The sequence below is a fragment of the Triticum urartu genome, chromosome 4 (genome assembly GCF_003073215.2).
Source record: "Triticum urartu cultivar G1812 chromosome 4, Tu2.1, whole genome shotgun sequence".
Lineage (NCBI taxonomy): Eukaryota > Viridiplantae > Streptophyta > Magnoliopsida > Poales > Poaceae > Triticum > Triticum urartu.
Genome location: NC_053025.1, coordinates 95,036,828 through 95,108,916, shown reverse-complemented (window position 1 = coordinate 95,108,916; position 72,089 = coordinate 95,036,828).

The window sequence follows — 72,089 nt, the reverse complement described above, 5'->3', positions numbered from 1 at the left end:
CACCGTTGACCAGTATGTGGATGACTTTAGCAAGCTAGCACGTTATGCCCCAGATGACGTTGCCACGGATGCAGCTAAACAGTAGAAGTTTCTGGAAGGATTGAATGATGAGCTGAGCATGCAGTTGATGGTAGCGACCTTTAATAACTACCAAGAGTTGGTAGATAGAGCTCTCATGCTTGAAGGGAAGCAACAACAGATTGACAACCGCAAGAGGAAGTATGGACAAGGGAATTATAATTCTGGAGCTCAGCAGAGACCCTGTTTCACCCCGAACTTGGGAGCACCCCTACAACATAACCATGGAGGTCACAATCACACTTGAGGAAGTTTGCACAACCATAGTGGCTCCAAGAGCGGAAATGGTAATGGAGGAAGCCACGGACATAACTGTTCCAACCCAGCAACCCCCGCCAAGAAAGATCTAAGCCACGTTACTTGCTACAAGTGCCAGAAGACCGGACATTACGCTAATGAATGTCCTGAAGCTAAGAATGGAAACGGCAATGGAAGTTCTGGGAAGAAGCCCAACCCTTTCAACAGGAGACAAGTGAACCACATTAACGTGGAGGAGATTGAAGCCCAGCCAGATGTAGTAATAGGTAAGTTTTTGGTTAAGTCATTTACTGCAGTCGTTCTTTTTGATACTGGTGCATCGCATTCATACATATCAAGGGGATTTGTGTATAAGTATAAGCTGTCCACCAAAGTTCTTAGTACACCTATGTTAGTGAGATCGCCAGGAGCAGAGTATATGGCAAGCCAAGGATGTTTTCAGATGCCATTGACCATAGGTAGGCATGTTTTTCCCTCAGATCTGATAATTTTGGAGTCGCAAGGTTTGGATGTGATTCTGGGTATGGATTGGCTATCGATGTATGGAAGAAACATCGATTGCGCCAGTAAGTCGATTTTGCTCACCACCCTAGAAGGAAGAAGGATCAAGTATGTATCCCGGCATGTGCCGATTAGGACTCAAGTAAATTCCTTATCAGGAGTTGTACAGGAGGAAGTACCAGTGGTGAGTGATTTCCCGAATGTATTTCCAAAAGAGTTGCCAGGCACGCCACCGGATAGAGACATCGAGTTTTTGAATGAGCTTTTGCCAGGCACAGGGCCAATATCTAGGAGACCGTACATGATGCTCGCACATGATTTAGAGGAAATTAAGAAGCAGATTAAGGAGTTACTGGATAAAGGATATATTCGCCCAAGCTCGTCACCTTGGGGATCACCAGTACTTCTAGTGGAGAAGAAGGATGGATCGTTGAGGATGGTTTTGGATTATCGAGGATTGTATGAGGTGACGATCAAGAACAAATACCCACTGCCAATGATCAATGATTTGTTTGATCAGCTGCAAGGAGCTAAATTGTTTTCCAAGATCGATCTGCGATCAGGGTACCACCAGCTAAAGATTCGAGAGCAGGATATACCTAAGACATCATTTACCACGAGGTACGGGCTATATGAGTATACCGTTATGTCATTTGGCCTAACTAACACACCTGCCCATTTTATGAACATGATGAACAAGGTGTTTATGGAGTTTTTGGATAAGTTCGTTGTGGTGTTCATTGATGATATTCTGGTCTACTCGTAGAATGAAGAGGAGCATAAAGAGCATTTGCGTTTGGTACTTGGGAAGCTCAGAGAACATAAACTATATGCCAAGTTCAGCAAGTGCGAGTTTTGGTTGAAGGAAGTTGGATTCCTTGGACATGTTATATCCAGGGAAGGAATAGCGGTAGACCCCACCAAAGTTGTCACTGTGACAAATTGGGAGGCACCTACGTCAGTTGGAGAGATCCGGAGTTTTCTTGGACTCGCAGGATACTACCGGAGGTTCATTGAGAATTTCTCGAAGATTGCAAACCTATGACGGAGTTGTTGAAGAAGGACACCAAGTTCAAATGGACTGAGGAATGTGAGGCCAGTTTTCAAGAGTTGAAGAAACGCTTGGTTACATCACCAGTGTTGATCCTGCCAGATCAACACAAGGATTATGAAGTGTATTGTGACGCTTCTCGTCGAGGACTTGGCGCAGTGCTTATGCAGGAAGGAAGAGTTGTTTCATATGCTTCACAACAGCTTAAACCCCATGAGTTAAATTATGCTACGCATGATTTGGAGTTAGCATCCATAGTTCATGCGTTGAAGACTTGGAGACATTTTCTCATCGGAAACCATTGTGAGGTATACACGGATCACAAGACTTTGAAGTATATCTTCACGCAGGAGGAGTTGAATCTTAGGCAGAGGAGATGGTTGGAACTCATTAAAGATTATGACATGAAGTTGCACTATCATTCTGCCGGGGTACTGATCCACGGGCACCTATGGGACCGGCGGACCGGGTCCCTTTCGGTTCGGCGGGGGCGGAGATCGTGCAAAGAGCGGATCGAGGCGATGCACGCGAGCGATTTACCCAGGTTCGGGCCGCACGGATGCATAAAACCCTACTCCTGCTTTGTGGTTTGTATTGATTTCTTGCTCGGGAGCGCGGAGTGCTACAGTACACTTTGGCAGCTAGCAAGACCGAGCGTGAGTGTTCGAACCAGCTAATCCCCCCTCTATGTTGCACACGGGCCTCCTTTTATATGCTCAAGGGGTTACCGATAGGTGGCAATGGAGGTAAAGGGCAAAAATGGAAAGGTGCTGTGGTAGGCACAACTACCTGCTACAGTGTATCATACCTAACCCTGACGGCAGGGGACAAGGGCCTTAAATGCCCGTCTGTGTCGCCTAAACAGTGCGAAAAGGGACCGCCAAGGACGCCACCGTTCGCCACGATGGTGATCTTGTCAGCGCCGCTTGCCACCGCACGCCGCTGGCTGCACAGCCTCCCGCCACGTACGCCTGGAAGGGCCCCAGAGCGACACGTTGGTGGATGTGCTGGAGCGCGGGCCCAGGGAGGTGGCTTGCCGCGGCAAGCGCCTTGCCGCTGTCGTTGTCTTGTCGCATCCGGGAGCTTGTCGCTCACCGGGCCTTGCCGGGGCGCGTGGTGCGCCGCGGCAAGTTCTTTGCAATGCCTTGGGTGGCCTTCCCGGCAAGCTCCTCTTGCCGGGGTCTTGGGATGCTTTTGTTAGCCTTCCCGGCAAGCTCCTCTTGCCGGGGTCTTGTCTTCTTGGCTTGGACACTTTGTTCTTGAATGGCTCCAAAGGAACCACGGAGGACCTTGGCGGTCACCCAGCAAGCCTTGCCGTGGGATGCTGCGACTGCCCGTGCACAAGTTCGGGATACTAGGGTACCCCTACTCTAGTACACCGACAGGAGCCCCCGGGTCTGGGCCATACACGGTGCCGAGCGCTGTTGGGCCAGGCCCAAAACAGGGCACGGGCACGCGCGGCCTAGGTTTTCGCCGTATCTTACTCCGTATCCACCGCGCCCTCCCCGAACGTCACGCATTGAATGCGGCGTCGTGGGCGAGATCGTGGGTGGTTATTTTATTCGGAAATGCGGAACGTCCGCCCCCTCCCTATTTATAAGCAGGGGAAACGGGGGCAGTTCGCACATTCGCCCGTTGCTGCTTCCAATCTCAGAAATCTCCGCCGCTCCCTCGCCTTCCCAGAGCAGAGAGAGAGAGAGAGCAGCGCCCCGCCCCCCATCGCCGCCAGCATCACCAACGACGTCGACCTCCTCCACTGCTTCCGCCATGGCTCCAAAAGCCGACAAGGGGAAGGCCGTGAAGTCGATCGAGGCGCAGCGGCTCGCGGCGCTGCGGAAGGAGCGGGCAGTTTTCCCCCCAAAGCTTGCCGCGAAGGAGCTGAGGGAGAACTACTACCTCTTCTGATCGGCGGAGACGCGAGCACATCCGCGCACAAAGGTACTCCCTGCCGTTGCTTAGAAGAAGGCTCCGAACGGATACCCCTTTTTCGCTCTGTTCTTCTACTGCGGGCTCTGCCCGCCTTTCTCTGATTTCTTCTGCGACATTATGAATACCTATGGATTCCACCTCCTTGACATCACCCCCAATGCCGTCCTGACCATGGCAGTTTTCGCACACCTCTGCGAAAACTTTGTTGGAGTCCTTCCCAACGTAGCCCTCTTCCGCCACTTCTTCATACCCCGAGTAGAGAGAGGAGAGCCTCTATCCGGCGGAATTGCCTGGATCTCAAGGGCCGGCAAGAAGGAAACCTATCTGGAGGGAGAGTTCCGCAGCAAGTAGGAGGAGTGGAGAGTAGATTGGTGCTAGATTGACGAGGAGAATCCGCAGCCATTCACCACCCAGCGCAAAACCCCAGTAGCACGCGGCAGCGATTGGAGCGACGTGGCCCCGGAAGACGACAGGCTGAGAATTGCCGTCACCAGGAACCTGCGCCTCAGGCTTGCCGGGCTTACTGTTGGAGCTGTTGGCGCAGACTTCCTTCGCCGCCGCATCGCCCCCTTGCAGGAATGGGGGAGGCCCACTTGGGAGTTCAAGAACGCGGCAGACATTATGAGGTTGCGGCCGGGCCTCAACTACAACTTCACAGTCCTGGAGCTCAACGCAATGCTGCAGGAGCTATTCAAATATGACCCCCAACATCCCGAGGTGTTCAGGTTGCCGGGGGGCGTCGTCCCGTTGTGCAACAATTCCGTGCTCGACCGCATCCGTGCAATGATGCCGGAGTGCGACTCGCACGGGATTGTGCCAACTTGGCAGGAGCCTGCCGACGAGGTCGTGCAGCAGTTCTTCGACGACTTGGTGGAAGTGCCAGTCCACCCCGACGAGAAGGACGGCCTCACCCGCGACACCACGGATGCGGAGTTGGCGCTCATCGCCACCAGGATGGAGGAGGCAGCGGCAGCCGCAGCCGCGGGCAAGTTGGGATTTACTGTGGAGGAGGCTGATGCAGCGGAAGCGGAAAGCCGTGCCGAGCGAGGGGAGGCCGCCGGCAGGAAGGAGCATGGCGGGCGTGACGCCAAGCCGAGCGAGCCCGTCAAGGACACGAGCGGCTCGTTGGAAATCAACTCCTCTTCCTCCTCGTCTTCAGGCAGCTCGCCGCAAGCAGATCCTCCATCCCCGCCAAGAAGGCGTCTCCGCAAGGCCGGTGACGTGGCGGAGCGGCAAGCGGGTCAACAGTCGCCGCGCCGCGTGACACGCTCTACCGCGGCAAACACCGTTGCCGCGGGAGCGCCTCATGCTGCGACGGCAACTGGAGAGGAGTCTAGCCGGACCACCGCTTCAGTCCCTGCCGCTACTCACGCCGCGCCGACAGCCGGAGCGGGGTCGTCTCAGCCCACTGCCACCGCTCCCGCCAAGCGGCCAAGGGAAGCTACTCCTCCGCCTCCTCACGCCGGGCGCACGCCGGACTTCGACTTCTTAGCGTTCAGCTCCGACGACGAAGAAGAAGAAGAGTAAGCTTCTCTTGCTGTACTTATAGCTCTTCAATTCTTTCTGTTTTGTCTTGTTTCTCACTTGCTTTTCCCTGAACCTGTTCCTCTCCAGGACTCTGGCCCAGAGAGCGGCGAAGAGAGCTAAGGCCCCGGTGATCGTCATCGAGGACGAGCCCACTGCGACAGCAGGTGGCGCGCCCGAGACAACCTTGCCGGACCCGGCGACTTTTCTCCAGGGCAGCCCCCAGCGTAAGTGTATGATTTACTTTCTGCTGCGAGGCGCGCTTGGGTACTTGTCTTTGCTGATATCTGCTTGTTGACTTGTGTAGGAGCCGAGCAGCCCCACCAGGAGCCAAGGGAGAATCCCCCGACAAGGGAGAATTCTCCGGCAAGGGAGGGCTTCCCGGTAAGGGAGAAGTCTCTGGAAAGGGAGGATTCTCCGGCAAGGGAGAAGTCTCCGGCAAGGGAGGAGTCTCTGGCAAGGGAGGATTCTCCGGCAAGGGACAACACCAGCGGCCCCCCGACAGCGGAGAACACAACTGCAGAACCAGGTGCAGGTACTCCTCTTGCTTCAAAACTTCCCTTGGGTTCTACCTCTCCTGATCTTCTTTTTGTTTTTGCTGGATTTTGCTTGACTCTTCCCCTTTTTCCGGCCGTCAGATCCATCCGTTGCGGAGCAGATGGACACCGAGGTCGCCGCCGACGAGGCAACCGGTGCTGGCGATGCCGCCAGCGCAGAGGCTGCCAAGGCTGACGCCACGGCAACTGGCGAGGGGTCCGGCGATCGCGCTGACGGCCCTGAGGCCGCAGGAGCGCCAGGCGCTACACCGACCGCCGACCCGTCCGCCGCTGCCGCAGTGCCAGGCTCCGGAGAGCCCCAGCCAGGCGTCTACCTGAAGGCCGACGACGATGTCTTCATCAATCTTCCCTGGGCATCAGGCTCCAGATCGCCGGTCGAGGGGGAGATCTTCAACGGAGAAGTGCTTGCCTCTGCGGGGTTGACGCTGGTCGACGCGCCAAGCAGCAGCAGCAACGAGCCCGAAGAAGAGCGGCTGCTGCGGAGGTTGATGTCGCTCTACCGTGCGTGACAAGCCAAGCTGGAGTCCCGCGAGGCGCTTGTCGCGAAGGCGGGAGCAGACATTGAAAAGCGCGCTGAAGAGCTCGGGGGTTTCCACCGGGAAGCCCTCCGATCCCTGGCGGAGGAGCGGGAGCAGCTCGCTGAAGTGCGGAAGGCCTTTCTCCTCGAGAAGGCTGAAGCCGAACAGCGCCAGCGACTTGCCGCTGTGAAGCTAGCCGCGGAGGAGGGCGAGCTGGCGCAGCGGAAGGTCAATCTCGACGCCCACGAGGAGGAGCTTGCCTCGCGCGAGGAGAAGCTTGGCGGAGCCCTCAAGCAAGCGGAGGACGCTGCCGCCGCCGCCGAGGCCGCCAAGGAGGAGTTGAAGATGAAGGTGGCGCGGCTGCAGGCCGATCTCTCCGAGAAGGGCAAGGAGCTCAGCGCCGCCAAGGTCTCCAACGTGGATCTTGAGTTGAAGCTAACCACTTTGACCAAGACTCTGGACAGCGCCAAGAAGTGGGAGGCGGCCTTGAAGGAGGAAATCAAGGCCGACAAGGCGCTGCTGGAGAGTGCCGCCACCGCCTAGAACGCCTTCAGGGAGACCGTGACGCACTGGACGGAGAGCATTGTGAACGCCGCCACGGACATCGACAAGGAGCTGGCGCAACTGGGGATGGAGGATCTCGGGTATCCCACCGACGAGAACCTCCAACCCAGCGCCAAGCTCGTTCTGTTCTTCAAGGGCGTGGCGACGGCCCTTTAGCGACTCCGAGAGAGGATCCCCAAGCAACTAGCTGATGAGTCGCGCAGGGTCTGCGCAGGGGCCCTCGAGAAAGTGTTGATGAAGGTGGCCTTCCGCAATCCTGGCCTCCGCCTCACCAACATCCTCAGGACCTTGCCGCCAGAAGCTGATCTGGAGGAGCTCAAAGCCCTTGTCGCACCTATTGTGGACAAGGTGAGCGGGATCAAGAGGGTTGAAGGCGATCGCATAGATTAGGCCGCCCATTTCTTCTTCCCTTGCCGCTGTTTATCTTGTCATGAAAACAATCTATTAGAGCTGCGACAAGCTATCTTTGTAATATAACTTTATTCTGGGTATTATTTGCAATTTTATTCCCTTTACTTGACTCTTTGCTTTTCATGCTTTTACCCTACGCTTTTACGGAACTTGCCGGTGCAAGCACCTTGGCCGTGAGCGCTGAGCGCGAAACGTCAGTAGCCTGCTGGCGGTGCCGCTACCGGAAAGAAAACTTGTCGCGACTAGTTGCAGCTCACTTAAGTTGTCGAATGGACTCGAAACAAAGTAAGGGCGCTAGCAGCTCACTTAATTTGTTGAGCGGACTCGAAACAAAGTAAGGGCGCTAGCAGCTCACTTAGTTTGTTGAGCGGACTCGAAACAAAGTAAGGGCGCAACTAGCTACGAGTAGGTTCCTCCGCGCACAGGTTTTCCATACAAAGTCCGGTCGTTCAAGGGAGATAACTCAAAAATTAAAAAATTTGATTGCTCAAACTTTGGCAACTTAGCTTTTCTGTTGTTTGCTTCCCGACAAGGCGAAACTTTCTTGAACGGCGCCTGGTCCATACCATCATCTTCTCCTCTCCTCTCCCCCCCGGCAAACTTGTGGGCGAGGGGAACCTTCCTTTCAAAAGAAAGAAGATATAATACCAATATGGAGCTTTACGGCTCGTTAGTGCTTACCGTGGAGTAGGTGCTGCACAAATTGTCACATCATATATGCCAGAAAATAGAAAGCATAAAACCGACAAAATGCGCGGGGCACGTGAGCTTTATTTATGCACGGGTTCTGCGCCCGGCTTCGTACAAAGGATTACATGCAACAGCGGCAAGACTTGTACAAAAGGTGGTTGCCGGAACAGGTTCCGGCAACCGCGCCTTACGGGTAAAACTTACGAAGATGCTCAATGTTCCAGGAGTTGCTCACCGGAATTCCATCTTCGGTCTCAAGGCGGACAGCGCCAGGCCTTGTGACTCGTTTCACCCGGTAAGGGTCTTCCCACTTCGGCGTCAACTTGTTGGAATTCTTGGCGGACTGAACGCGCCGAAGAACAAGGTCGCCTTCCTCGAGACTTCTGGCATTAACTTTGCGGCTATGGTAGCGGCGCAAAGCTTGCTGGTAGCAAGCGGCTTGCACAGCAGCCTGAAGATGGTCTTCCTCAAGGAGCAGCGTGTCATCTTGTCGCAGCTGCTCTTGCTCAAGCTCATCATAAGCGAGCACTCGAGGTGACCCGTATAGGAGTTCCGTGGGGATAACTGCCTCTGCTCCATAGACTAGAGCGAAAGGTGTCTGGCCAGTGGCTCGATTTGGTGTCGTCCTAATCGACCAAAGAACCACCGGCAGCTCCTCGATCCAGTTTCTCCTGCACTTGCGCAGCCTGTCGAAAGTTCTGGTCTTGAGCCCGCGCAGCACTTCAGCATTTGCCCTCTCCGCTTGACCGTTGCTTCTCGGGTGAGCAACAGAAGCGAAGCAGACCTTGGCGCCAAGATCTTGGACGTACTGCATGAAGGTGCAGCTCATGAATTGTGTACCGTTGTCGGTGATTATCCTGTTAGGGATCCCGAAGCGGCAAACAATCGACCTGAAGAACTTGACGGCTGACTGTGCGGTCACCTTCCTCACTGGTTCCACTTCCGGCCACTTTGTGAACTTGTCGATTGCAACGTACAAGTACTCAAAGCCCCCGACAGCTCGGGGAAAGGGGCCGAGGATGTCGAGCCCCCAGACCGAAAAAGGCCAGGATAAAGGGATCGTCTGGAGAGCTTGAGCTGGTTGGTGTATCTGCTTGGATTGGAACTGGCACGCTTCACACTTGGTTACTTGTGTAGTTGCATCCTGGAGGGTTGTTGGCCAGAAGAAACCTTGCCGGAATGCTTTGCCGACAAGTGCTCTTGCGCCAATGTGGTGACCACATATGCCTCCATGTATCTCTGCCAACAACTTTTGTCCATCTTCCCGGTGAATACACTTCAATTTCACACCGTTCAGTCTTCTTCTATACAGTGTCTTGTCGACAAACTGGTACATACTTGACTGCCGGGCTACTCTCTCCGCTTCTTCTTGTTCTTCGGGAAGTTCTCCTGTCTGAAGGAGACGGACAATCTGCTGCGCCCATGTTGGAGCTTGTGGCTCGACAACAAGGACTAAAGGCAAATCTGCTGCTGCGGGAACATCCGCTTCTACGGCGAGAACCTGCGGCTCTGCCGGAGCTTGACGTTCCCCGACAAGCTTTCCGGAGCAAAACTTGTCGGGAGCTTCTGCTTCAACGGAACAAACCCTAGGGCTTGCCGGAGCATCTTGCTCCTCAGCGCTCTTGGTGTTGGTCTCAGCTGCTGCGGGAACATCCGCTTCTACGGCGAGAAGCTGCTTCTCTGCCGGAGCTTGACGTTCCCCGACAAGCTTGCCGGAGCAAAACTTATCGGGGGTGTCTGCTTCAACGGAACAAACCCTAGGGCTTGTCGGAGCAGACTGCTCCTCAGCGCCTTCGGCGTTGATCTTAGGGACCTTCTTGGCGGCGGCTTCGGGAAGCTCTGCCGGCAAATAGTCACCAGAAATCAACTTCCTCTTCTTGCTCTGTCCAGTTGATGGTGTTACAGACGGTTGAGTCAGCTTGAGCACAATGATCCCTGGTTCCACAGGTAGCTTAAGTGCGGCGCACTTTGACAGGCCATCAGCAATGGCGTTCTGAGCTCTTGGAACATGTTCCATATGTAGGCCGTCAAAGCGCTCTTCTAGCTTTCTCACTTCGTCAATGTAAGCTTCCATCAACGGACTCTGATAATTCTTGTTTACTTGGCGGATGACAAGTTGTGAGTCACCCCTGACAATGAGCTTCTTGATCCCAAGGTCTGCCGCGATCCTGAGACCGGCAAGCAATCCTTCATACTCTGCAGTATTGTTTGTTGCTTGCTCCTTGGGAAAGTGCATCTGGACTACGTACTTGAGGTGCTCTCCGGTGGGTGTGACAAGCAGCACACCAGAGCCGGCGCCTTGCAGCGAAAAGGCACCATCAAAGTACATCAGCCACTCTTTGCTTGCTTCCTTGACGGGGATGCTTGTTTCTGGAATTTCCTCATCTGGTGTTGGCGTCCATTCTGCTATAAATTCTCCCAATGCTCTGCTTTGGATAGTTGAAGTACTTTCAAACTTGAGGCCAAAGCTTGACAGTTCCAGTGCCCACTCAACAATCCTGCCTGTCGCTTCCGGATTCTGTAATATCCTCTTCAGCGGAAAGCGAGTGACAACTGTGATCTCATGTGCTTGGAAGTAATGGCGCAGCTTTCTCGAGGCCATGAGGAGGCCGAAAAGCAATTTCTGCACACCAGAATACCTTGACCTAGCCCCCTGCAGAAGGGAACTGACAAAGTAAACTGGGCGCTGCACCATTTTCTTCTGTGTCTCCTCATGCATCTGCGCCGATCCATCTTTGTCGAGACCAGAGCTTGCCGGGGAAGCCCCCTGCTTGTCGCTGGATGTGCTTGCCGTGGTTGCGGGCTCGTCATCTGCCTCCCTCTTCGCTACTAACGCAGCACTAACCACTTGATTGGTTGCCTCTATGTACAGCAGCAACTTCTCTTGCGGCTTAGGTGCGACAAGTATTGGAGGAGAGGACAGGTATCTCTTCAAGTCTTGTAGCGCAGCCTCCGCTTCCGGAGTCCATCTCATTAGTCCTGCCTTTTTCAATAATTTGAAAAATGGCAGGGCGCGCTCAGCAGACCAAGAGATAAACCTGCTGAGAGCAGCCACACAGCCGGCAAGTCTTTGTACATCTTTGACGCGCTTGGGTGCTTCAATCTGCTCAATGGCCTTGATCTTGTCGGGATTGGCTTCAATTCCCCGCTGAGACACGAAGAACCCGAGAAGCTTGCCGGAAGGAACTCCAAATACACACTTCTCTGGGTTGAGCTTGAGGCTGATCTTGCGCAGATTTGCAAAGGTTTCGTCCAAATCTTGAATCAGAGTTGCCCTGTCCTTGCTCTTGACCACTATATCATCCATGTAGGCTTCCACATTTCTGTGTATTTGCGGCTCAAGGGCGACATGGACTACTCTTGCAAATGTTGAACCAGCATTTTTTAATCTGAAAGGCATACGTACGAAACAGTACGTGCCACATGGAGTAATAAATGCGGTCTTCTCCTCATCCTCTTCTGCCATGAAGATCTGATGATATCCTGAATATGCGTCAAGAAATGAAAGCAAATCACATCCGGCTGTGGAGTCAACAATCTGGTCAATGCGCGGCAAAGGAAATGGGTCTTTGGGACAAGCTTTGTTAACATCGGTAAAATCGATACAAAGTCTCCATTTCCCATTTGCCTTGCGCACGACTACAGGATTGGCCAACCACGTGGGATGGAGCACTCCTCTGACAAGGCCTGCTGCTTCCAATTTCTTGATCTCTTCTGCTATGAACTCTTGGCGCTCCACTGCTTGTTTCCTGACCTTCTGCTTGACGGGCCGCGCATGAGGACAAACGGCAAGGTGGTGCTCAATCACTTTCCTGGGAACACCGGGGATGTCAGACGGTTGCCACGCAAACACGTCGACATTCGCCCGCAGGAAAGCAACGAGCGCGCTTTCCTATTTAGGGTCGAGAGTGGCACTGATGGTGAAGGTACCACCAGTGCCGTCCTCCTTGGCGGACACCTTTTTCGTCTCTGGCAGTGCTGCCATCGTCTTCTTGCACTTGCCGGTGGAGCTCGATGGTCTGTCCTCGATGGCAGCGCAGCACTCCGAAGAGGTGCGCTTGCCGGAGTGGGCATCAGAACTCTTGCCGGACTTGGTCTTCTTCCCCCCGGGAGCTTCAGTGGCAAGTGACTCGCGTTCTACTGCAGCTGCTGCTTCCCGGTAGATCTTGTCGGCACAGATAAGAGCATCTTTCTTGTCGCCAGGGACAGAGATGACGCTTATCGGGCCTGGCATCTTCAGCATGTTATATGCGTAGTGAGAGGCTGCCATGAACTTGGCGAGTGCTGGACGGCCAAGTATCCCATTGTAAGGCAATGGAATATCGGCGACGTCAAATGTGACCCTCTCAGTCCTGAAGTTCAACTCGCTGCCAAATGTTACAGGCAGCGTGACTTTCCCCTTCGGCTTGCTCCTTCCCGGGTTGATTCCTTGGAATGTGCCGGTCTCTTCGAGCTCGCTGTCAGGGATTTGGAGTTTCTGGAGTACAGCGGAGGAGATCAGGTTCAAGCCGGCCCCACCGTCAACTAACATCTTAGTGACCTTGAGGTTGCGGATAGTTGGTGAAACCAACATCGGCAAGCACCCGACCACAGTTGTGCGATCAGGGTGGTCCTCAATGTCAAAGATGATAGGCGTGCTGGACCATTTCAGAAGTTTGCGCGATTCGACAGGTGGTTCCGCTGCGTTGACTTCCCGCACCCACTGCTTGAGTTGGCGGTGTGAAGTGTGCAGAGAAGCACCGCCGTCAACGCACAAGACCTCTGTGGCTTTCTGAAACTCCTGCTCACTGGTCTCAACATCATCCATGTCTTCGTCGTCGTCGTCGTCTTCATCGTTGTCGCGGCCGCGGGGAGGGCTGTCTCCTTGCCGCTGCTTGGCCTTGCCGCGGCGTCCTCCCCGTCCGGCGCGCTTCTTGCCGGATTCTCCAGCACCTCCTTGGGCCCTCTCCTTGTCGCATCGCTCGTACTCAGCCTTTTGTTGCTGGACAAGCTGCTCAACCTTCTTGCAGCTCTGGAGGTCATGGCCCTTGGTGCGGTGAATCTTGCAGTATTGCTTGTCAGAGCCGTCCTGCTTGTCGGTGACTGCCACAGCCTGGCAGTTGGTGCACGCGGCAACCTCCTTGCCGGTGCTACCAACTTTGGCCTTCTTGGCGCCACCTTCGTTGCCGGACTGCTCAACGACTAGCACCTCTTTGCCTTTCTTCTTCCTGTTCCGCCGCCGGTTTTTCTTTGCCGGGGCGGCATCCTCACTGTCAGATCCTTCTGCTCCGGTCTTCTCTCCGGGGAGTTTCCTCCCTTCCTCAGCACGTGCACACTTGTCGGCCAGGGCATACAGCTCACTGACGTCTCTGATCCTGCACATCGCCATCTCCTCCCGCATCCTGCGGTTACGCACGTTCTGATGGAACGCGCTGATGACCGCGGCGGGGTGGACGTCTGGGATGTTATACTTTACACGACTGAACCTCTGAATGTATTTGCACAGGGGCTCTCCTTCCTTCTAGGCGAGCAGATGAAGATCACTCTCTTGGCCATGAGGTTTGTGGCCGCCTGTAAAGGCGCCGACAAACTGATGGCATAGATCAGCCCAGGAGGATATGGAGTTGTCCGGCAAGTGCATGAGCCAGGACCTGACGTTGGGCTTGAGCAGCAGCGGGAAGTAGTTGGCAAGGATCTTGTCGTCCCGCCCCCCGGCAGCCTGCACCGCGATGGTGTAGATGCTGAGGAACTCCGACGGATGCGTCTTGCAGTCATACTTCTCTGGTACATCTGGTTTGAAATTCTTCGTGCTGGGCCACTGGACTTGCCGCAGCTCACGAGTGAACGCAGGGCAACCTACCGCGTACGGCAAGTCGCCTGGTTCCCCTGGCGCATGCATGTCGACAGAGGGCCCAGCGCGCTGGTCTGATTGACGCCGCGCTTCTCTTCGCCGCTCGATGCGAGTACGAGCGTCCTCTTGCTGTCGTTCTTGAAGAACTTGGTGCTGATCGCGACGAGCTCGCGGATCTGACGATGCGGTGGAGTCGCTGTCGAGGTGGATCTGGCGAGTCGGCGATCTCGGCCTTCGGGGCGGAGAGTGCATAGTAGTTGCACCCCCACCAGTCTTGTCGTCTCCGGCTCATGCCTGGCTGGCTTGCCGCGGCTGCGACGTGCTCGGTTGCCGTGGAATGTCGCCATTGGCGAAGCCGATGAGACTCTGGATGGTGGCCGTCCAATCGTCGATCTTGTCCGCCGTTGGAGGGTAGTCTAGGAGCAGCTGAGCTCGCGCCAAAGCTTCTGCCGCAGTGGCGGGTGGTGGTGGCGAACGGTGCGAGGAGCGGGATATGCTCGGACTTCTAACCACGTTAGAAGGAGCAATATCCTGTCCAAGCGACCGTGCCTCGCTCGTGCCAGCATGTTGGCGTGCATGGTGGTCCTGAGCGCTCCGAGATCCACCAGCCCGATCTTGGTCTAGCAAACGCATGGTACCGTGGGTACCATGATACTGTCGGTCCCGCGCCTCCTGAGACAGGCGCGGTGCATGTACGGACGCCGAGGTCTTGGAGTGCGCCCGGTCGTTTGTATTGATTTCTTGCTCGGGAGCGCGGAGTGCTACAGTACACTTCGGCAGCTAGCAAGACCGAGCGTGAGTGTTCGAACCAGCTAATCCCCCCTCTACGTTGCACACGGGCCTCCTTTTATATGCTCAAGGGGTTACCGACAGGTGGCAACGGAGGTAAAGGGCAAAAATGGAAAGGTGTTGTGGTAGGCACAGCTACCTGCTACAGTGTATCATACCTAACCCTGACGGCAGGGGACAAGGGCCTTAAATGCCCGTCTGTGTCGCCTAAACAGTGCGAAAAGGGACTGCCAAGGACGCCACCGTTCGCCACGATGGCGATCTTGTCAGCGCCGCTTGCCACCGCACGCCGCTGGCTGCACAGCCTCCCACCACGTACGCCTGGAAGGGCCCCAGAGCGACACGTTGGTGGATGTGCTGGAGCGCGGGCCCAGGGAGGTGGCTTGCCGCGGCAAGCGCCTTGCCGCTGTCGTTGTCTTGTCGCGTCCGGGAGCTTGTCGCTCACCGGGCCTTGCCGGGGCGCGTGGTGCGCCGCGGCAAGTTCTTTGCAATGCCTTGGGTGGCCTTCCCGGCAAGCTCCTCTTGCCGGGGTCTTGGTATGCTTTTGTTAGCCTTCCCGGCAAGCTCCTCTTGCCGGGGTCTTGTCTTCTTGGCTTGGACACTTTGTTCTTGAATGGCTCCAAAGGAACCACGGAGGACCTTGGCGGTCACCCGGCAAGCCTTCCCGCGGGGTGCTGCGACTGCCCGTGCACAAGTTCGGCATAGTAGGGTACCCCTACTCTAGTACACCGACACATTCCGGAAAGGCTAACGTAGTAGCCAATGCGTTGAGCCGCAAAAGTCATGTCAATACACTCATGACCGGAGAGTTACCCAAGAAGTTAGAAGAGAATCTTCGCGAGCTATGTTTGGAGATAGTTCCGAGAGGTTATGTAGCAGCTTTAGAGATTCAATCTACTTTGATGGATAAGATCAAAGAAGCTCAGAAGACTGACAAGGAGATTGCCGAGATAAAGGAAAGGATGAGCAAAGGAAAAGTCAAGGGATTTCGTGAGGATGAGCACGATACCTTATGGTTTGAGGACCGCGTATATGTGCCAAATGATCAACAGATTAGGAAGCTGATTTTGCAGGAGGCCCATGATTCGCCATATTCGATTCACCCAGGAAATACCAAGATGTATATGGATTTGAAGGAAAAATTCTGGTGGACAGGAATGAAGAAGGATATTGCGGAGTATGTAGTAGTTTGTGATGTATGTCAGAGAGTGAAGGCAGAACATCAGAAGCCAGCAGGATTGCTACAACCATTCCCAATACCCAAATGGAAGTGGGACAAGATAGGCATGGATTTTATCACGGGATTACCCAGGGCTCATTCAGGTTATGACTCGATATGGGTTGTAGTCGATCGTTTCATGAAACTAGCTTATTTCATCCTAGTGAAGACCACTTACACCAGTGCTAAGTTAGCAAAGATATACATGACCAGGATCGAATGTTTGCATGGAGTTCCAAGGACCATTGTATCAGATAGAGGAACCCAATTTACCTCAAAGTTTTGGAGTCAGTTGCATGAAACTTTGGGAACCAGGCTAGAGTTCAGTACAACTTTTCACCCGCAGACAGATGGACAAACTTAGAGAGTCAATCAGATTCTGGAGGACATGTTGAGAGCTTGTGCGCTAGACTATGGATCTACTTGGGACGCCAATTTGACTTACGTAGAGTTCTCTTACAACAACAGCTATCAAGCCAGCTTGAAGATGGCCCCTTTTGAAGCATTGTATGAAAGGAGGTGCAGGACACCGTTGTTGTGGGATGAAGTTGGAGACCGACAGTTGTTTGGACCAGATTTGATTAAAGAGATTAAAGAGAAGGTTAAGCTGATTCGTGATAGACTCAAGGTATCCCAGTCCAGGCAGAAGAGCTATGCAGATTCTAAACGCAAGGAGATAGTTTACGAAGTTGAGACAGAGTGTATCTTCATGTATCACTACTTCGAGGAGTGAAGCGTTTTGGAGTTAAGGGAAAGTTAGCACCACGTTTTGTGGGACCATACAAAGTTTTGGGACATATGGGAGAAGTTGCTTACAAGTTGGAATTGCCCGAAGGATTGTCAGGAGTTCACGATGTGTTCAACGTTTCTCAGTTGAAGAAGTGCCACGCAGAGATGGCTGATACTCCTCTGAGAGATACAGTGCCACTGGAAGCGATACAATTGGATAGTGATTTGACCTACGTGGAAAAGTTAGTCAAGATTCTCAAGTTTGCCAGCCGAGTTACACGCAGCAAGGTTATCAAGTTTTGCAAGGTTCAGTGGAGCCACCATACTGAAGACGAAGCCACCTGGGAACGAGAGGAAGACCTACGGAAAGATCACCCTCACCTATTTTCTAGCCAACCCGAATCTCGAGGGCGAGATTCATCTTAAGGGGGATAGGTTTGTAACATCCCAAATTTTCAATTTGGAATGTTATACATTAGGTCATCTTTGCGTATCATATTTTATTGCATTTTGGCTTGATCCTAGAAATTCTACGCAACTCAAGGACCCACGGAGAGAGTTGCGAATTTCGTTATTTTCATATTTGAGTTTTTCTAGAATTTTGAAAAGAGGATCGTTTGATTTTAATTATTTTCTCTTCGAATATTTCTTTTATAAAAATAAAAGAGAGGGGATAAAATGACTTCCTCAAAATAAAGAAATAATGGAGATTTAATATTAAAATCAAATAAGGTTTTTTTAGAGTTTTATTGCTATTTTATTTGAATTAGGAAAAATATGCGTTTTTCAAAATTGCATTAGAGTCCCAAATAAATGTTCACCCTGTCCGGTAGATTTTTAGAGGATGGGGAAAATTTATTTCAAGATTTTTGGAGTCCGTTTAGTATTTCTTTCCTTGGTTTTTCTGTGCGGAAGGAACCGACCTATGTGCCGTATCCGGCCCGGACTCCTCCCAGGCCCCCTCCTTATAAGCGCCCCCTGCTCCCACCGCAGCCCACAGCAGCCCACCCCGCCGCTGCCTTGCCCTAGCACCGCCGCCGCCAGGAGCCGCCGCCCCGCCTCCCGCCGTGGCCGCAGCCTAGCGCCGCGCCGCGCCACCGCCGAGCCTTCGCTGCCGTCGCCGGAGCCGCAGCGCTGCCGGAGTTCAAGGTGGCCACTGGTTTTTCTTTTAAATCTTTTCGGTTTTTTGTAAACCCTAGTTTGTTTTTTAGATCAGTTCGTCGGTTTTCCGTCGGTTTATTTATTTAGCGGACCTTCGTCCGTACGTTCATTTTAAAGAATGGTTTTCGCCCGTTAGCCGCAGATGGCGAACATTCATTTGTTAGTCTATTCGTCAGTTTTTCTTTTTCTCGGATTTTTTCGCGATTATTTTCGATCGCGATTTCTGATCCGATTTTCGTTTTAGTTTAACTTTTCTCTCGTTTATCAGAATCAGGCAATTCAAGCGCCTAGAGTTTCGTCTCGAAGCCCTCTTTCTGTTTAATCAACTTAAACAAGTTTTTGCTACTGTAAATTTTGACTTCAGTCAAGATTAGTAAACGAAGCTTGTTTCTTTCGCAGTTTGAGTTTCGTTGCTTTGTTTGATTTGATTCTTTTTGCAAACCGGAGTTCTTAAGTTGAACTTTCTGGTTAGATCTTCTTATTTGAGTTTTACCCATGCATCTTTGCTTGATTGCTTATTGTATGCTTGTTTGATTGTGATAGAGTACCCGGAGTGCGAAGCGTGCTACTACAAGTCTCTAAGTATCTCGGATCATCAGCAAGGCAAGTAACACTTTGATCATACCCCTTCACTACCCAGTTTTATTGCATTAGATCAATCCTCAAACAATTGCATGGGTAGGATCTGAATAAATTGTGGGTTGGGAAGTAGATTAGGTTGTACCTATTCACCTGTTTATTATCAAACCTTTGGGAGTTACTTCTACGTTGCTTATATTGCTATGCTATGCTCGTAGACGTGGTTTGGGTTTGAGTGTATTCATGACAGATGTGAGTATTGCTAATTAATGGTTAACTTAAGGTGGCTACTTTAATACACATCTGGGTGGATTGAGGCACCTGAGGAACCCAGTGTTGCCTGTATTTTTGGAAATCCCGGGGAACCGTGTGATTCTCCTATGGACTGCCACCCAGGCTCGAAGGGACCATAAGATTATTCTTGATAGAAACTTCCGTGTGCAGCCACATGCAATTATGGGATCTGGCATAGTTGAGTAAGTTGTGGGAAACCTTTCCATGATGGGATAGAAGATGTAGGGGATTGTAGGTGTACAGGCCTATCTATCGGTTAAGGGGACCTCTTCGGAAAAACTGTGTCTCGGTCATCCTTTTCTCAAACATCATGTAGTGCGAGAAATTCAACGGAGGAGATCGAGTCTTGTGGGGAAAAGTGCACAAACCTCTACAAGAGTGTACAAACTAATCATGGTTAGTCGTGTCCCCGGTTATGGACATCTTGAGTATCTAGTTCTTGGATTATCATGTGGATCTCATCACTCTTAATATAATTTTGGTTGGGTTATTAATTACCTTTTTAATTGGGATTGAGATGGGGTTTACCACTCTCAATGTTTTTCAACAAACTTTGTAGTTAACTAAAATATTATTCCTTTGCAGTAGGGAAAAATTGGCTTTCCGCAAAACATATTAACCATACAGCCTCCACCAGCCGTATATGCATGTAGTGATAGCATTATTCTGTTCGTTACTCTCTTTTGTTACATTGCTAGCATATTCCATGTGCTGACCCGTTTTCTGGCTACAACGTATCATGTTGCAGACTTTTCACACGACGAGTAAGGAGCCTTAGGTCGCGGTCTTTCACTCAGTGATGCCATTGGAGTTGATGGACTCACTTTATCTTCCAAGCCTTCCGCTATTATCGTATTAGATGGCCTTAAGCCATATTTATTGTAATAAGTTCTCTTTTGAGGCATTCGATGTAATAAGTGTGTGATTGCTACTCGGTTATAAATCCTCAAGTACTATGCGTGTCAGCATTACCCATCCAGCGATGACACTGATGCACAGAGATCAGACTGTTTGAGGTCTGGTCGCTACATTGTTCGACAAATCTCTCGGAGAAGGAGAGGTCGATCACTTCTCTCTCTCTCTATATATATATATGTTCATGGCGATCTTCTGTACTTAATGGTTCCCTTCATTTTCTTACTAGCTAGCGTGTCGAGTCCTCTCTATACGTATAGTACCTAGCGTCGACCAAGCACAGAGATAAGAGAGGACACTTCTCTCTATTAGCTAGCTGATACGTCTCCAACGTATCTATAATTTTTGATTGTTCCATGCTATTATATATTATGTTTTGGATGTTTAATGGGCTTTATTATACACTTTTATATTATTTTTGGGACTAACCTATTAACCCAAGGCCCAGAGCAAATTGCTGTTTTTTTGCTTATCTCAGTGTTTCGCAGAAAAGGAATATCAAACGGAGTCCGAACGGAATGAAACCTTCAGGAGCATGATTTTTGGAACATACGTGATCTAGAGGACTTGGAGTGGACGTCAAGAAACAACCGAGGAGGCCACGAGGTAGGGGGCACGCCTACCCCCCTCGTTTGCCCCTCGTGGCTCAACCAACCTACATCTTCCTCCTATATATGTTTGTATACCCCAAAAACATCCAGGAGCACCACGAAAACCCTATTTGCACAACCGCAACCTTTTGTACCCAAGAGCTCCCATCTTGGGGCCTTTTCCGGAGCTCCACCGGAGGGGGCATCGATCACGGAGGGCCTCTACATCAACTCCATGGCCCCTCGATGATGTGGGAGTAGTTTACTTCAGACCTTCGGTCCATAGTTATTAGCTAGATGGCTTCTTCTCTCTCTTTGGATCTCAATACAAAGATCACCTCGATATTCTTGGAGATCTATTTGGTGTAGCTCCTTTTGCGGTGTGTTTGTCGAGATCCGATGAATTGTGGGTTTATGATCAAGTCTATCTATGAACAATATTTGATTCTTCTCTGAAATCTTTTATGTATGATTGGTTATCTTTGCAAGTCTCTTCGAATTATCAGTTTGGTTTGGCCTACTAGATTGATCTTTCTTGTAATGGGAGAAGTGCTTAGCGTTGGGTTCAATCATACGGTGCTCTATCCTAGTGACAGAATGGGAAATGACATGTATTGTATTGTTGCCATCGAGGATAAAAAGATGGGGTTTATATCATATTGCTTGAGTTTATCCCTATACATCATGTCATCTTACCTTATGTGTTACTCTGTTCTTATGAACTTAATACTCTAGATGCATGCTGGATAGCGGTCGATGTGTGGAGTAATAGTAGTAGATGCATGCAGGAGTCATTCTACTTGTCACGGACGTGATGCCTATATACATGATCATGCCTAGATATTCCCTAATTATTCGCTTTTCTATCAATTACTCGACAGTAATTTGTCCACCCACCGTAATACTTATGCTATCTTGAGAGAAGCCACTAGTGAAACCTATGGCCCCGGGTCTATTCTCCATTATATTAATCTTCCGTCAACAAGCTATTTCTATTACCGTTTATTTTGCAATCTTTACTTTTAATCTTTATCATAAAAATACCAAAATATATCTTATCATCTCTATGAGATCTCACTCTCGTAAGTGACCGTGAAGGGATTGACAACCCCTTTATCGCATTGGTTGCGAGGTTCTTATTTGTTTGTGTAGGTACGAGGGACTTCTATGTGGCCTCCTACTGGATTGATACCTTGGTTCTCAAAAACTGAGGGAAATACTTACGCTACTTTGTTGGATCACCCTTTCCTCTTCAAGGGAAAACCAATGCAGTGATCAAGAGGTAGCAAGAAGGATTTCTGGCAGCATTGCTGGGGAGTCTACGCACAAGTCAAGACATACCAAGTACCCATCACAAACTCTTATCCCTCTCATTACATTATTTGCCATTTGCCTCTCATTTTCCTCTCCCCCACTTCACCCTTGTCATTTTTATTTGCCCTCTTTTTCCGTTCCCCTTCTCTTTTCTAGTTCGTCTCTTTTTGCTTGTTTCTTGTTTTCTTGTGTGTTGGATTTCTTACTTGTCATGATGGCTCAATATAATATTAAATTGTGTGTTTTTTCCAATACAAACAATAATGATTTTATTAGCACTCCGATTACTCCTCTTACCGATGCTGAATCTTGTGAAATTAATGCTGCTTTGCTGATTCTTGTGATGAAAGATCCGTTTTTCGGCGTTCCTAGTGAAGATGCCGCTACCCATCTAAACAACTTTGTTGATTTGTGTGATATGCAAAAGAAGAAAGATGTGGATAATGATATTGTTAAACTGAAGCTATCCCTGTTTTCTCTTCGAGATCGTGCTAAAACTTGGTTTTCGCCTTTTCTGAAAAATAGTATCGATTCAGGGAATAAGTGCAAAGATGCTTTTATCTCTAAGTATTTTCCTCCCGCTAAGATCATCACTCTTAGGAATGATATTATGAATTTTAAGAAACTTGATCATGAACATGTTGCACAAGCTTGGGAGAGGATGAAATTAATGATACGTAATTGCCCTACACATGGTTTGAATCTTTGGATGATTATACAAAACATAAACAATTTACTACCCATGGTGGTAGCTACACACATCCCTGATTTTTATCTTTAATTATTTTGGTAAATTATTTTGGAGTACCAAAAATAACTCTATAACAAAAATATCGTGACTTTGTACCATCCAAGCAAGCAAACAACCAATTATACCAAAAATGCAAGCAAAAAGACGGAGAGAACTGAGAAAAGTCCCTTTATACACAACGAAAAGCACTTGCGTGAAAAAGGTAATAAAAAAGACAAACATAAGTGAGAAACGGTCATTTCTATACAACAAAAAATGCACTTGTGGCAATGCCATAAGAAACCCGACACCTCATATATAAAAAAGGCACTTATGAGAAAGGGTGTCTTGTTGCCACCATGAGTGTGTAGCTACCATCATGCATAGGAAATCGCCTCTCTTATAGAAATTTTTTTATGCTGGATTGAATTTTTCTTCTAGAAATCTTTCAGATTCGGCCGCGGGAGCCACTTTTATGGAAAATCACTTTAGGAGAAGCTAGTAAAATCCTAGGTAATATTATGGTTAATTATTCTCATTGGCATACTAAAAGATCTACTAATAAAAAGGTGCATGCTATACAAGAAATCAATGTTTTGAGTGGAAAGATGGATGAACTTATGAAATTGTTTGCTAATAAGAGTGTTTCTTCTGATCCTAATGATATTCCTTTGTCTACTTTGATTGAGAATAATAATGAATCTATGGATGTCAATTTTATTGGTAGGAACAATTTTGGTAATAACGTGTATAGAGGTAATTTTAATCCTAGGCCGTTTCCTAGTAATTCCTCTAATAATTGTGGTAATTCCTACAACAATTCTTATGTAAATTATAATAATATGCCCTCTGATTTTGAATCTAATATTAAAGAATTTATTAGTTCGCAAAAGAGTTTCAATGCTTTGATTGAAGAAAAAATGTCTAAGATTGATGAGTTGGCTAGGAACGTGGATAGAATTTCTCTTGCTGTTGATTCTTTGAAACTTAGATCTATTCCACCTAATCATGATATCAATGAGTCTCTCAAAGCTATGGGAATTTCCATTGATGAGTGTAAAGAATGAACCGCTAGGATGCGTGCTAAAAAAGATTGCTTTGTGAAAGCGTGTTCTTCCAGTTTCCGTGATAATAATGATGAAGATCTGAAAGTTATTGATGTGTCCCCTATTAAATATTTGTTTTGCAATATGAATCTTGATAATGATGGGACTGGAGATGAGTCAACTTTAGTTAGAAGGCATCCCAATGATTCGGAGTTTTTAGATCTTGATGCAAAAATTGATAAAAGTGGGATGGGAGAGGTCAAAACTTTACATAGCAATGAACCAACTATCTTGGATTTCAAGGAATTTAATTATGAGAATTGTTCTTTAATAGATTGTATTTCCTTTTTTCAATCCGTGCTAAATTCTCCGCATGCTTATAGTCAAAATAAAGCTTTTACTAAACATATCGTTGATGCTTTAATGCAATCTTATGAATAAAAGCTTGAATTGGAAGTTTCTATACCTAGAAAACTTTATGATGAGTGGCGGCGTCGGCGAGGTCGAGCTCGGGCCTCCCGCAGGTCTCGGCCACCGTTCTCTCCTCGTCCAGCGCTTGCTGCGATGAATCTCCGGATGGAGAGGCAGCTGCACGAGCAAGGAGACGGAGGAGGGAGGCCCCTGCCGTAGATACACGGCCATGGTCATTGGTTGTGAGCAACAGAGGTGTGCGGCAGCGGCTAGGGTTGGCCGCCGCCTCCATCGGGCCGCTGCAGCCGCCGTCGCCATGGATCTCGAGCCACTGTAGCCTCCGTTGCCATGGATCTCAGGCCGCTGTTACTAGGCAGGGAGGTGGAGGCAGAGGACGGGGACGAGCAGAGGAGAGGCGTGGCGGCGGCGTATGGAGGAAGGAGAATTGGGACGGGAGTGCGTTAGGTTTAGGTTTATATACAGGAAAGGTTTAGGGCTTTAGGCGGGCTTTTTGCGGGCTTGCGGGGTTGTACTGGGCTTTCCATGACGGTTTCTGAAATTGTCACCGGAAATCCGTCATGCATTAACAGGTTTCTTGTAGTGCTACTATGAAAATTAAAATTAAAGATCATGAATGCTATGCTTTGTGTGATTTGGGTGCTAGTGTTTCCACGATTCCTAAAACTTTGTGTGATTTGCTAGGTTTCCGTGAATTTGATGATTGTTCTTTAAACTTGCATCTTGCGGATTCCACCATTAAGAAACCTATGGGAAGAATTAATGATGTTCTTATTGTTGCAAATAGGAATTATGTGCCCGTGGATTTCATTGTTCTTGATATTGATTGCAATCCTTCATGTCCTATTATTCTTGGTAGACCTTTCCTTAGAACGATTGGTGCAATTATTGATATGAAAGAAGGGAATATTAGATTCCAATTTCCGTTAAGGAAAGGCATGGAACACTTTCCTAGAAATAAAATTAATTTACCTTATGAATCTATTATGAGAGCCACTTATGGATTGCGTATCAAAGATGGCAATACCTAGATCTATCCTTGCCTTTATGCCTAGCTAGGGCCGTTAAACGATAGCGCTTGTTGGGAGGCAACCCAATTTTATTTTTGTTTCTTGCTTTTTGATTCTGTTTAGTAATAAATAATTCATCTAGCCTCTGTTTATACATGGTTTTATGCTTTTAATTAGTGTTTGTGCCAAGTAGAACCTTTGGGAAGACTTGGGGAAAGTCTTTGCGATCTTGCTGTAAAAAAAATAGAAACTTCAACGCTCACGAGATTTGCTGCCATTTTTTACTGGAGAGTGATATTTAGTTAATTCTCTTTGAAGATGATTAATAGATAAATTCCTAACGTCCATAAATTTATTTTAGAATTTTTGGGGTTCCAGAAGTATTCAAAACCTACAGATTACTACAGACTGTTCTGTTTTTCACAGATTCTGTTTTTCGTTTGTTGTTTGCTTCTTTTCATGAATCTATGGCTAGTAATAGAGTTTATGAACCATAGAAAAGTTGGAATAAAGTAGGTTTAACACCAATATAAATAAATAATGAGTTAATTACAGTACCTTAAGTGGTGGTTTGTTTTCTTTACTAATAGAGGTCATGAGATTTTCTGTTTAAGTTTTGTGTTGTGAAGTTTTCAAATTTTGGGTAAAGATTTGATGGACTATGGAACAAAGAGTGGCAAGAGCCTAAGCTTGGGGATGCCCAAGGCACCCCAAGGTAAAATCCAAGGACAACCAAAAGCCTAAGCTTCACTACTAGGGAAAAGCCTATACACAGAATCTTACCAGCAGCGCGCTTTAAAATCAGGCGCTGCTGCTAAGTAGCAGTAGCGCGGTCCATGGAAACTCGCTGCTGAAACAAGTTTATCAGTAGCGCATGCACTCCAAGAAGCGCTACTGCTAAAATTCCCATGACGCCGCCGCGAGGCCAGTTATAGTGGCAGCGCGTTAAAATAAACAGCGCTACTGCTACGTAACGTAGCAGCAGCGCATTCAGGCAATAATCGCTACTGCTAAATTAACTACAAAAATCAAAGCGCATTCAGCGTAACGTAGCAGCAGCGTATTTTTTATGTCTATGTCTATTTTTACATACTGACACATAGCAGTAGCACGTTCAGGCCGAAAGGCGCTACTGATAGGTAGTTTAGCAGTAGCGGTTTACCTATAGCGTGCTACTCCTATTCCATTCCATCTCCCCCCACTCACTAGCCTCATCCACAGATCACACTCATACACACTCACGGTCTCCTCCTCACCTCCCGCGCCGCCGGTCCTCCCCCGTCGCCCCTCCCCCGATCCGCGCCGCTGTTGCCTCATCCTCCTCGCTGGACTCGGTACCGGCCTCCTCCTCCGTCCTCCCTCCACTCGCCGCTGGCCGCCCCCTCCTCGCTCCGCCTTCCTCCTCGATCCGTCCTCCCTCCACTCGCCGCCGGCCGGCCCCTCCTCGCTCCGCCTTCCTCCTCCGTCCTACTATCTTCTCCCTCCTCGAGTCGCCCCTCCTTGTCCCTCCTCCCTGATACATTTTGATTTATAGGCTTTCATATGTAACATTTTGATTTAGTTGATATGATTCAGTTGATTTAGTAGGCTAGTTGATTTAGTTGATTTAGAACATTTTGATTTAGTTTATTTAGTAGGCTAGTTGATTTAGTTGATTTAGTAGGCTAGTTGATTTAGAACATTTTGATTTAGTTGATTTAGTATGGTAGTAGATTTAGTATGCTAGTGGATTTTAGTACGCTAGTTGATTTAGTTGATTTAGTATGCTCGATTTAGTTTTTTTGTAATAAGTTATTTTTTGGCAAAATGTAGGTGCCAATTTAGTTAAATTTGCCACTTGTTTCCTATGAAGTGAATCGTTAATCCTTTGCTCATATTGCTTTAGGAAAATGGCGCCACTACTAGCACCACTATGTCGACTCTGCAAGTCAAGGTGCGCCAGCAGCCTTGCAACTGGCAAGCTGTTCGGCATCTACTTCCATCCGAGTTTTCGTCATGCAGCGGTAAGAAATTAGATGAAATGTAACAACTATTTTATTTTTAGTGTTGACATTACTGCATTGTGTCATTTTTCTTTTCTTACACAGATCGTCCCATGCAATGTGAGGTTGAAATTCAACAAGCTGACAGGAGACACTGTGACATTTGAGGCTCCTGGGGGCCGTACACTATGGAGGTCGAGAAAGGACGCAATATGTCGCAGATTGGAGGAGATGGATGGGCCCGTTTCCTCACTCGCATGCGTCTTACTGGTGGTGAGTTGATCAGATTCTCCTTCAGAGTAGAAAGACCCAAGCTGGTTGTCATTTATATCAACCTGGTGGAAGATGATGAAGATGACAAAGATGATGAAGATAATGAGGACCCACTCAATGAAGATGATGAGAACCCACTTCATGAAGCCATCATAGCTCAAAGAATGAGGCTGAGCGAGGAGGAGGTGTGCAACCTATGGGACATAATTCCGCCACGTGATGACTTTGTCGGGGTGCCATTTGTGACCTGCCTGACAAGTACCATGGTCGATCGGCATGAAATGGTATGTTATATGTACTGCATGTAGTAATTTGATGATATATATATATATGCTTTATTGTTATACTTACAAATGCAAATTATCCGATTATATGCTTAGTGAATCCGATGATATGCTTAGTGTAGAGTCCAATGATATTCTTTGTGGAATCTAGTCGATGATATACTTTAGTGTAGAGTCTGATCACATGCTTATTAGTGTAGAATCCAAGGAACTATTAATAGTGTAGATAATCCATATATATACTTATTAGTAGAATTCATGATTAATTAGTACAAATGCGTAGTACTGTGTCTTTTGATAGTGTAGAAATCTAGACTTAATAGAAATATATTTGCAAGAGTATGTGTGAGGCTATTTATTAATTGATATGTTTTTCTTATTCAGAGATTGCCAAAGAACCTATCTGTGAGTTGTGGTATCGAGCCTGATGAAGAAGGCTCAGTTGGATTACGCCTTACCGCAAGGGGCTCCGTCACCACATGTACTTACCGCACGGGCACAGATGGTCGCACACACTTGAACTCGGCTGGGTGGAAGAGATTCCTTGTTGGCAAGAATCTTCGTGCTGGACAGGCCATCCTAATTACTATCAGGAACACCCACCGCCCAGGCTTGAGGATGATGATCGTCATCGATATCATCTAGAACTACATATGTGTGTGTGGCTATATCATCTAGAACTACATATGATGATCGTCGTCGATATCATGTAGAACTACATATGATGATCGTCGTCGATATCATCTAGAACTAAATATGATGATTGTCGTCGATGTCACCTTGTACTGCTTGAGGATGCATGTTGAGTATATATGAAATTGTTATCTAGTACTCCCTCGGTTCCAAATTACTCGTCGTGGTTTGAGTTCAAATTTGAACTAAAACCACGACGAGTAATTTCGAACCGAGGGAGTACTACCTAGTACCTATAATGCTTTATGAAATTGATATCTAGTAGTACCTAGTATCTGGAAATTGCAGTTTATCGAAGCTGGAATGGGGAAATGGTGAAAGATATAACAGTAGCGCTGGACCGGGAAATCGCTACAGCTAAGTAATAGCAGCGCGTTCCTGAAAAGCGCTGCTGCTATAGTCAATAGTGGTAGCGCGGGTACAGGCAGCGCTACTACTAAGAGTTAGCTATAGCGCCTTATTGGTAGCGCGGGCACCCGCGCTGCTGATAGGCCTAAAACCCGCGCTGCTGCTAGCCTTTTCCCTAGTAGTGCTTGGGGATGCCCCGGAAGGTATCCCCTCTTTCGTCTTCGTCCATCAGTAACTTTACTTGGAGCTATATTTTTATTCACTACATGATATGTGTTTTGCTTGGAGCGTCTTGTATGATTTGAGTCTTTGCTTTTTAGTTTATCATAATCATCCTTGCTATACAAACCTTTTGGGAGAGACACACATGAATTGGTATTTATTAGAATACTCTATGTGCTTCACTTATATCTTTTGAGATAGATAATTTTGCTCTAGTGCTTCGCTTATATCTTTTAGAGCACGGTGGTGGTTTTATTTTATAGAAATAATTGATCTCTCATGCTTCACTTATATTTTTTTGAGAGTCCTATAGAACAGCATGGTAATTCGCTTTGGTTATAAATTTTAAATACTAAGAGAAGTTGGATGCTTGATAGTTGTTTTGAGATATAAAGGTGGTAATATTAGAGGTGTGCTAGTTGAGTAATTGTGAAATTGAGAAATACTTGGGTTGAAGTTTGCAAGTTCCGTAGCATGCATGTATGGTAAACGTTGTGTGACACATTTGAAGTATGAGGTGTTCTTTGATTGCTTTCCTTATGAGTGGCAGTCGAGGACGAGCGATGGTCTTTTCCCACCAATCTATTCCCCTAGGAGCATGCGCGTAGTGCTTGGTTTTGATGACTTGTATATTTTTGCAATAAGTATGTGAGTTCTTTATGACTAATGTTGAGTCCATGGATTATACGCACTCTCACCCTTCCATCATTGCTATCCTCTTCTGTACCATTCATTGCCCTTTCTCACCTTGAGAGTTGGTGCAAACTTTGCCGGTGCATCCAAACCCCGTGATATGATATGCTCTATCACACATAAGCCTCCTTATATCTTCCTCGAAATATCCACCATACCTACCTATTATGGCATTTCCATAGCCATTCTGAGATATATTGCCATGCAACCACCGTTCCGTTTATTATGACACGCATCATCATTGTCATATTGCCTTGCATGATCATGTAGTTGACATCGTATTTGTGGCAAAGCCACCATGCTTAATTTTTCATACATGTCACTCTTGATTCATCGCATATCCCAGTACACCGCCGGAGGCATTCACATAGAGTCATATTTTGTTCTAAGTATCGAGTTGTAATTCTTGAGTTGTAAGTAAATAAAAGTGTGATGATCATCATTAGAGCATTGTCCCATGTTAGGAAAGGATGATGGAGACTATGATTCCCTCACAAGTCGGGATGAGACTCCGGATGAAAAATAAATAAATAAAAAAGAGGGCATAAAAGAAAAAAAGAAAAGAAGGCCCAAATAAAAAATTGAGAGAAAAAGAGAGAAGGGACAATGTTACTATCCCTTTTCCACACTTGTGCTTCAAAGTAGGACCATGATCTTCACGATGGAGAGTCTCTTATTTTGTCACTTTCTTATACTAGTGGGAATTTTTCATTATAGAACTTGGCTTGTATATTCTAATGATGGGCTTCCTCAAATGCCCTAGGTCTTTGTGAGCAAGCAAGTTGGATGCACACCCACTTAGTTTCTTTGATAAGCTTTCATATATTTATAGCTCTAGTGCATCCGTTGCATGGCAATCCCTACTCCTTGCATTGACATCAATCGGTGGGCATGTCCATAGCCCATTGATTAGCCGCGTCAATGTGAGACTTTCTCCTTTTTGTCTTCTCACACAACCTTAATCATCATATTCTATTCCACCCATAGTGCTATGTCCATGGCTCGCGCTCATATATTGCGTAAAGGTTGAAAGAGTTTGAAAAGGCTAAGTATGAAACAATTTCTTGTCTTGTCATTAGGGTTGTGCATGATGAGAGCATTTTGTGTGAAGAAAATGAAGCATGGACAAACCATATGATTTTGTAGGGATAAGCTTTCTTTGGCTATGTTATTTTGATAAGACATAATTGCTTTGTTAGCATGCTTGAAGTATTATTATCTTTATGTCAACATTAAACTTTTATCTTGAACATTTCGGATCTGAACATTCATGCCACAGTAAAGAAAATTACATTAAAGAATATGCTAGAAAGAATTCCACATCAAAAATTCTGTTTTTATCATTTACCTACTCGAGGACGACATGAATTAAGCTTGGCGATGCCTGATACATGTCTAATGTATCTATAATTTTTGATTGTTCCATGCTATTATATATTCTGTTTTGGATGTTTAATGGGCTTTATTATAGACTTTTCTATTATTTTTGGGACTAACCTATTAACCCAAGGCCTAGTGCAAATTGCTGTTTTTTTTGCCTATTTCAGTGTTTCGAAGAAAAGGAATATCAAACGGAGTCCAAACGGAATGAAACGTTGGGGGCGTGATTTTTGGAACAAATGTGATCCAGAGGACTTGGAGTGGACGTCAAGAAACAACTGAGGAGGCCATGAGTAAGGGGGCGCACCTACCCCCCTGGGCGCGCCCTCCCCCCTCGTGGCTCAACCGGCCTACTTCTTCCTCCTATATATGTTCATATACCCCGAAAAAAATTCAAGAGCACCACGAAACCCTATTTCCACCGCCGCAACCTTCTGTACCCAACAGATCCCGTCTTGGGGCCTTTTCTGGAGCTTCGCTGGAGGGGGCATCAATCACGGAGGTCCTCTACATCAACTCCATGGCCCCTTTGATGATGTGTGAGTAGTTTACTTCAGACCTTCGGGTCCATAGTTATTAGCTAGATGGCTTATTCTCTCTCTTTGGATGTCAATACAAAGTTCTCCTCGATCTTCTTGGAGATCTATTTGATGTAACTCTTTTTGCGGTGTGTTTGTCGAGATCCGATGAATTTTGGGTTTATGATCAAGTCTATCTATGAACAATATTTGATTCTTCTCTGAAATCTTTTATGTATGATTGGTTATCTTTGCAAGTCTCTTCGAATTATCAGTTTGGTTTGGCCTACTAGATTGATCTTTATTGCAATGGGAGAAGTGCTTAGCTTTGGGTTTAACCTTGTGGTGCTCGATGCTAGTGACAGAAAGGGAAACGACACGTATTGTATTGTTGCCATCGAGGATAAAAAGATGGGGTTTATATCATATTGCTTGAGTTTATCCCTCTACATCATGTCATCTTACCTAATGTGTTACTCTGTTCTTATGAACTTAATATTCTAGATGCATGCTGGATAGCGGTCGATGTGTGGAGTAATAGTAGTAGATGCAGGCAGGAGTCGGTCTACTTGTCACGTACGTGATGCCTATATACATGATCATGCCTCAATATTCTCATAATTATTCGCTTTTATATCAATTGCTCGATAGTAATTTGTTCACCCACTGTAATACTTATGCTATCTTGAGAGAAGCCACTAGTGAAACCTATGGCCCCTGGGTGTATTCTGCATTATATTAATCTTCCATCAACAAGCTATTTCTATTACCGTTTATTTTGCAATCTTTACTTTTAATCTTTATCATAAAAATACCAAAAATATTATCTTATCATCTCTATCAGATCCTACTCTCGTAAGTGACTGTGAACGGATTGACAACCCCTTTATCGCGTTGGTTGTGAGGTTCTTATTTGTTTGTGTAGGTACGAGGGACTTGGGTGTGGCCTCCTACTAGACGCGTGGAAGCTTATTGGTCCCGGTTGGTGGTACCAACCGGGACAAAAGGCCCCCCTGCCTGGGCAAGCCGCAGCGGCCACGTGGTGGCCCATCTGTCCCGGTTGGTGTAAGAACTGGGACCAAAGGTGTTGGGCTTTAGTATCGACCCTTTAGTCCCGGTTCCCCAACTGGGACAAATCGGCCTTACAATCCGGGACAAATGGCCCTTTTTCTACTAGTGTTGGAGGAAGGCCACGGAGCAGCTACATCCAACGGAAAAGACGGCGAGGAAACCAAGTGCCAAGGACAAGAAGAAGAGCTTCCACTGAAGCTACAACCACCAGACGACCGGTCGGGACCGGACGTCCGGCACCTGAAGCCCCAGCTTGCCCAGATCCCAGCCAATGCAAGCTACAGCAAGCGGACGTCCGGACAGGACCGGACGACCGGCGTCACCATACCCGAGACGAAACAACGGATGTTCGGTGTGACTGGACGACCGGCCATCTCCAGTAATCTGTTGCCACCTCGACCGAGCCAAAACAAGCGGAAGTCCAGCGACTACCAGACTTCCGGACGCCCATGAGCCACCGGACGACCGTAACCCACCGGACGTCTGGTGCCTGTCTGGGCACAGTTTTGGGCCCGAGGCCCATGTACCCCTTTACTTCACCCCCATTTGCACTAAGACAATAAATATACCTCCTCCTCCTCCTAGTTAGGGTTAGCAAATGTGATAGCTCATATCAGAGATAGAGCTTTGCTCATCCACTTGGTTACTGCTCCTTTGGAGTCCACGACCTCTTCGAAGAAGATTCCCCAAGCGGATTCAAGACCCCTTGACGGGAAGAACCCCCCTCAAGACCTCCTCACGGAGAAGAACCGGTTACCTTTGTATCGTCCCTTGTTGATCATGGATCTTGTATCTCCTTTTGTGTTTCGAGGATCAAGCATATGTGTGACCTAATCTTGTTGGTTTGAGTGATTCTCTCGTGTTTCTCCCTCGGGTTCTTCATGTTCTTCATGGGATTCGCTCCAATCATGAAAGATCGACCTCCTAGGGTTCTACCCTACATCATGTTGGTATCATGAGCAAGGTTGATCACGGATTTGGAGCCCCTACACCTTGTTTTCTAGCTTGATTTTGTTGTGTTCTTACCCAATTTCGAAAATCGCCACCAAAAATAACCCCCCCCCCAAAAATGTGTGATTTGTTGTTGTGATGAAGTTTTGTTAGATTTGATCGATGGATTTACTTTTCCACGAGTGGATCTAGCTTTCCCCCATCGTCCCCACCATTTCTGTTGGGGATATTACTACTGGAGGTAAAGCGGCCTTATGTAGCCGGGTTGACTCTTTGAAGACTAGAAGCCCATGAAGATGTAAAGATGCTGGCGCTTTACGGAGGGCCCAAAGGCGAGTTACAGTATGTAAATGTAAACCGGCCTAGTCATATTACTTGTATAGTAAGATAGAAAGAGAGCGGCCGAACCAGATACGTTTATAACCGGCTTCAGGACTCTGTAGCCCGGCGGCATCAACCTATGTATATAAAGGGACAACATGGTCGCGGTTTAGAGATAGACAACAACAACTCGAGAGCCAGACAAAGCGGATTCGCTCCCTGGCCTTCGAAACCCTAGCAATACCAATCATAACTAGACGTAGGCTTTTACCTTCATCGAAGGGGCCGAACTAGTATAAACTCCCGTGTCCCCTTGTCCGGTTTAACCCCTTTAAGCTAACCCGTTGCGATGGCTCCATGACTAAGTCCTTTCACGAGGACATCTGTCGTGACAAACCCACGATAGTTGGCGCCCACCGTGGGGCTATCGCACGATGGTTTCGAGTTTTTGAAGGGCAGCTTCGATGGACTTAAGGGATACGCTGTGGGCCGGATGACGAAGAGTCCCCGCGGCAAGCTCTACATTGACAATGCAGGATGGGGTCCCGAGGCCGATTCAATCGAATACGGGTACCGGGTCCCCTTTGGTGGGATTCACGTCTTCATCGGCAAGATCGGCGAACCAGCCCCCGAGCCAGACATCTGCACCGACATCATCGAAATGGCTCGGCGTGCAAGTTCTTCGCCGTTTCAGCCCGAGGCAAGGCACGTTTTCGTAGGTGTCGTCCATGGATCAGGGCACGAGGACGGACCGGTGTCCGAAGGAGAAACCGTAGTTTGCTCTGATGAAGAGTCTTGTGGAGAAACCGAATCGCTTTAACAGTTGCAGGACGACCGGATTGAGGGATGATTCGAGGGCAACAGTATTCCGGATTCCCCCGGTCTGCCAAACCGTGCCTCCATCTTCTTGGCCGGCACACAATCGGCGCCTCATTCATCTACCGCCGCAGCAATGCTCTCTGGTTCAACAACGGCCACACTAGCAGGGGCAGGAAGCTCGGCGCCACCTCCGGCCCAAGTCTTATCTGATTTGTTCGATGCTCTGGCAACATTGATGTCCACGGAGGTAGACGCAGCAGCTAGGGATCAGCACGATGCGGAGATTGCAAAGGTGAAAGATCAGATAGCCTAGGCCAAGGCGGACCTGGTAGCAGAGAATGCCAGGATGGCTACGGAGCGGGCCGAGTTGGAAGCACATGCTTACCGGATTAGACTGGATCAGAATGCTTCAGAGGAAGTCATGAGAAGAAGGTACAGATCACGTCTCCCGTCGGTTTATGAGCCGCAGAATATTTTCAACACGCCAGGTGCAGGAGCTGGTAACCAACCCACACTAAACCGGGCGGGGGCGCCGGGGGCAGGAGCGCCGGTTCAGCCGCGCACAACGGACCTGCCTCGCCAGAACAACATTGTACCATCAACGCCGCCTGGGCATTATTCCAACCCGTTGGACAACATTGTGGCCGTTGCGTCATGCCTGGCGGCACTCCCAACCGACGGCGAGTCACCAGTTGCAATGGAAGCACGTCGGGCCAGGGATCTCCTTCAGACAACACTAAATCAACAGCAAGCATATTCACACAGCCGTGAGAGGATTCAGTCCACTCCCCGCCCAAGCCGTAGTTATAGAAGACACGTGGAAGACGAACCGGCTGTGTCCAGTAGTGAATGCCGCCAAAATTCGCCATGAGGGAACAACCCGGCTAGGGGAGGTGCTAATGCGCAAGATGTTGTGGATCATGGCCGCACACGTCGAGAGGCCGAGTTAACAGCTCGACACGAGGCACGACAACATACTCCGGTTCACCCCACTGCCTCCGTGGAGCCAGGGGCGATGTTCAGCTCCCTAGGGGTACCGTGTTTATCTCCTGCATTGCGTAATGTGCGACTACCCAAGGATTTCAAGGGACCTCGTAAGGTACCAAATTATACCGCCGATTTGCAGCCAAAGGCGTGGGTGGAGAGCTATGAGATGGCAATGGAGATGTTAGATGTGGACGAGGTGGTGTGTGCTAAATATTTCACCATGATGTTGGAAGGAACAGCTCGCACTTGGTTGAAGAGCTTGCCAACCAACTCTATTGGATCATGGGCCAAACTGAAGCACCGGTTTATCCAGAACTTCAAGGATACGTGTAAGCAGCCGATGTCAATTGTGGATCTGGCCGCTTGTGTCCAAGAGGAAGGGGAGTCCACGACCTATTGGGTCAAACAGGTCTCGGCGATTTTGCATTCGTCAGATCGTATCAACGTAGACACCACAGTCTTAACGTTGGAGGGTAATTGCCGTTTTAAACCGTTGAAACAGAAGTTGGGAAGGCTCAAACATCACTGCAATGACATGTCAACACTCATGGCCGCTTTGGTTAAATACTTTGATTCAGATAATACCAAGGATCCGAATTCAGAGGAAGACAAACCAGAGAAGGGTAAGAAGAACGGCAATGCCAAAGGCCAACAACACAATCCGGCAGGCCATGGAAACGCTGGTAAGTGCAAGGCCGACAGTGGTTTGGACTTTGTCGCAAATACCAACGCGTAGGAGAATGGCCAGCATCGTAAAGGCAAGCAGCCCCAGAGGGGTGGAGGCCTAGGCAACAATTTGGAGCGTTTGTTAAATCAGCCCTGTCCAAAGCATGGATCGAAGGAGAAACCAGCATCACATCTCTGGAAAGATTGTTATATCATGCGGGATTTTAAGAATTCCAATATGTTCCAATATGACAACGGCCCGCCCGGCAGTTCAGAAGGAGGTTTCCAAGGGCCGGGTTACGGAGGCGGTGGTTCCGGTTCAGGGTTTCCAGGCAATCAAACCGGACACGTCAATCAAGGACACCAAGGCAACCAGGGAGGTTACGACCATCAGGGGAGTCAGCAGCAGCAGCAGTCGGGTTATCAGAGCAATCCCAAACACCTGAACAGCAGGCAATATCATGTCTTCACTACTAGTTTGTGCAAGCGTGATCAGAAGCTTCACAAAAGGGTAGTCAACTCTATTGAGCTGGCAGTACCTCAGTATTTACGCTGGTCGGAGCAGCCTATTTTGTGGAGCAGAGAGGATCACCCGCCCCAGGTTGATAATACAGGTCATTTGGCCTTGGTGGTAGCCCCTCAAGTTGGAGCAGAGAGGATCACCCGCCTCAAGTTCATTAAAGTGCTCATGGATGGGGGAAGTAGTATCAATATTTTGTATTATGATACATTCCGCCGCATGGGGTTGACAGATAAGGATCTTAAACCGTTGAATACGGTATTTCATGGTGTGGTGCCTGGTAAGTCTGCATATCCTGTTGGTAAAATAGCTTTGGAGGTAGCTTTTGGAGATGACTACGATTCAAGGTCAGAAACAGTGACATTTGAGGTGGTGAAGATCAAAAGTCCGTACCACGCTCTGTTTGGGCGACCGGTTTATGCTAAGTTTATGGCAAGGCCATGTTATGTTTACCTGCAGCTTAAGATGCCAGGTCATAAGGGGACTATCACAGTGCATGGAAGTAGAAAGATTGCTTTGGAGTGTGAAGAAGGCGAGGCGGCCTATGCTGAGTCGGTTTGTGCCACGGAGGAATTAAAGTTCTCTAAGGAGCAAGTTGATCCGGCAGACATGACCTCCTTGAAAATGTCAACCACGGAACATGATCCAGCATTGAAGTTCAAATCAGCTACAGGCACTAAGATGGTTGACTTTGTCCCTGGCGATTCATCCAAACAGTTCAGCATCAGTGCTAACCTGGATCCCAAATAGGAAAGCGCGCTCATCGAGTTCATCCGTGAGAATCGGGACATCTTTGCATGGAAACCTTCTGACATGCCAGGTGTACCGAGAGAACTCGCTGAGCACACACTCAATATTGATCCAAAATTCAAACCGGTCCGATAGTTCCTCCACCGCTTCAACGAGGAAAGGCGCAAGGCTATAGGTGAAGAGGTCGCCCGTTTGTTGGCTGCTCGGTTTATTGTTGAAGTTTTTCATCCAGAGTGGTTAGCCAATCCGGCGCTGGTTCTTAAGAAAAACGGCACTTGGCGCATGTGTGTGGACTACACAGATTTAAACATGGCTTGCCCTGCAGACCCCTTTGCTCTCCCTCGCATCGATCAGATAGTTGATGCTACGGCGGGTTGTGACCGTTTGTGTTTTTTGGATGCTTACTCTGGTTATCATCAGATCAAAATGGCAGTTAAGGACCAGGAGAAGACAACCTTTATAACTACCTTTGGAGCCTTCTGCTATGTTTCCATGCCCTTTGGACTCAAGAGTGCCCAGGCAACATACTAGCAATGTGTTCAGAATTGCCATCATAAGCAAATTGGGCGCAATATTCATGCGTATGTAGATGATATTGTGGTCAAATCCAGAAAGGAGGGCACTTTGATAGATGATCTACGGGAAACTTTTGACAATCTCCGGGTCTACAAGATGATGCTCAATCCAGAGAAGTGTGTTTTCGGTGTCCCGGCAGGCAAGCTCTTAGGTTTTCTGGTTTCAAACAGAGGCATTGAGGCTAATCCGGAAAAGATTGCAGCGATTACGTCCTTGGCTAAACCAGCGTGTATTAACGATGTGCAACGTCTGGCCGGTCGGATTACAGCCTTGAGCCGGTTTATCAGCCACCTTGGAGAGAAGGCCATCCCCTTATATTAGATGCTCAAGAAAACGGATAACTTTGTCTGGAGTGAAGCAGCTGATAAGGCGTTTGAAGATCTGAAGAAACAGCTCGTGGAACCACCCGTGCTGGCAGCACCGATCGATAAAGAGGCATTATTATTATATGTGGCTGCGAATGCCCGGGCTGTCAGCGTAGCCATTGTGGTAGAGCGCAAGGAGCCTGGCAAAGAGTATCCGGTTCAACGGCCGGTTTATTATATCAGTGAGGTGCTCATTGAGTCAAAGCAGAGGTATCCTCATTGGCAGAAACTGGTGTATGTGGTGTTTATGGCAAGCCGGAAGCTCAAACACTATTTTCAGGGCCATCCTATCATAGTAGTCAGTTCAGCTCCTCTGGGCGACATCATTCAAAACAGAGAGGAAACTGGCCGGATTGCCAAGTGGACCATCGAGCTTGGTCCCCATGGGCTCAAATATATACCCCGCACGGCGATCAAGTCCCAGGCACTCGTAGATTTTATCAACGATTGGATGGAGTTATAGGCACCTGGGGAGAAACCAGATAATACATATTGGACTATTCATTTTGATGGGTCCAGACAGCTAGAAGGCTCGAAGGCTGGAGTCGTATTAACTTCCCCACGAGGTGATAAGTTTTGTTATGTCCTCCGTTTAATGTTCCCTTGTACTAACAATGCAGCTGAATATGAGGCTTTACTCCACGGTCTTCGGATGGCTAAAGAGATGAATTTGAGTCGGGTTAAGTGCTTCGGCGATTCAGATCTAGTGGCTCAGCAAGTGTCTGGCACTTGGGATTCTAAAGACCCACTCATGGCTGCATATTGGCGAGAGGTGGACGCAGTGGCTGGTCACTTTAAAGGTTATCAGGTGGACCATATAGACCGGCGGAAGAATGAAGCGGCGGACGCTTTAAGTCGTCTTGGTCCCCCACGTAAACCGGTTCTGCCCAATGTCTTTCTTGATGTATTGCACAATCCGTCAGTCAAAATACCAACCGAAGAAGATTTGGCTGATCCTGATCCGGAGGCTCAATTGGTGGCAGCTCTGCATGCCATACCGGATTGGACGATCCCATATCTGGATTACATGAACCGGGGCGAGTTGCTAGCTGAGGAAACGTTGGCTCGACAGATAATCCGGCGTTCCAAGTTGAGGGAGTCCTGGATTAGGGGGTGTTCGGGTAGCCGGACTATACCTTCAGCCGGACTCCTGGACTATGAAGATACAAGATTGAAGACTTCGTCCCGTGTCCGGATGGGACTTTCCTTGGCGTGGAAGGCAAGCTTGGTGATGCGGATATTCAAGATCTCCTACCATTGTAACCAAATCTGTGTAACCCTAACCCTATCCGGTGTCTATATAAACCGGAGGGTTGTAGTCCATAGGCAATCAACTCCATACACAACAATCATACCATAGGCTAGCTTCTAGGGTTTAGCCTCCTTGATCTCGTGGTAGATCTACTCTTGTACTACCCATATCATCAATATTAATCAAGCAGGAGTAGGGTATTACCTCCATCGAGAGGGCCTGAACCTGGGTAAAAAAGATCGTGTCCATTGTCTCCTGTTACCATCCGGCCTTGACGCATAGTTCGGGACCCCCTACCCGAGATCCGCCGGTTTTGACACCGACATTGGTGCTTTCATTGAGAGTTCCTCTGTGTCATCGCATTTAGGCCCGATGGCTCCTTTGATCATCAACAACGATACGGTCCAGGGTGAAACTTTTCTCCCCAGACAGATCTTCGTCTTCGACGGCTTCGCTCTTTGCGGGCCAATTCACTCGGCCACCTGGAGCAGATCGAAAGCTACGCCCCTGGCCATCAGGTCAGGTTTGGAAGCCTCAACTACATGGCTGACATCCACGGGGACTTGATCTTTGATAGATTTGAGCCACAGCCAAGCGCGCCGCACTGTGTCGATGGACATGATATAGCTCTGCCGCCGAACAGCGCCTTGGAGGCCGCATACGCATCGGTTTCGACCATTGATTCGAAGCATACTGCGCCGATCGAGGATCAGCGGTTGGACGCTGCCTCAGGGGCTGCGATCTCGGAGGCGATCGAGCCGAACTCCAGCCCCGCACTCCGCATGGCCCGTGACTCCGAGGATCCGGACTCCTCCCCGGACTCCGAACCCCCCGCGCCCCTGCCAATCGAATCCGATTGGGCGCCGATAATGGAGTTCACCGCCGCAGACATCTTTCAGCATTCGCCTTTTGGCGACATCCTGAATTCTCTTAAGTCTCTCTCTTTATCAGAAGAGCCCTGGCCGGACTACGGTCAGCGAGGGTGGGATACGGACGATAAGGAAATTCAAAGCCCACCCACCACCCACTTTGTAGCCATTGTCGACGATCTAACCGACATGCTTGACTTCAGCTCCGAAGACATCGACGGCATGGACGACGATGTAGGAGACGAACAGGAACCAGCACCTGTAGGGCGCTGGAAGGCCACCTCGTCATATGACATATATATGGTGGATACTCCAAAAAATGGAGATGGCGATGGAACAGTGGGGGATGACACCCAGAAGAAACAGCCGAAGCGCCGGCGTCAGCGGCGCCGCTCTAAATCCCGTCAAAGCAAAAACGGTGATTCCAGCACGGGAGATAATACTACCCCGGATAGCGCCGAAGAACACCCACCTCAGCAAGATTCGGCACAGGAAGATGGAGAAGCCAACCATCATGAGAGAGCGGCAGACCGAGAGGTCAAGGATGATAACTATATGCCTCCCTCCGAAGACGAGGCAAGCCTCGATGATGACGAATTCGTCATACCATCAGACCCCGCCAAACAAGAGCGTTTTAAACGCAGGCTTTTAGCCACGGCAAGCAGCCTCAAGAAAAAGCAGCAACAACTTAAAACAACTTAAAGCTGCCCAAGATATGCTAGCTGACAGATGGACTGAAGTCCTTACGGCCGAAGAGTATGAACTCGAACGCCCCTCTAAGAGTTACCCGAAGCGCAGGCCGCTACCCCGATCAGAGGAGGAAGCACCTACATCACCAGTGCATGACATGGCAGACCGGCCACCTCGCGGCCGCGACAGAGAGGCCTCTCGGCCCTCCACCCAAGCCATGCCCCGACGCCGCTCAACTAAGGCACGGGAAAATGCGCCCGACCTGTGAGACATACTGGAGGATAAGGCAAGACAAACAAGATCGATCTACGGATCGCGCAGGCGCCCTACGGCATGTGACAATGATCTTCACTCCGGATACAACAAATCCGGCCGGGCCGAACACAACAGACATAGCTCTTCCGAGCTATGTCGTGATATAGCCCAGTATAGAGGCGCCGCACACCCGCTATGCTTCACGAATGAAGTAATGGATCATAAAATCCCAGAGGGTTTCAAACCCGTAAACATCGAATCATACGATGGCACAACAGATCCGGCGGTATGGATCAAGGACTATCTCCTTCACATCCACATGGCACGCGGCGATGATCTACACACCATCAAATACCTCCCGCTCAAACTTAAAGGACCTGCCCGGCATTGGCTTCATAGCTTGCCAGCAGACTCAATCGGTTCTTGGGAGGACCTGGAAGCCGCATTCCTCGAGAACTTCCAGGGCACTTACATGCAACCGCCGGATGCCGACGACTTAAGCCACATAATTCAGCAGCCAGAAGAATCGGCCAGACAATTCTGGACATGGTTCCTAACAAAGAAAAACCAGATAGTCGACTGTCCGGACGCAGAGGCCCTAGCAGCCTTCAAGCATAACATCCGCGACGAGTGGCTTGCCCGGCACCTGGGACAGGAAAAGCCGAAATCCATGGCAGCCCTCACGACACTCATGACCCGCTTTTGCGCGGGAGAAGATAGCTGGCTAGCTCGCAGTAACAACTTATCAAAGAACCCTGGTAATTCCGATACCAAGGACAAAAGTGGCAGGACACGTCGGAATAAGCAAAAACGCCGCATTAACAGCGACAACAATGAAGACACGACAGTCAATGCCAGATTCAAAGGCTATAAATCCGGTCAGCGGAAAAAGCCATTCAAAAAGAATACTCAGGGCCCGTCCAGTTTGGACCGAATACTCGATCGCTTGTGCCAGATACATGGCACCCCCGAAAGGCCAGCCAATCACACTAACAGGGATTGTTGGGTGTTCAAGCAGGCAGGCAAGTTAAGGGCCGAAAACAGAGACAAGGGGCTGCACAGCGACGACGAGGAGCCCAAGCCGCCGAACAACAATGGACAGAAGGGCTTTCCCCCACAAGTGCGGATGGTGAACATGATATACGCAACCCACATTCCCAAGCGGGAGCGGAAGCGTGCGCTACGGGACGTATACGCGATAGAGCCAGTCACCCCAAAGTTCAACCCATGGTCCTCCTGCCCGATCACTTTTGATCGAAGGGACCATCCCACTAGCATCCGTCATGGCGGCTTCGCCGCATTGGTTCTCGACCCAATCATCGACGGATTTCATCTCACAAGAGTCCTCATGGACGGCGGCAGTAGCCTGAACCTGCTTTATCAGGATACAGTGCGGAAAATGGGCATAGATCCCTCAAGGATTAAGCCCACAAGAACGACCTTTAAAGGCATTATACCAGGTGTAGAAGCCAACTGTACAGGCTCAGTAACACTTGACGTGGTCTTCGGATCCCCGGACAATTTCCGAAGCGAAGAGTTAATCTTCGATATAGTCCCGTTTCGCAGTGGCTATCACGCCCTGCTCGGACGAACCGCATTCGCAAAGTTCAATGCGGTGCCGCACTACGCATATCTCAAGCTCAAGATGCCAGGCCCTCGAGGAGTAATTACGGTCAAGGGAAACACCGAACGCTCCGTCCGTACGGAGGAGCATACGGCGGCTCTCGCAACGGAGGTACAAAGTAGCCTTCTCAGGCAATTCTCCAGTCCAGCCATTAAAAAGCCAGACACCGCCAAGCGCGCCCGGAGTAACCCACAGCAGGACCGCCTGGCACACTCTAAGCAAGCGTAGCAATGCGGCCCCAACCCCAGCTTTCGCGACATAGCGAAACCAGTACCTCGCGTACATAACTACGCCCTTGAAATACCATGGGCACAGGGGAAGGGCCACAATAACGGCATGCCCAAAATACGGCTTAAAACGTACTGGGGGCTGCCAGATTCTTTTTTTATTTTTTTCTTACTTTCAGGACTCCATACTTCGGACGACCTGTTCGGCAATTCGACTGCCGCACAAACGATGCAAGATCCAGGGAGGCAGACAAGCCATGCCGCACTATGGAACTCCTAGGTGGTCTCTGTTACGAGCGGTATACCTGTTTTAAATACAATTCCGCGGCCTGCCCCTGGTCAGGACATACTGAATAGTCCAATATCTTTTGCTTACCGCACTATTTGTATCGTTCGGCTTTAATAAATAGCCTCTATATAAACAATGCATAGCTTTTGTCTATTTTCTGCATTACTCTCTTTTATATATGTTCATTGATGACATGTTGCACCCGTACACTTTGGTACGGCAAGTACGCTAGGGGCTTCAGTACCCTTTAATATGGTGTGAGAAGTCCGTTCACTTTCACAAGTTCGGCACCCCGAACTTATAGCACTATATGCATCGGCTCCGAATCATGATTTGGGTCAATAGTTGGGTTTGCCCGGCTCCTATGTTTTGGTGCCTTACGTTCCGCTATATCGGCTAAGGTAGCACTAGGAGAACCACTGCGATTGTGCCTCGGTTGAGCTGGGTTAAGCACCTCAGTGGAGAAAGCTAAAACTGACTGTCATGATGAGGCGAGAGACCGGTCGCTGTTCGAGAGGTTTTTTCGAGTACCTAAAGACTTATGCCGCTTCGAGCGAGGAGCCGGATTTGTCCGGCCAAGGCATGGATAGCGCCCCGAACTCGGTCTTCCGAACTAGGGGCTTCACCGAAATTTAAAATTATAAAGTTCTATGGCTAAGTGAGAGTGTTCAAGCATTATAGTCCGATTGCCTGGTTCGCTGTGCTGAGCGCCTCCCTCGAAGGACCCAACTATGGGAAAAAGAGCGCTCAGGTTTATCCCAAACACCCCAGCACTAGTGGCATGGGGGCAGAATCTGACGACTGGCCATCTCTCAATTTTTTGATAAATGGCCGCACAGAAAATAATATTTTAAATTCAATAAGCATTGCTTAAGCGCCTATGAACAAGTTTTTAGCGCACAGGATAAAAACGAGCGAGTTTATTCAAAAATTACATCCTTGGTACATTCATCCGCCACAAGGCGGGCACCCGCAAGAACATCCTTGTAATAGTTCTTGGGCTTGCGATGCTCCTTCCCCGGCGGCGGCCCGTCCTTCACAAGCTTCTCACCGTCCAGCTTACCCCAGTGCACCTTTGCACGGGCAAGGGCCCGACGGGCACCTTGGATGCAGACGGAGCGCTTGATGACCTCGAGCCTTGGACCTGCCTCCACTAGCCGCCGCACCAGCCCGAAGTAGCTCCCAGGCAGGGCCTCTCCGGGCCACAGCCGAATTATGAAACCCTTCATGGCCTGTTCGGCCGCCTTATGGAGCTCGACCAGCTGTTTCAGCTGGTCGCTCAAGGGCACAGGGTGTCCGGCCTCAGCATACTGAGACCAGAACACCTTCTCCGTCGAGCTGCCCTCTTCAGCTCGGTAGAATGTGGCGGCGTCGGATACCCTGCGGGGAAGATCTGCGAATGCCCCTGGAGAACTCCGGATTCGGGTAAGTAACAAGTAGTTTACTTTTATATTTCTGCTTTGCATAAAGAATGCCTTACCCGCTGCTATCTTCTTAATCTCCTCCAACTCTTGGAGGGCCTTTTGGGCTTCGGCCTTGGTAGACTTGGCAGTCTCAAGGGCCGCCGCAAGCTCGGACGCTTGGGTCTTTGACTCAAGCTCCAAAATCTCATGTTTTTTCATGAGAGCCTGAAGCTCTTGCTGCACCTCGCTGACCTGAGCCCCATGTTTCTCTCGCTCGGTGCGCTCCATGGCTGTTTTCTTTTCGGCCTCGGACAGCGCCTGCTTGAGGGTCGCCACCTCAGTCATGGCCCCTATAATAAGCAGTGCAATCCTGTTATTTTTTGCAATCACGCCTCTCTATAGGCACTTTTTCTGTAAGGTATTTCCTACCTTCTTTTTCCTCGAGCTGCCGCTTGGTAAGGCCGAGCTCTTGCTCGGTCCACTTGAGATCATGTTTCAGGACACCCACCTCCGCAGTCAGTGCGGCGGTGGATAGCAGTGAAGCCTGCACACGCATATTGACTCTTTATTGTTAGACTCCTGCGAAATTTACTAGATCCTCTATTCGGCTTTTCTTTCCGAACGCCAAACAGAGCATCGGGGGCTACTGTCTATGCGGTTATATTTTTACATATTCTTACTTACCTCGAAGCCTGTTAGGAGGCTAGCGCAAGATTCACTCAGTCCGCTCTTGGCGGACTGAACCTTCTGGATCACCGTACTCATAATAGTACGGTGCTCCTCGTTGATGGAGGCGCCGTCAAGCACCTCAAGCAGATTGTCCGGCACCTCCGGTTGGACGGAGGCCGCCGGCTCAGAAGGCTTTCTCCTCTTGGAAGGAGTTCGCCTACCGCGGTCCGGAACTGTTAAAGATTCCGGCGCGGTGTCCGGCACAAAGCCGGACTTGGAGCCCTGGGGGTCTTGTCCCCTTTACTCCTGGGGATCCGGGAGGTCGCTTTGCGGCTCATCCAGGACCACCTCCTCCTGCCCCGGAGCTCGTTGCGACGCCACTTCGGCGTCGTCCGCAGTGCGGGGGGAGATAGCAGGCGGAACTGAGTTCACGTCCATTGAATCCAGGGAGCCGCTCGACGACTCGTTGAGTTCGGCCCGAGGCGGACTGCATAATTACATTCGACATTAGGGAAAGCTATGGAACAAAGGAACTTCATGAGTTATTCTGATATTCGAACTTACGATCTCGCCGGACGCTTGGCCCTGTTTGGCCACTCCTCTTTGCCCTCTTCAACGTTGGGGGCGTAGTCCGGCGGAGGGGTGTTCCTTTTCCTAGACCCCTCGGCCTCCCCCATTGGGGCGGCCTTCCTCTTCTCTCCTCCCTCCGGTGGGGGGTAGAGTTATCTTCTTCCTCCTCCTCGTTTTCACGGGAAGAGGGCGTCTCGGACTCGTCGGACGACGAGTCCGACACCACCACGTTACGGGAACTCTTTCGAGTCCCCGTGGTCTTCTTCTTCTTGGCCTTCTTTTCCGGCACCACATAAGGCGCCGGAGCCAGCAGCTTCACTAGTAGAGTTGGGGCTGGGTCTTCGGGCAGCGGAGCCGGACAGTTAATCGGTCTTGGATATCGCCCGCCAAGCCTGTCAAAGGTAAGGGAGTTTAGATCCCGCATAGAGTTAAACTATGAAAAAAGCTGAACACCTTGTAAAAGGTGAAAATAGCTTACCTCGCTAGCGTGACGCTGCGAGCTATATCCGCGGTCCTCGGAAGCGGATGCGGGAGCCTCGACACCTTTGATTAGCGCCTTCCAGACGTCTTCATACGTCGTGCCGAAGAGCATGTTAAGGGTTCGGTGCTGTGCCGGGTCGAACTCCCACAGAGTAAAGTCCCGTTGTTGACACGGGAGGATTCGGCGAACGAGCATGACCTGGACTACATTTACTAGCCTAATTGGCTTGTTTACCAGGGACTGGATGCATGTCTTTAGTCCGGTCACCTCTTCCTCGTTACCCCATGATAGGCCCGTCTCTTTCCAGGACATGAGCCGTGTGGGGGGTCCAGATCGGAACTTGGGGGCTGCGATCCATTTCGGATCGCGTGGCTCGGTGATGTAAAACCACCCGGCTTGCCACCCCTTTAGGGTCTCTACGAAGGAGCCCTCGAACCACGGGACGTTGGCAATCTTGCCCGCCATGGCGCCTCCGCACTCCGCCAGGCTGCCGCGCACCACCTTGGGCTTGACGTTGAAGGTCTTGAGCCAGAGGCCGAAATGGGGGCGGACGTGGAGGAAAGCCTCGCACATGACGATAAACGCGGAGATGTTGAGGATGAAGTTCGGGGCCAGATCATGGAAATCCAGGCCGTATTAGAACATGAGCCCCCGGACGAATGGGTGAAGTGGAAAACCCAGTCTGTGGAGGAAGTGGGGAAGGAATACTACCCTCTCATGGGGCCTCGGGGTGGGGAGGAGCTGCCCCTTCTCGGGAAGCCGGTGCGCGACGTCTTTGGACAAGTATCCGGCCTTCCTAAGCTTTTTGACGTCGCACTCCGTGATGGAGGAGACCATCCACTTGCCTCCCGCTCCAGACATTGCTGGAGAAGGTTGAGGTGGGAAGTGCGGGCTTGGGCGCTGGAGCTCGAGTGTGCAGGAGATGGATAGGCAAAGGAGGAAGAAGGCGTAGGTGAAAAGGTGGATCCTTATCCCCTTATATGGGCGGATGCGGTTGTGCGTCCCCACCTTCCTAGTAAAACTTGCTTGCCTCCCAAGCGCCGTGATAAGTGGCGCGGTTGGATTACCCACATCCATATTGATGAGAATCCCGTAAAGGGGGTACATGATCTCTGCTTTGACAAGAGGTGCCAAGGAAACCTCCTCGCAAAACATGCTGAGGTGGAAAAGTAAAAACGATTCGAGTGAAGGACTTGGCTGTAGTGTGATGACGCACTATAGAATATGTCAGCAGATTTGATTTGTGTTAATATTATTTTCTCTATGGCAATATGTGGAAGCTTATTTTGCAGAGCCGAACACTACTCTTGGTGTTTACAATCTTCTATGAAGGACTTGGAGGAGGAACCCGCCTTGCAATGCCGAAGACAATTTGCGCGCCAGACTCGTCGTCATTGAAGCCTGGTTCAGGGGCTACTGAGGGAGTCCTGGATTAGGGGGTGTTCGGGTAGCCGGACTATACCTTCAGCCGGACTCCTGGACTATGAAGATACAAGAATGAAGACTTCGTCCCGTGTCCGGATGGGACTTTACTTGGCGTGGAAGGCAAGCTTGGCGATGCGGATATTCATGATCTCCTACCATTGTAACCGACTCTGTGCAACCCTAACCCTATCCGGTGTCTATATAAACCGGAGGGTTGTAGTCCATAGGCAATCAACACCATACACAACAATCATACCATAGGCTAGCTTCTAGGGTTTAGCCTCCTTGATCTCGTGGTAGATCTACTCTTGTACTACCCATATCATCAATATTAATCAAGCAGGAGTAGGGTATTACCTCCATCGAGAGGGCCCGAACCTGGGTAAAAAACATCATGTCCCTTGTCTCCTATTACCATCCGGCCTTGACGCACAGTTCGGGACCCCCTATCCGAGATTCGCCGGTTTTGACACCGACACAAGTCCATGACCATACTCAACGGGGAGTTACATCGTTACAGTGTTTCAGGAGCGATTCAATGATGCGTTTCTCCTCAAGAAGGTTGTGAGATTTTGCGAGAAATTCATGAAGGGGATTGCAGTCACCACGCCGGTTCAAAGTCATTGGTTGCTAAAGCCTTTCGCCACGGTTTTTACTGGTTGACGGCGCATGCTGATGCAGAGGATTTAGTCAAAAGATGTGATGGATGTCAAAAGTTTCCCCGTCGTGCGCACGTTCCGGCTCAAGAGTTGCGGATGATTCCAATTACGTGGTCGTTTGCCACTTGGGGGCTGGATATGGTTGGACCCTTCAAGCGCTCCAAGGACAAGAAGACCCATCTGTTAGTAGCAGTTGATAAATTCACTAAATGGGTAGAGGCAGAGCCAGTCAGCAAGTGTGATGCAGCCACGGCGGTTCAATTCATCACAAAGGTGATATTCCGGTTTGGCTTTCCACATAGCATTATAACAGATAATGGCACTAACTTGTCAAAAGGAGAGATGGAAGAATTCTGTCAACGTGAGCACATCCGGCTTGGTCTAGCATCAGTGGCTCACCCCCAATCTAATGGTCAAGCGGAAAGGGCAAATCAAGAAATTGCGGGGTATCAAACCAAGTCTTATGGTTCCCTTAAAGCGGACGCCGGGTTGTTGGGTCAAGGAGCTATCTTCTGTGTTATGGAGCATCAACACCACACCCATTAGGTCTACGGGTTACACGCCTTTCTTCATGGTTTATGGAGCAGAGGCGGTTCTTCCTAGTGACATCCATCATGATTCACCCCGTGTGGCAGCTTATGTTGAAGCTGATAATGAGAAGGCACGTCAGGATTCTCTGGACCTGTTGGATGCAGAGCGGGATCTTGCAGCAACGCGTTCGGCGATTTATCAACAAGATCTTCGATGTTATCACAACCGCCGGGTTAAAACTAGAACCTTTCAAGAAGGTGATTTGGTGCTCCGGCTCATCCAGGATTAGACTGATATGCATAAGTTACCCTCCCCCCTTGGGAAGGACCCTTTGTGGTCAGCAAAAATCTGCACAATGGATCCTACTACCTCATTGATGTTCGAGAGCATGAAGACTCAGATCAATTGGAGGAGGAGACAAAGCGTCCATGGAACATAGTTCTCCTTCGGCCTTACTATACTTGAAGCCATAGGCTTTTTCACCTGTACATATTTATGATAGTGTATATACCATATAACAACCGGAGCCTCCGTTATAAGCGGGGTATCTGTTCTTTCTTATATCATATGTGTGCTTTTACAAGTTAACAGTCAAAGCGGAATCTTGGTTAAACCGGATTTAGCAACTGCATAAAAATAAAGAAAATCACTAGGGGGCTTGGTCATGTTTGAACCACAGCTACACCTCTTGATAGGCATTTCAGCCACACAAGGAATAATTTGTGGAGCCAAAGAGAGTATTGTACACCGTACAAACTCAAACATAGGCACACGCTGAGCATCGCTCGCAAAGTTACTTGGGGGCTCTTTTTTGCAAAGTAACAAAGAGTTTGAAAGGACCCTCGTAATTGGCTATCAAGCAACGTCTTGGAAGCCTGGTGTATTCACCTAAAACCCCGGGTTAACCTGCCTTCATCAAGTAAGCCACTCTTATCCAGGTAATCCTGGCATGACCCATCGAATGTTTGACAAGTCAATCTTTTACAAACCTTGAACTTGTCATAGTTAAAATGGTGATTGGTTAATTGGAGGCCCATCTTAAAAGGCTTTGTTAAATGGTTTAACTCAGAGGCCTGGCCGCCCATGAAAAGCCTCGATTTGGAGCCTGGCAGCTCGTAAAAAGCCTCGCATATTTTCCTATTTGAATTTTGTTTGTTGACAGTCATAATTATTTTTTGATAAACCGGCATCCTTGATCCGGCTTGCTTTCCAACCACCAGTTGTTGGTTCATGATCAATTATAAACCGGTGGTCACTGACCCGGTCTGGTTTGACTAAATCACCAGTATTATGAAGAAAATCCGATAGGTATACCGGTCCGGTTTAATAGATAGACCAGCATTATGAAGATGAGATTATCAAACGTATCGGGTTGGTGTTAGACACCTTTGCTGCATACACGTTTGCTCACTCAATGAGGTATGTTCTGTACATTATTTTTTGTACGAACACTTGATTATTCAGCTCAAGTACTATATACTTCTCGGATATTATGACATGTTTAGCGGGAAACCGGTAGACACTTTTAAGTTTTTTGTACCCAGGAAGGCAAGTCATCATAGACTATGCATAAAATATATCCTGAAGGGCGGCACAGATTTTCACAAAGGATTATGAAACATGCTCGATGGCATGGCAGATAAACAAAGTTTCAGCTATCCTATTACATGAAGTGTTAAAGCGGCTCAACAGTGCCATCATTTTTCACAGTAGCCATATAAACCGGCGACCGGATCAAGACTCTTCATCACGACGGTTTGACAGTTGCGAATCAGTTGGTGTAGGCACTTCTTCATCCCTCCCCAGCCGCTGGAAATCAGCCGTTAACCAATTGATTACGGTTAAAGCTTGGAATACTGCTTCCTCATGGATAAGATCAGAAGGGTTAATATTAGGGGCATAAGTGTGCTTACGAATCGGAGGCACAAGTTCTTTGACTTCATGGATCTCAGCCGGCTGTCTTTTCCCTTCTGCATCATAAAACGGTTGAAAATGGGTCAAATCGGTGTCCTCAGCTAATTTGCTGGCCGCTGGCCGCATCTGTTTGGTCAACTGCTGAAGATCATCATTGTCAAAGTTTGAACCGTCTTCTTTAATGCCTGGATACCCTTTAATGATATCCTCCGCTTCAATATCTGGAATCCAGGCCTTGGCTCAAATAAGGGCAGTTAATGCTCCGGCTCTCGCAGCGGCTCTTTTCAACTCGGCAATACGCACTGGTAACATGCCCAACTTCTAAAGGGTTTCCTTAATCAACTTTGGCGCCGGTTTGTTATAAGCTGTTGTACTAATGGCTCGCTGCGATCCAGAGTATAGCTGCTCAACCAATGTATATGCCGCTTTGAGCTTCATCCGCATATCTGCACCAAGATGAGTGATCCGAGTTCCCGGCAAAGATTTTTTCAACATCGTGGTCAGTTTTAAGATTCATTGACTGATGCAAGATACATAAGCAGATACTTACCAAAGATAGCAGAGGTCATAGCGTTGATTTGGTGCTTCAAACCGGTTAGTTCTTCAACCACTGGTTTCAGGGCTTCCTCGGCATCTACGGCTCTTTCGGTCAAACCGGCTTTTTCGGTTTCCCATGCAGCACGATCTTGATTGAAGGATTCTTTCAGTTTTTCCATTCCGGCCAGGGCCTGGGTCAGCTCCTCTTTGGCTTTGGCAGCTTCGGCTTGTTGCGACTTCACATTTTCTTGCAAGTCAGAGTTTTTGGCATCTTTGCTTCTCAGTTCAACCTGCAACATTGAAGGTATCTTCAACAAAACAACATATATATGCACTAAGTATAAAGCATATAACAAGTTATCCACTTCATACTTGGGGGCTAATGCTTATTTGCTCTCAAATACTACCTTCTATGCAAGTCTCTAGAACAATGCAAGCATTATCCTTGACACTTGGGGGCTAATGTACGTTTGTTCTAAACTGGCGGTGTGGATTAAAAACCAGATTAACTTGCCAAGTTAAACCGGCCTTTGGGGGCTATGCTACAGAACGTTATCTAATTTTTCAAACATGAGTTTTATCTATGATTGAAGACATACCTTGGCAAGGATTAATGATGGGATGCTTAAAGTGTTACAAAGACCCAGTTTATGATTGACAATCACAAAACGGCTCTTGGGGGCTACATGGAATAGTCTTTCAGCTATAAATCAATGTGCAAGGGAGAAGAATTTACCTCATATCGTTCTTTCGTCAAATTCACCAAACCGGCTTCATAATCCCGGTTTGAGTGCAGACAGTTCAAGAAGCCGGAATGAAGCTCATCAGTGTTAAGATGAGCATAGTTGGATAAGTCGCTGCTCCATTTACCTTTATCCCTGGCAAGTTACTCTTCTTTGGCACTATGCTGAGACAAAATGACGGGATGACCAGGAGAACTGTGGCCTGCTCCAGTAATAATAACGCCATCGCCTTGGCCTTCAGGATTTTGGGCGGATGATGATGGAATTTTAGTGTATTTCATTGGATTAGCCCGGTTTGGTTCTGCCGGTTCAGCATCAGGGGTGGCAGGCTCAGCATCTGTGGGTTCGTCAGTATGTTGGCCGTCAAGGGGCGGATCATCAAAAGTTGTTTCAGGATGGAGACCTTCCGGTTCACCTGTTTGTTCCGGTTCACCTCTTGGTTCTTCTACTTCAGCAACAGGGTTTTCTGGCGGATTGGTGACCCGAGCTTTCTTGCTGGGTCTAGCTTTGGCCCTGAAAACAGAATAAAAAGCGTTTTCAAAATAAATGTTGTTGAGTCTTGAAAATAAATGTTGGATCCAAGTGAGCAAGAGGATGTGAAAAGCTTACTTTCCGGATTGTTTGGCGTGTTTTTTGTGTTGGCATAGAGTCTGAACCGGAGGAAAGGGTAATTACCTCTACGTCCTCAGCCTGGCTAGCTTCGGCCTCCTCCTGAGGAAGATCATTGTTAACAAGATGCATAAAAAGAGAGCCAAGTGAGTCAAGTTCTACCTCAACTTCTGGGTCATCCGTATCATCATCCAGTTCCATGGTAATCCGGTCAGCTGTTTTCCGCTTTGATGTCCGATTTACGGCTTTGGTCTTCGAGCGGGTTGGTTTGGCCATTTTATCTCTAGCTGGCTTTGCCGCTTTCTCTATGGACTTTTGTTTCCAGAAAGGGTCATCATCCTATACATATAAAGAAGAAGGGTTACAGCTTGTATAAGTCAAAGACATTAGAGATGAAGAGGAAATGTAATGCTTATAGCAGGCGGTTTGTTCTTGATGTAGAAGGGATTCAGACCGGTTTGACTACAGACCAGTTCCAATTCATTCATAATTTTCTTTACCCCTTCAGTAACTTCTTCATCAGATAATTCGATGTTGCAGTGGCGTTGAGGATCGTCAACTTCACCCGTATATTCGCACATTAAACCGGGACGCCGGCTTAGCGGCAAGATACTCCAGGATATCCAACAACGTACAAAATCCACACCTGTTAAACCATTTGCCATAAAGTCCCAGAGCTTGGCGATTTGAGGAGCGTATTTTGCCCTTTCTGAAGAGCTCAGGCATTGTGGCATTGGGTGAGTATTGGATAATCTATGATCTCAGAAGCCGAGGAGGGGATTCTCATCTTCAGGCGAAGTGTCTCTGCAATAGAACCATGTTTGGTTCCATTTCTTTGGGTGGCTACGGTGTTTGGCATGAGGAAATTCCACTTCTTTCCGCTTTTGGATCGAGACACCACCAAGCTCTGTATTCGGGCCATTCACAAACTCTATGCGCCGGTTTAAGTGAAAGAAATCCCGGAACAATTCTGCAGTTGGTTGCTCCTATAAATAGGCTTCACATAAGACTTGGAAATTGCATAAGTTGGAGACTGAGTTGGGACCAATATCTTGTGGATGCAGTTGGAAGCTAGCAAGCACATCTCGATAAAATTTTGACCCTGGCGGTTTGAAACCACGGCCTATATGGTCAACAAAGATTACCACTTCGCCTTGTCTTGGGGTTGGAGGATTCTCAGTTCCTGGGGCTCACCATTTGATATTGGTTTTCTTAGGCAGAGAGCCGATGCTAACCATCTCATCCAGTTGAGCCTCAGTAACCCGGGAACGAGCCCAGTTGCAGGCAGTGAATTGTTTGGCCATTGCAAAGTGAACAGACTAAAAATGAAAGGCCGGTTTATAAATTATGCATGATCATACACAAGAGACAACGGAGTAAGAAACGTACTGATATAATAAATGGTACAACCCAGAGACTAGTATAATGAGAAAGAAGGTAATGCTAGCGCAGGATTGATCAGATACTATTAAACCGGACTATAATTATGAAGGCAACATGTTCTTCCGGTTTATCAGAGGGCTAATGGCATAGACTATTTACCCAATGTCAAATCGCTTATATTGGTGCGAGGTGAAACAGATCTCACAGTGATGTATAAAACTTTCGGATCTAGAGATAAGACAGAAAAGCAAAAATAATTGGATCTTGAAGGGATGCTGAACTGAAGCAATTTTTGACAGACAGATCAGTTCTTTGCGCATAAAGATTCGTGATGATCATGGTAGGTAAGCTACGGTAAGAGATGCATCAAGCATGAAGTGTCCATCTATTAAAGGAAGAACAGGGAAGAATAGCGCTAATGAACTTCGGAAGAACTGCAAGTAACATCGAAACCCTAGAACAAATCTATGGTGAAAAAAGCAGAGAACTTACCGGAGCTAATAAGGAAGCGGAAGGGCGCCGCAGTTCTCTGGTGCGTTCAGGGTGATGCAGCGGCTGAGGTCGGAGCAGAGACGGCGGTCGACGGTGGCGGTGGAGTTCTAGAGGCTGAGTGGCGCGAGGAAGACGATGCGAAGAGGCACGGGGAGAAACGGTGAAAATGACCCCTCGGTCCTATTGATAAGGTGAAGTGAAAAACGGCAGGTGCGGGAATCGAGGAGTCCAAAAAATGGATAAGTTAATAAAGGTGTCGCCTCGATAACTGGATATATATATTAAATGAAGGAAATCTCCGATATCAACGGATGGATGATGTCATGACGGTTTATCGTAATTTTGAAGTATGACGTCACGGCAGTTTACAAGATCAAAAATGAAGACAAGAGAGAAGATTTTTTTCTAAAGTGTGGAAGATTGACATGAACAAGTTCAAACCAATCTGGGGCCTAATGTTGGGGATATTACTACTGGAGGTAAAGCGGCCTTATGTAGCCGGGTTGACTCTTTGAAGACTAGAAGCCCATGAAGATGTAAAGATGCTGACGCTTTACGGAGGGCCCAAAGGCGAGTTACAGTATGTAAATTTAAACCGGCCTAGTCATATAATTTGTATAGTAAGATAGAAAGAGAGAGGCCGAACCGGATACGTTTATAACCGGCTTCGGGACTCTGTAGCCTGGCAGGCTTCAACCTATGTATATAAAGGGACGACCCGGCCGCAGTTTAGAGACAGACAACAACAACTCGAGAGCCAGACAAAGCGGATTCGCTCCCTGGCCTTCGAAACCCTAGCAATACCATTCACAACTAGACGTAGGCTTTTACCTTCATCGGAGGGGCCGAACTAGTATAAACTCCCATGTCCCCTTGTTCGGTTTAACCACTTTAAGCTAACCCGCTGCGATGGCTCCACGACTAAGTCCTTTCACGAGGACATCTGCCGTGACAAACCCACGACAATTTCCATCCACAAAATCGCTCAGATTTGACCAATTTTGCCACATCCTCCACGAACCCTAGTTGTTCATCCCGTGCCCAAAATCGCCCAGGCACCGGACGTCCGCCTGCTACCGAACGTCTGACCACCGGTCGTCCCACACCCACCGGACGTCCGATGTTTCCTGACGAAACTGAAAAAGTTCAGTTCAGGCACCACCACCTCTCCACCTCCACCTCCGCATACGCACTCCATTAACCCTTCCACTTCTGCATACACACCCCAATACCACAATCGCTTTCCGCAACCACCATTGCTTACTCGCTTCACACTCCAACACAATTTTGACACATTTTGCTTTGATAATTTGAGTTGCGGTTCCTGTTTCCTAACGTGTTTCGGCTACTTATGGATGGTTCGACATCAACATCACCGCCACTTATCTTCACCACGGATTCATCATCACCAACAACCACTCCACCATTTTGACACCATACCGTAAGCAAGAACGGTAGCATCATCTTGGTATCGTGATATCCCGTCATCATACACTCTTGCCATTACATTGATAACCACCATAGACCAATTTTGCATATCTTACCCATCGATACTAGCCTTTGAGTATTGCCGGCAACATCACTTGTGCACATTAGTGGTCATACTTCACATTGCATACTTACCATAACATCTTGGTACATATCTTGGTATCATCTTTTGTGTCACAAAGTTGTCACCGCATACACAAGTGCTATCTTGGTTCGTGAAGTTTTGCCTGATAAAGAGCTTAGAAGAAAAAGAGCCAAACAAGCTTTTATGCAAAAGGGAAAGATAAGCAAAGAGCTTTTAAGCAAGAACCATAGCATCATATTACATTAAGATTGTCATACTAGATCATCTTGAATCATATCATCGGAATACAATACATAGGGCATAATTGGGATAGAAGTTGTTGCATTTTTGCTTACTAAGTTGTGCACAAGTCTTCGTATCCGCCAATTGTGCAATCGTGCTAGCGTCTCTCTACAGTTGTGCAACAAGAGCATTTTCGTGAATTCCACATTTTGGGTCATTCGTTGGTTGAACGACCCCATTTATCTTTCTGTTTGTGCATTTCCGTGTACCACATTTTGCTTGGTCTACTTGTTGCATTTGCAAATTTGTGAATCTTTTCCAACATTATTGAAGCTCACTAACAATTGCATCAAATTTTGTGCCACCATCCTAACCGAGATCCACTATAAGCTTTTACTTGTGTAGGTGCGAGAAACCGACAAGAATTGGTACCAATTATGCTATTTCCTTGTTCCACATTTGAGTGATTACTGATCCATCTTCAACATCGGTCAAGGTACATTTGGTATAAGTACTTCTACCAACCCACTCTTCATCGATCAAGACGACGACATGTCCTCCTACGTCACAAAGAGCCACCTCTTTGGTGCACAACGAGCTTTGCATCAAGAACAACAAGCAATGAACGAACGCATCGACAATCTCGCCACCAACTTGCGACTCTCCGAGCAACGTAGAAGATACTACTTCGACACTTCCATGGCATCTCTCAAGGAGGATATTCGAACCATGATGGTCAACCGCTCTTCTACCTTGTCGTCCTACTCAAGACGGAGCCGCTCTAGTCGACACTCTGATGACACCATCTCCGACTCAAGTACTCCGAAATTGAATACTCTTCGACGCACCACACACCAAGACCGTCAAGCAAACCGCAATCCTCTACACGGCAACAACTCTCAAGAACAACGACACCGCCAAAACCAAGCTACTTTTGCGCAAGTACGAGAAGGGAACGCCAACACCAACAAGAAGAGGAAGAGCGAGCGCGCCAACATCAAGAGGAGCAAGACGCCGAGGCGCTCCGATAACAACAAAAATGGCGTGAAGCACAAGCACTTGAGGCCCAATGCGCCCTTCATGACACGAATCATGCTTTTGCCGACCACAATGGTCAAACACGCGAACAACAAGAAGCGCTTCACGAAGAAGTTCAAGAGAGGAACTATCAAGCCCGAGTGCATCGTCAAGCTCCACAAGCTCGACAGGAACCTCAAGTTCAACTAGAGAAAGAAGACAACAGAGATCCCCCGAGAAAAGAGCATGTTGCGGGAGATAATCCTCCTCGTCAAGGATGTTATCATCCCCGACCCCAACACAATGAAGAGCAATACTACGACAAGCTAAAGTTCACCATGCCAAAGTTCAATGGAAGCAATGATCCTGAAGAGTACCTTTCGTGGGCATTGAAGGTTGACAAAATCTTCTGTTTGCACAACTATGAGGAAGAGAAGAAGATCATGATGGCATCCCTTGAGTTCCAAGATTACGTCCTCATTTGGTGGGAACAAGTCATTGAGCGCCGAGAGGCAAGAGGTGAACCACCCATCACTACTTGGACGCAAATGAATGATGCCATGAGAGCACGTTTCGTGCGAACATACTACAACTGCGACCTCTTCAAGAAACTCCAACTCCTCAATCAAGGAACCAAGAGCGTTGAAGAATACTACAAGGAAATGGAGATTGTCTTGATATGAGCCAATGTAACGGAAGATGATTAGAAAACTATGGCACGTTTCTTGAATGGACTCAATCATCCTATCAAGAAGATCGCCGACTTCCAACCATACTTCAACCTCAACGAGCTAGTGCATCAAGCTACCAAGGCGGAACGTCAAGTGCAAGATGACTTCAAGTATGGCAAGTTTTGATCCAAGAACTACAGCTTCTCCAACACCCAATCTTCAACGACTCCAACACCTTCTACCTCAACCAAGCCATCTACAAGCAACGGCGACAAGTCAAGTTACAATAAAACTTCGACAACCTCAATTCGTCCTCCTACAACAAGCAACTTCAAGCCGAGAGTTTCATCATCATCTACCCCAACCGATGAGACCATCAATACAAGTTCCTTCAAATGCTTCACATGCGGTGGCCGAGGCCACAAGTCTTCCGAGTGTACCAACAAACGCACCATGATCTTCAACGACGATGGTACATATGACTCCATGAGTGAAGGAGAAATGGAAGCCCTTGAGCAAGTGGCCATGCATCGGCAAGTGAACAAAGATGAAGATGATCAAGTCTTTTGTGGCGAAGATCCGTGCCCCGCTATTGTTGTCTCCAAGGTCTTGACACTTCAACCTCAACAAGAAGAAGACCAAAGATGCCATATCTTCCACACCAAGGCCGGCATCAATGGAAGGTCCGTCAAGGTCATCATCGATGGAGGGAGTTGTCATAACTTGGCAAGTGAAGAACTTTGCTCCAAACTCCAATTGGTCAAGATGAAGCACCCACATCCCTACAAAGTTTCAATGGCTAAACGACTCCAGCACTATCCAAGTCAAGCATAGGGTACAAGTTTCCTTCAAGATCGGAGCTTACGAAGACACTTTGGAGTGTGATGTCGTTCCAATGTCCGTTTGCCACCTTCTTCTTGGGCGACCATGGCAATTTGATCAAGGTGTCATCCACAACGGCCGAACGAATCACTATAGCTTCAAGATGAAAGGAAAGGAGTATGTACTTCGACCTATGTCTCCAAGCCAAGTGATCGCCGACAAGCAAACCACCCATCATGGAGAGAATAGTGAGTGAGCGACCCACCAAAAAGAGAGTGAGTGCTAGAAGCCCAAATTGAGTGCCTCCATGATGAGCGACAAGAAAAATCTAGTCATATTTGCCACCAAACACGAGATGAGAGAAGTGTGAAAGAACCCATCAAGTGTCATGCACTATGCCCTTTTGTGCAAGGATGAGACACCAAAAGCTACCACCTCTCACAATCTTCCTCTAGTGTTATCTTCTCTATTGTAGGAATTCCAAGACGTTTTCCCCGACGAGCTACCTCCGGGTCTACCACCACTACGAGGCATCGAGTACTGAATCGACCACATTCCTGGAGCACCACTTCCTAACAAGTCTCCCTACCGCGTCAACCCCAAGGAAACTAAGGAGATCCAACGGCAAGTACAACAACTCATCGACAGCGGCCATGTACGAGAAAGTTTGAGCCCTTGTGCCGTCCCAGTAATCCTTGTTCCCAACAAAGATGGTACATATCGCATGTGTTCCGATTGTCTTCCTATCAATGCTATTACCGTGCGTTATTGTTACCCTATTGCACGCCTATATGATATGCTAGATGAACTTAGCGGAGCCACCATTTTCTGTAAGATTGACCTTAAAAGTGGCTACTATAAAATACGCACACTAGAAGGAGATGAATAGAAAACCGCATTTAAGACCAAATTTGGCTTATATGAATGGCTTGTTATGCCAATGGGTTTATCCGAAGCACCTAGTACTTTCATGTGAGTCATGCATTTTTTCCTTCCACCCTATATTGTTGTAATTGTTGTGGTCTATTTTGGCGATATTCTTGTGTTTAGAAAATCTCTCAAAGACCATGTTACCCATATTAGAACCATGCTGCAAACCCTTAGGAAAGAGCGCCTTTATGCGAATATGGACAAATGCCTTTTTGGTGTTGATAAGCTTGTTTTCTTGGGTTTCGTTGTGTCTTCTAATGTTGTTCATGTAGATGAATCTAAGATCAATACTATTAAAACTTGGCCTCAACCAACCAACTTGCAACAAGTGCGTAGCTCCCTTGGTTTAGCTGGTTTCTATCGTAGGTTTCTGAAGGATTTTAGCACCATTGCTTCACCTTTGCATGCTTTCAGTAAGAAGAATGCACCTTTTGTTTGGGGACCATCCCAAGATACCGCATTAAATGAGCTTAAGAATTTGCATACTCATGCTCCCGTGCTTGCATTACCCAACTTTACAAACCATTTGAAATTCATTGTGATGCTAGTGGTAATGGCAGAGGTTGTGTGTTAACGCAAGAGAAGCGCCCCATAGCTTACTTTAGCGAGAAACTTTCCGGAGCACAACTCAATTACCCCATCTATGAAAAAGAGCTATATGCTTTAGTGCGAGTTTTGCATGAGTGAGATAATTATCTCCGCCCTCATGAATTTGTCATGCATACCGACCATGAAACACTTAAGTATCTTAAGGGTCAAACTAAGTTGAACATGCTTCATGCTAAATGGAGTGAATTCATTGAGTCCTTTCCTTATGTCATCAAGTACAATAAAGGTAATGAAAATGTTGTGGCGGACACTGTTTCCCGCATATGCATGCTTGTCACCAAACTTGAATTGAATGTCATAGGCTTGGAGCACATAAAAGAATTGTATGTGCATGATGCTACTATTGCTATTCCTTATGCCAAACGTTTTACGCATACATCTTCGGAACACTATTACATCAGAGATGATTATCTTATGAGAGCTAACAAACTTTGCATCCCCAAGTTTTCTCTTCGTGTGTTACTTTTGCAAGAATCTCATGGAGGCGGACTAATGGGACACTTCGGACGCAACAAGACATTCGCTATGCTTTCCAAGAACTATTTTTGGCCCAAGATGTTCCACGACGTCTCATGCTTCACCAACCGATGTTCGACATGTCGCAAAGCTAAGTCCAAAGCTAAATCTCATGTTCTTTACATGCCTCTTCCAATTCCATACCACCCATGGGAAGATATTAGTATGGATTTTGTGTTTTGTTTTCCTAGAACTAGAAATGGCAAAGATTCTGTGTTTGTTGTTGTGGACCGATTCTCTAAAATGGCACATTTCGTACCATGCAACAAGATAGACGATGCTTCACATGTTGAAAATCTTTTTTTAGGGAAATCTTGCGCCTACATGGAGTACCAAAGACAATTGTCTCTGACCGCGACGTCAAGTTCTTGAGTTACTTTTGGAAGACCTTATGCGCCATGCTTGGAATCAAGCTACTATTATCCACGGCATACCATCCACAAACCGACGACCAAATGGAGGTCACGAACCGGACGCTTTCCACTCTACTAGGCGTATTAATCAAGAAGAACATCAAGGAGTGGGAGGAATGACTACCCATCGCCGAGTACGCCTACAACCGCACAAGACATTCGACTACCAGCAAGTCCCCCTTCGAGGTCGACTACGGTTTCAACCCGTTGTCCCCATTGGACATTCTTCCCCTACCACTACAAGAGCGCACCAACATGGATGCGAGTGCCCGAGTCAACTACCTCAAGACAATCATGAAGATACAAGGCACACCATCAAGCACCAAGTACAACAACTCGCGACCAAGCTCAACCTCAACAAGCGCCCTATGGTATTCAACATTGGAGATCTTGTGTGGCTACACCTTTGGAAGAACCGCTTCCCCAACGAACGCAATTCCAAACTTCTACCGCAAGCGGATCGACCCTTCAAGGTGCTTGAACGCTACAACAACAACGCTTACAAGATCGACCTCCCGCTCGACAAGTACAACGTGACCGACGTCTTCAACGTCAAGGATCTCTCGCCCTACCATGTTGATGAAGATTTCTATCCAAGGTCGGATCTTTCCCAAGGGGGCGAGATGATGAGGAGCATCCCAAGGTCATCCCCATGGAACTACCTACATCCCCTACGACACCACTTGGAGCAATGACAAGAGCCAGATCAAAGGCTATTGAGGATAAGGTGAACCCGCTCCTCTCCGAACTACCACTTTCTATACATGAGACATGGATACTACCTCAAGCCGAAAAACTATGTGTAATCAGGTACTTAGAGGAAAGCCACGGAGCAGCTACATCCAACAGACAATACGGTGAGGACACCAAGTGCGAAGGACAAGAAGAAGAGATGCCACTGAAGCTACAACCACCGGATGACCGGTCGGGACCGACGTCTGGCACCTGAAGCCCCAGCTTGCCCAGATCCTAGCCAACACAAGCTACAGCGAGCGGACGTCCAGCCAGGACCGGACGACCGGCGTCACCACACCCGAGCCAAAACAGCGGATGTCTGACGCGACCGGACAACCAGCCATCTCCGAAAATCCGGTGCCACCTCGATCGAGCCAAAACAAGCGGAAGTCCGGTGACTACTGGATGTCCGGATACCCACGAGCCACCGGGCGACCGTAACCCACCAGACATCCGGTACCTGTTTGCACACAGTTTCGGGCCCGAGGCCCATGTACCACTTCACTTCGCCCCAATTTGCACTAAGACTATAAATAGACCTCCTTCTCCTCCTAGTTAGGGTTATAAAATGTGATATCTCATATTAGAGATAGAGCTTTGCTCATCCATTTGGTTACTTATCCTTTGGAGTCCACGACCTCTTCGAAGAACATCCTCCAAGCGAATTCAAGACCCCTTTACGGAAAGAACCCCCTCAAGACCTCCTCACGTAGAAGAACCGATTACCTTTGTATCGTTCCTTGTTGATCGTGGATCTTGCATCTCCTTTTGTGTTTCGAGGATCTAGCATATGTGTGACCTAATTTTGTTGGTTTGAGTGATTCTCTCGTGTTTCCCCTCGTGTTTCCCCCTCATGTTCTTCGTGGGATTCACCTCAATTGTGAAAGATCGGCCTCCTAGTATTCTACCCTACATCAATATACTAAGTCATTCTATGCACAACTTGTCCTACATTATGTCTTCACACGCGAGGTTTGGCTTCATGTTATGTGGTGGATCGGCCTACCAAAGTTGCACTTACAATGAATATCATGCTACTAGACTGGTGGTCTTCATTGCAATCCTTCATCCCCTAATATCTTAGGAAGGGAGTCAACTCTGTCATTTTGTGCACCTTATGATGCATATGGCTCGAGCACAACCGACATGTTTTCAAGAACAAGACACTTGGCACTCTGGTCGTCATAGACGCGACAAAGAACCGTTGTCGCGATTGGAGTAAGGTGGGAAATGGTAGCATCAAGAGAGTAGGTCCTTAGGGTAGCACTACTAGGAAAAAGGCCTACTAGTGGCGCACCAGTTTTGCCTACTAATGGCGCACTACCGGTGCACCACTAGTACCATGCCACTAGTATTTTTTACTAATGGCGCACCACTGGTGCGCCATTAGTATCTGGTATACTAATGGCGCACCACGCCGTGCGCCATTAGTATAGACCACCATGCGCCATTAGTATGCCTCCCAGGGGGCCATATTTACCCATGTACTTTGGCATACTAATGGCGCACTGTGGGGTGATGCGCCATTAGTATCCTTTGGCATACTAATGGCGCACTGTGTAGTGATGCGCCATTAGTATCCTTTGGCATACTAATGGCGCACTTTGAGGTGATGCGCCATTAGTATGAATATTAGGTTTTTTTTACTTTTCTGATTTTTGCACAGGTTACAAAATATATTATTGGACAGCATATAGACAGCAGCACACAGCAACAGCAGATTCATCGAATACAATAGAAGATTAGTCTCCGAATACAATTCATCATATTAGTCTCAGAATTCAAAAGACCGAACAAAGAAAAAACATTACAACTCTCGAGACCGCGAGTAGCGAGTTTGTCTTTACATTACAAGTCGATATCGATCATCTAAACTACCATCACATAGAAGAGAGTTGCGGTCATCACGATGAGCATCATCGCGATGAAACTGGTCTTCATCCGGTTCCTCCAACGCTCCCTCCTCTCTCCCGCTAGATAGCGGGCGTATCTAGATTCCGCCTCCGCCCTAGTGGTGTACCCTTTGTAACTGTTACCGCTGAAACGGTGAACCTGTCTCCAACACTCCTCCCAGTCGTCGTAGACTCCGGGAACCTTACCCTTGTACACGACATACGACGGTATCTCTATGCACAAGCCAAACAACAGACAATACATAAGCAATATATAAGTATGCAACAAAAGGATCGAAAGAGAAAAGCAAGACATTAATAGCACGATTCATGGTCCTACTAATAAATAGCATCTATTAAATCTAAGTTGAATGACTGTCCAAACCAAAGAGACATACAATTCATTAAAGTTTAATTCCAACATGAGCCAATCAATGTTTCAGAACTACACATAGCGTCACTACTTTCGACTAGACTCATGGGACTGGAGCGTGGATGAAGCCGCTGTCTGTCGTGATGGTCATGAAATCGCGGGCGTTGTCAGCCTGCATTTGTAGCGTTGTGTCTATCTCACTGTTGGACGGTTGATATCTGAGGCAGAACTGCCCCGAGGTATGAAGGACATCCTGATGGATGATTTCCGCAAACTCTGACTGGATGCGAAGGAATTCTTGTCTAATGTCTGCGTCCTAGATTGCCGACAAGCTTGTCCCGTACGATTATCCGCATGTGATGGAGGGCGTAGTAGGCATCCTTCTGACCACCAGGCGGCTGCTTGACGCAGCAGAACTTAGTATTGTGGGCGAACACGTGCCTGCCGTACCTACGAACTGGCCTGGTGAAGGTGCCTCCAGATTTTGCGTAGCCGGGGAGAACATTATCAAGAACTTTCTTGATATTTGTGTAGTCTATCTTGGAGTCACGGTTTGGGTCAAAATACGTGGCCATGGAATATTTCGGGCTTAAGAGGATGAGTGTGCAATGTGTGTCACTTCATAGAACTCGGAATGTTAGAAAAAAGAAAGAACGATCAAAATCTAAGAAATCATTTGTTTCGGGGCGGTTAAGGGATGACTTACTCGGGAAAGTAAGACACGAGGAAGTTATCCTTATCTGGGTTTGCCAGAATGATGCCTTCGAGGTGTGAACTCGCGACTTGGCGGTCCGCATCATTCTCTCTGAGACGCTGCTTCTCAGCGAAAATGTCCGGGGTCAACTATCACAATGTCCGGGGTCTTTACTCTAATGATCCGCATCTCCATACTCAGCGAAAACAGCCGAACGAAGGTGTAGTGCAGCGGATGAAGGTTAAACATAGCAAAGATGTCATCAAACCGCTGGACGGTCGTACCCCCGATGGCGCCATCCACAAAGCCCTTGCCCTCTGGCACCTTGGCCACGAAAACCGGGTATGCCACATCATTCTCTCTGAGACGCTGCTTCTCCAAAGAAAGAACACTGTCATGCAGACTCTGCATAGCACCGGTTGCGGCATTGAGCATATTTGTCGTTAGCATCGCCCTACCCGCCACATGCACCCTCCTCGAGATATCCTTAGGTGAAGGTGGCCCGTCCTTAGCACCGGCGCCCTTTTTAGCCTTTCGTTTCTGTCCCTTCTTCTTGATCTGCTGTAGTGGGACTGAGTTCTGCTCACAGACCGCCTTCTTCAGCGTGTTGGGGCTGATAATATTTCGCACCTCAGCTATCTGAGGCTCGGTGAAGGCGGCAGCTAGAGGCGTCTCCTGAGAACTGAACGCCAGACGACGCCTGTTGCAATTGGGTTTCTCCGCCGTACCAGCTAGATCGCGGTCATCTTTGTTGGGTTCTTGAGAAGGAGGCCCGCAGAACTCGTCACCGTACCCATGTTCGGCAAAGTAATTATCGACGTTGGTAAATGTACCATCGTCGTTGTTGTCTCGTCCGGATCCTGTGCCATATGCATGTCCGGATCCTGTGCCATACGGATGTCCGGCATATCCGGTAGCGTTGCGGCGTTCTTGCCATGGCTTGGCTCCGGCATGACTGGCGGTCTTGTCTGTGGGCTGGTGTCCCCCGCCCCCAAACGAATCTGGCTCTTCAGCCAAAGCAGGGGCCAGCTTACGCAGGCGCTGAGGTTCATCTCATCTTCTTCGTCGGCCACAGCGGGTCGAATCGGAGGAAACAGCTCGTCGCAGCCTGGCAGCACCCGAACCACTTCAACCCTATACACTGTGGGTGGCATCGGATTACCGTGGAACACGGGGTTGCCCGGTTGAACGATTCTGCCCTTGGCGACATCGACCAACTCGCCGCCCACGAACTGCAGGAGAGTGCAAGGAACGTCGGCGGCGCCCTGTGAAAACATGTAGGGCGTCAGGGATGCCCAGTCAAAGGCAAGGAGATGAAGTCATTGGCCGAGAGGCTTAGTTACCGTGATGCCGTCGAGCTCGGCTAATGTCGAGGCACTGCCAATGGCGGGCGTGCAACTGACAGAGGGGCTGCTTGCTGGAGAGGTGCTGGCCGGGATACACCCGGGTGCATTAAGCTCCAATGCCCATGCCGGCGCCGGAGACACGAATACCGCCTCCGCCGGAGACACCAATGGCGCCGCCTGCGCGTTGTGCGAGTTGCTGGCCGTGAAGCTGGGAACCGGGGGAGGCCCCTGTTGGCCGCCCGCAATCCACGTCGTCAGCCCATGAATCAACGTAGGCGCCATGGCATTGAGCGTCGTTCCTAGTTGTTGTTGCCCTTGCTCTTGGACAATCTCCAAAATCCGCGCCACTTGTGCCTCGAGTGCTTTAACCTCGCGCAACTAGCTTTCCGAGCTGGTATTTTTCTCCTTTCGCCCACCAGCGGTATAGTATGACGACCATTTTGTCGACAAGCCTTTGCCGGCCACACGACCAGCTGACGTCGGCTTACTGAGCTTATCCTTGTTTTTCATTACGTTCAACGCCCTATTTAAAGGGGTGTCGAAAGGGGAGCTCTGAGACGACCCCGCGCTACTGCTTTCATTGTCCTGCGGAAGGAACGTGAACCACTTAGAAATATTGGGGATTAATTAGATTGCAACCATATGGAGCTAATTAAGCGGGGGTGTATTCCTTACCAGAACAAGCTCAAGCGCCCTGGTCTTCGGATCCGTGATAAGCTCCTTTGTTACCGGGTCCTCCTTGTAAGGGGGCCCTGAGAAAGTTCCTGGTCTGCTTGTCACGGTATTTTTCGAAGCGGGGCAGTAGGCCTTGCTCAGCACGCTCCACGTCCTCCTTGTCCCATATAGGCTCCGCCACTCTGTAACCGCCGGTACCGAGTTTGTGGACCCCTAAGTTCAACTTCTGCATTTCTTTCCCGCACTGACTTGATTCGGAGGTTGCGCTGCTCTCGCACTTGATCTTGAACTCGTTGTAGTCATCTTCGCTCATCGAAGGATATTTAGCCTTGATCTTCTCATAACTATCACCTTTTTCAATCATTGCCTTCACCGTGCTTTTCCAAGTAGACAGGGCCGTTCTCATCCTTGTGAGGGCGGCACCATTCACTTTATTCCCTGAGAGGCGTGTGTTTGCAAACTCAGCGTGGAACTTGTATCATTCGTGCAACTTCGTAAAGAGGAGGGTGCGCAAATGCCCTCGGTCCTTATGCCTTAGGTTCTCGGTGCTGATCGAGATGGTGCTCCGGAGAATGCACCCGAGCTGAATCGAGTACCCCTTGACTACTTCTTTGGGCGCCGTCGGATGCCCGTCGGAGTTCACTTCAGTAAATTCCTCCCTGATGGTGCCAAGCACGCTCGGGCGCCGGTCCTTCCGTTGCCTCTTCGGTTGGCTGCCATCTGTGCGTGCGCCACCATCATCAGTGGTGGCATCCGCGGCGCCATCGTCAGTGGTGTCATCCCCGACGCCACTAGGGGTTGTGTAGTCAGGATCGGTGTTTTCCACGGCATCCTCATAGTGGTGAGGTTCTTCCTCCAACTCCTGGGACAGCTCCCAGAATTGCTTGCCGCCCGAACCGCCGGCCTCATTGTTGTGGGCCATGTTTCGCTCTAAATAGGAAAAAAGTTTGGTCAAAAAGTTGGTTATTGTCAAGGAACAAGATCATGGTCTCATCATTTAGGGTTTTTGGACACCGAGGCATCCTAAAAGCTAAGCTTTTATCATTTAGGGTTTGTCGATGCCGAGGCACCCTAAAAGCCTAAGCGTACATCATTGAGGTTCTCATCGATACTGAGGCACCCTATAGAAGCCAAGTTCAGTTTTCATCATTTAGGGTTTATCGATGCTGAGGCACCCTAGGTTGGGCCTAATCACTTGGCGCTAATCACTTGGCTCTATTGCCACCCATGTTGGGTTTATCATCTAGGGTTTATTGATGCTAAGGAGAATTCTAAGTTGGGCCTAATCACTTGGCTCTATTGCCACCTATGGTTTAACGCAACAAGAATGGCGGGGCAGTTGATCCTACTTAACTAAGTACTAAGATACCCTGGCCCATGCATTAGTCGCAAGTACCCCATATGTCCTATTTTTAGCAAAGTCATGCTAAAATTCACGGAAAATTTAGCATGACCTTTGCTGACATTAGGACATATGAGAAGATTCATCGAATTTGCCGGAACGGAAGTTAATCGACATTCCGGCGAACTCAAGGGCCTCTCGGGGTACCTGCAAATTCATCACGACACAATGGTCGGAGACAAAACCCAACAACTTTACAAGTCTTTCATAGATTTGTTTGCAAGTTCTGATATGTAATAAAGATGATCCTCAAAGATGAGCCTCCAATGTTGATTTGTTTGCCTCAAGACAAGATGAACCTCCAATGCAACAAGTAATAAAATGTTTGCAAGTTCTGTTATGTTTGCAAGATGAACCTCCAATGCAACAGTCTTAGACATTAGGACACTACAATGATCTACAACCTTATGTAAAGTGCCAACTCCACAGATTTTTTTCACAGCTTTTATATTATTTCTAGAAGCAACACAACAGGGTTAAACACCAGAATCTTGAGTTTAATTTGATTAAGCTCCATTGTCTTGACGCCTGGCTTACTTGTCTTTGTCTGTCAGCCAGCTCATGCATGCATGGGCATCTAACTCACTGGTATCAGATCTGGTTATTAACAGAACAATAGGAGAAAAAAGAAAAAAAATCATATAGAAGCACATATGAGAAGATTCATCGAATCTGCATGACTTCGCAGAAAAGATACCTTTACCTGGCACCATCATGTTTGTTGGACAGAAAGAAGAAAATCAACCTCTTGTTAATGTTTAATTATCGTGCAGCTCTGTTAGGCATGCCGTGCTGCTGTACTACTTAGGTACACAGACAGTACGATTCTCCTTAAAATGCACCTATTTTTTTCCTTACAAAAGTAACTAAAACATTTTTGTCAAAAGAGCACTACTACTGAAATAAGATGTTCTGCATGCATAGAAAATGAGGATTAAACATTCTCAAGTCAAGCATTGTGACAAGTTCTCAACATGAACATGAACATGCATTGACAGTCATATCACCTGGCCTGGGCACCATGCCACTGCCCTAATTAATCAATGAAATAAACATTTCTCTTTCCCCTCCCCCTCCTAACCCTTTGTCTCTCTTTCCCAGCTCCAACCCCAAACACAAATTAAACCCTATATTTACTTGTAACTAAGATTCAGCCCTGGATAATCAACATACTCATCTTGAACCCTATATTTACTTGTAATTAAGAGTCCATATCTCTTGACTAGAACCACACCAAACCCATCTTGTGTTATGTATCACACCAAACAGACCAGCAACTGAATACTGGGGCTTTAAGTTGCTTGCAGAAACTAGATAGGTCTACTCACTCTCAGGAGCCAGCACTACATATTTTATCCTATATTTTATTTTACTGGGATATAATAAAGAGCACAGTTTGCAATTAGTCTGTATCTAGTTGCAGACAGGACTGGATCCAGTTTCAGTCCTACATGTCTCTTACCTCGCAGGACAGTGGTAGCAGCACACTGCTTGAAATGGTTAATGTCCAAAATAACTCATTTTCATCTATAAACCATGGACAAATACATGATACAGTGCATTTTTCTTCAGTGTGTCCAGTGCATTTTTTGGTCTATAAACCATGGACAAATACATGTTTGCTAGGCACCAAGTACTCATTGCGTGATTTATGTAATAGTTTAGCGGCTTATTGCGTAGATGAAAAATAAGGACATGTTTTTGGTAGTGCTATATAAGCAGAAAATTCTCTTTACAGGGCACAACAAAGATGAGAAATGTAACACATAGTGATAATTTGCTAGGGGCAGCAAGGATAGGTAAAAGATTAGGTAGGAAATGATACCACGGAAGTGACGTGGGAAGAAGAGCCGCATGATAACTACAACGAATGCAATCTAGGCACCAACCTCTCCCCTGCAATTTTGATGTTTGATGATCACAAATTTGATTCAAATGTCTATATCTAATGCTGTACACTTAAAGCAACAAAGGATATAGCACCATGGAAGTGTCAGCCAGTGAGGCAGAGGCAGTGATCCTTCAACCAATAGACAACAAGCATGAAAAAGAGACCTCAACTTTTGCAGTTGAGTGTCCAAATCTTGCAGGTACCAAGTACTCCAATGCACATGGAGTACTAATTATTCATGTTTTCTAGGCACAACTCCCACAATTTTTTGAACCTAATTTGACCTAAATTCAAGAGGGATTTGATCTAAACCTAGCAAAAGAGAGAAGAAGAGGGCATGGCCGGGAGGGAGGAGAGGAGAAGAGAGGCAGAGGGAGGAGGGTTACCTGACCACGATGAGGTGGTGGCCGGAGCGGAGACGACGGAGGGCAGAGACAGCGAGCTTGGGGGAGGCGGGGATAGATGGTGGGGAGGTCACGGGCCTCCTCTCCTGGTGGACGTGGGGCCTCCTCTCCTGGTGGACATGGGGCGGCTCCGAGGCTCTCTCCGGCGGCTCCGAGGCTCCAAATCTCCGGCAGGCCTCCTCTCCTGGTGGACATGGGGCGGCTCCGAGGCTCCAAGTCTCCGGCGGCTCCGAGGCTGCAAATCTCAGGCGGGTTTCTAGGGTTTCGAGGGAGGCGAGGAAGGCGGCGCTCGGGGGGAAGGCGGGGCTCGGGGGGGAGGCGACGCTCGAGGGGGAGGAAGGGGAGAGGGAGGCGGCGGGGGCGCATGGGCGGCTGCGGCACCGGTGCGGTGGAGGGAGGGACGAGGGAGGGAGCAGAGCGGTGGAAGGAGAGGGACGAAGTGTCTGGCGAGAGGGAGGGACGAGGGAGGGACGAAGTGTATGGATGGGGGAAGATTACTAATGGCGCACCCCCTGGTGGTGCGCCATTAGAATGTTTTTTTCATAGCAATGGCGCACCAGCCGGACCGTGGGCCATAAGTATTCTTTTTTTAGATAGCAATGGCGCAGCAGCCAGCCGTGCGCCATAAGTAAGATTTTTTTTATTATTATTTTGTTGCATCTAATAATTTTTAGAAAATGAATATGAATATGAAACAGTAATAAATTTTTATAAAAACAGTAATAATTTTTAAAAAATATCATCAGATTTGTTATTTGAAAATATTTATGAATATAAAAAAATATCATCAAATCTGTTATTTGAAAATATAATCAAATTTGTTTTTTGAAAATATAATCAAATTTGTTTTTTTTGGATTTTTAGTTGCATTCATTTGTGACGGTGGAGCGGGGGTGGGTGCGGGGGTCATCCGCGGTGGTGGAGCGGGGGAGGGTGCGAGGGCTCCTCGGCGGCGAGGGGGATCTGGCAAGGGGTATCTGGCGAGGGGGGATAGCGATCGAGATGGAGGGGTATCGAGATCGAGTGTCCTCATGAATATTCAATATTTTTTCATGAATTCAAAAAGTGCCCATGAAATTTAAAAATATTCATGATAGTTCAAAAAGTGCCCATGAAATACAATCGAGAAATGAAGACTACAATTTAA